Source organism: Ovis aries, chromosome 14, assembly GCF_016772045.2.
Source record: "Ovis aries strain OAR_USU_Benz2616 breed Rambouillet chromosome 14, ARS-UI_Ramb_v3.0, whole genome shotgun sequence".
Lineage (NCBI taxonomy): Eukaryota > Metazoa > Chordata > Mammalia > Artiodactyla > Bovidae > Ovis > Ovis aries.
The window spans coordinates 45,250,928-45,315,826 of NC_056067.1; the positions used below are offsets into that span (position 1 = coordinate 45,250,928).

Here is a 64,899-nt window from a genome sequence, read left to right on the forward strand (position 1 = left end):
GTGACTCAGTGGTAAAGAATCCACCTGCCAATGCAGGAGACACAGGTTCAATCCCTGGGTTGGGAAGATCCCCTGGAGAAGGAAATGGCAACCCATTCCAGTATACCTGCCTGGGAAATTCCATGGACAGAGGAACCTGAAGGGTTACAGTCCATGGAATCACAAAAAAGTCAGATGGGACTTACTGACTAAACAGGAACTTCCTTATATTGGAGCACTGGTCAAAATCCAATACTGATACAAGTGTACATTTCTCAGGGCGGGGTCAAAACACCTATGTCAGGCGAATTTTCTGAATTTCTTTCAGAGGTAGGATTTTTAAACCATGTAAGATAATTAAAAACAATGCATACAAACAACATGTGTAATATAAGCCACAGCTCAAATTTAAGCTGCATAACTGAACTATTTAAATTACTTCAACTAACATTTGCTAATATTAACACTGCATATTTTCAGTAACTTAAAAGGGAGAAATCTTGATTTTTATATATGCTACAGTGTAGATGAATCTTGAAACATATGTAGTGAAATGAGCCAGACACAGGGGTCAAATGTCATTGATTCCACTTAAATAAGGTGCCTAGAATAGGCAATTTGATAAAGAAAGTAGGATAGAGGTTACCAGGGTCTGGGGGCAGGTGGGAATGGGGAGTTATTGTTTAACAGATACAGAATTTATATTGGGGGTGATGAAAAGATTAGGGTATACCCTAGTGGCTATGAGTGGGCTTCCCAGTCGGAGCTAGTGGTAAAGAACTTGCCTGCCAATGCAGGAGACATAAGAGACGGATTGGGAAGATCCCCTGGAGGAGGGCATGGCAACCCACTCCAGTATGCTTGCCTGGAGAATCCCATGGACAGAGGAGCCTGGTGGGCTACGGTCCATAGGGTCACAAAGAGGACCGAAGCACCTTAACATGCACGCAGTGGTTATGAGTACACAACCATGTGAATGTAATTACTGCCACTGAATTGTATCCTTGCAAAGCAATAAAAGAACAGGCAAGAGGTGGGTGGACGGAGGCATGTGAGCCGGTTGAAATTTTATAGAAGTGGTTAGGGAAGGTGTCACCGCGAAAGTGACCTTTAAGTAAAGCCCTAAAGGACGTGGAGGATCAGGTGGATAACTGAGGGGAAGGTGTTCCCAAAATAGTGAAGGCAAGGAGCCTGAAGTGGGAGGGTGAGAGTCATTCCCGAACGCTGAGGTGTCCAGCTGAGTAAGCCACGGGGTGAGTGCAGAGGTTCAGAGAGGGATCAGGCCACACTATAAGTATCTTGACTTCTGCTGGGAAAGGGAGTCTTGGGAAAGTTTTGAGCAGAGGGTCGGGATCAACTTGGGTTTTAACAAGATCCGTCGAACAAAGCATCCCTGGGTACCTAACCTGCCTCCCGGGAATCTCTTCAGAAGCTCTTCGTTCCCCAGGATGCATTTCCCCTAGCCGCCATCAGGGGGCAACAGAGCCGCGTGAGCGCCTCGCGTTCCAGGAGCCTGGCCTCGGCCGCCCCGCCCTCGGTGCAGGTGGCCCAGTCTCTAGGAATCCTTAGGCGGAAACCCGTCCCTAGTCCCAAGCCTCCACTCGGCCCCTTTAAGAGCCATAGTTTCCGGAGGCCTGACCCGGGGCGATGGACGCCCGGAGGCCAAACCAAGAGTTAGGAATGGGGTGGGGGGGAGTATAGAGGCGGAGAAAACTTCCAAAGTAGAATTCCAACTTTTCCTGGGCTCGATTCCCCTCGGGCGTCCCCTAAAGGCGGCAGCTTCCTTTCCGAGAACTTGGCTCGGTTGTTCATATCATCCAAGTGGAAGGCGCGAGAGGGCTGCGGGCGCCTCCGTCCCCCGGGACGCGAGGACCCCCAGGGCTAGTGGCAAAGTCAAGCGCGGCAACTAACACGCCTCTTCCAGCCCAAAGCTCGCTCGGACTCGCCCCGCCCCGCAGTGTGTACCTAGGCGGGTCCATCGCCAGCCGAGGAGAGGGGTGTGGGAAGGGAGGGAACAGGTGCGCGGCGCGTCCCGCCTCTCTCAACAGGTGAATCAACGCAGTTGAGTCTCTGTTCCCGTGATTCACACTCTGCTCGGCGTGACCGAAGCAGGAGAGGGCCGGACCGCGATCCCTGGTCTTCAACCGCCCTCCCGGCGGGCTGGTCACTTGGTTCCAACCCTCTGGGCCGGAGCGCACCTGGGTCAGCCCACTTCCGGGGAGGGAGGTGGAGGAGCCCCTCCCCGCCGCCCACCCCCGATCCCTGCCCTCCGCTCTCACCCTGTGTACCTGGGCCGATCCATTCCCCGGAGCCACGGGGGGGTGGAGAGGCTCGCAGAGCCCCAGTGGGACAAGCAAGTTTCTCCCTGCAAGCTGGACGCGTGCTCTTCATCTACGATGTTCCCTCTAGTTAAAAATCCTAGATTAGGGTAGAGTGGGCTTGGAATAGAGACAAGGAGCGGAAGCGGGAAGGGGAGGAGCAGGCACCCCTCCCAGTCTTGGTGGGGGCCGCGCCCCCTACCCTCCCGGTACCTGGGAGGGGACGCGCGGGCGCGTCGCGCCCAGACGGCCGCGATGGCGCCTTTGGCCCGCCCGTTCTCCGGGGGACTGGAGTCCTGCCCGGGTACCCTGAGCTGGGGCGCGGTGGTCTTCGTGTGGCTTTTTCTGAGCACCTTGGGCACAGGTACGGAGCGCGGGGACCCTGGTGCTGCGGGACGCCGGGAGGGCACTATAGAGGGGCGATGCCTGGAGTTCCGCAGCGCCCGGGAGGCGGGAGAACTGGGGGAGGGGGAGCGCAGAGACTAAGACCTGATCCGCAAGGTCCCCGGAGATCCCTGTGCGCCGGGGGGAGAAGAACTCTCTGTTAGTGCCTGAGAGCGCTCCTCCGCCCTTGTTCAGAGATAACAGGAAGTGAAACTCCCGGGACTGCGAACCGGGGAGCCGCAGGGAGAATGGGACCCTTTGTGGGGTAGGGATGAAGGACCACCGGATCACTGAGAAAGGCGGGGATGAGGATTCGGTAGCGGGTCGAGATTTCTGAGTCTTGGGGTAACAGGGAGAAGGCACCTGAGGGCTGGATCGGGCGATTCCTAGGGGGTGAGATCAAGAAGCAGCGCCCAGGCGTCGAGTGGGTGCGGTATTGAAAATTCCCCACCCCCTAACCCAGTCATGTCGTAAGAATATCTGAGTAAGAGTCCGGTGAAACGGCCTTATGAACTAACTTGGAAACCATCTTCTGCTGGATCTGATGTTTGTTTGGGCAGGGGGTTTCAGGGGGACTTTATCTTTCAGCAAGCAGTTTTGGCATATTCATTTGAGATGGCTTTGGGTAGAGCAGGGTGAAAGGCTGGTGGTGACATAACTTAGGGGTTTAGCTACTGTATGGGAAGCAATCCAAACAACTCCAGAATCCCCCGCCGGCCCCCCCTCCCTCTCCTCCCCCCCACCACCAATTCACAAAACCCGGAGGAACTTGCAACACTTGGTTGTTTTTGAAAGTGGGTCTCGAGCACTGTGGGCTTTTGGGGGCGCCATTTGGGCTTGTCTGTACAGGCCGCAGACCCTTTCCATGAGAGGGTGGCCAAGGGAAGAGGGGACTGAAAGCTGAGCTCTGCAGAGGCTGCGCTCTGGTTAGAGGAATGGACAGGATGTTCCAAGGAATCTGGCTGTGTGACCTTGCAGTGGCCACTTAAGCCCCCTGGGTCTCTTAAATGGGCATGATTATCAGAGCTGCCTTGAGGATTAAGGAGCAGTGCGTGCCAGGCACTCTCTAAAACCGTACACTTGTAAATGTCAGTGATGTGACAAGTGGGGTGGCTTCTTCCTGCTGAAGTGCTTCCTTGCGCTCACAGCGGTCCCTCTGCTGACTCTCTTCTTGTCCTCAGCCCCCACCAGCGCCGTCCAGGTGACCGTGTCAGACCCCTACCACGTGGTGATCCTATTCCAACCCGTGACCCTGCCCTGCACCTACCAGTTGACCGCGACCCCCACGCCACCCATCGTGATCTGGAAGTACAAGTCTTTCTGCCGGGACCGCATCGCTGATGCCTTCTCTCCTGCCAGTGTTGATAACCAGCTCAACGCCCAGCTGGCGGCTGGTAACCCAGGCTACAACCCCTACGTGGAGTGCCAGGACAGCGCACGCACCGTCAGGGTTGTGGCCACCAAGCAGGGCAATGCCGTGACCCTGGGAGACTACTATCAGGGCCGAAGGATCACCATCACAGGAAGTACGTGGGCAGGGGATTGGACGGGGTGGGCTTGAGTTTTGGTGTTGGCTCCCTCTTAGAAGTTCATCAGCATAGATGCCTGAAAGCACTGGCCAAGGGATGGATCCTTTCTTCTACCCATCCATCCATCCCTTTATTTAACAGCAAAGATTTATCAAGCACCTAACGTATACCAGGCACCACTTGAGGCCCTGGAAATACAGCAGTAAACAAAATTAGCAAATGCCTTCCCTCTTGGAGCTTGAATTCCGGTGAGACAGACAAATAAGGCAAACACAAGCCTGACAGGCTATGGTTCATGGTGTCACGAAAGAGTCAGACACGACTTAGCAACTAAACAACAATAATAAACACATACTTTCAAGTGCTTAAAGGTAAAGAAAAGTGGGTCATGGAGAGAGAGGCAGGGGTTCTGTAATAATACTTGTAATATCGTCAACAATAAGTAAAATTTATGTAAGTAACAGGGGCTTGCCTGGTGGCTCAGTGGTAAAGAGTCCCCTGCAATACAGGAGCTACAGCAGACACAGGTTCGATCCCTGGCTCGGGAAGATCCCCTGGAGGAGGGCATGGCAACGCATTCCAGTATTGCCTGGAGAATCCCATGGACAGAGTAGCCTGGTGGGCTACAGTCCATAGGTCACAAAGAGCAGGATGCGACTTAGCACACACGCACGCGTATAATTAATAACCTATAAAAGGCCTCCTGTGTGCCAGGCTCTAATCCAGGTTGATGTGAATTAGCTCATTTAGATGATAATAATGGAGTAAGTAGCTTCTGTGACACTCACTTTACAAAGACCCAGAGAGTTAAAGTGACTTGCACAGGGTCACAGAGCTAGTGGGATTATAAGTCAGCACTTTGGGGCCTAGTCTCCAAGCTAGTAACCCCTCAGGTTCCTTACCCAGGAAGGTCAGCAAAGAACCCACCTGGAGGAGGTAACAGGAGTGAACTGAAGGAGTGAGAGATATTACTGGAGAAAGCCTATATCTTGCCAGGTGCTTTATGCCCATTTTACACTCAGGACAGCTGAGTCACAGAGAGATCAAATAGTTCATCCTGGTGCACACATAGTAAAGGTCTGGCACTGAGATTTGAACCTAGCCCTTGTCCTTCACTGTCATGCCACCTGCTCATAGGAGGTGCCTCTTGGGACCAGGTTAGGGGTGGGGAACTGATTCATTCATTGATCCATTCACTTGGCATTTATTGGGCATCATCTAAGCGCCAGAAGCTATGGTAGTTGCTGGGGCTAGAGAGGTGATCAGGACAGGTGATCCCTGCACTCAAGGAGGTGATACTTTCATGGGATGAAATAGGCAACAAGTAGCAAAAGAGTAAGAGGATTTCAGAGGGTGCCGCCGAGTGCTACAAAGAAACCCCACCTGGGTGATAGGTGATCATGATTCGAGACTGCTGTGAATATAATTTGAAGAGGAACTGGGACTGGGCCCTAAAGAATCCAGTGGGCAGAGAGGAGGGTGATGGGCAACAGCGGGCAAGGGATAAAGGATGAGTGTTTTAATCATGGGCATGGGGGCAGAGGAGGGAAGGGGGCATCCCTTTGCAGACCCCAGGAGACCAGGCCTCAGAGCACACCCCTTCCCTGTCTGTCTGGACCGTGGGCAGGGACCCAGCCTCTCAGTCTTATTTCGGGGAGGGACTAGCTCTGCTGGCCCTGAATTTCCTTGGGCAGCTGTTCCTGTGGATAAAAGACTTCCAGGGCGGGGGAGGGTGGTGGTGGTGGTTCAGCCTCTATAGGCCCCTACCCCATAATCCAGGGGCTTCTCCAGCCTGGATCAGGTATGACCGGCCAGCACTGTCAGGACAACTCCCGTACTGAGAGTGCCCTTGAAGGCTGCCTGGAATCGTGTCCCCTTTGCTGAGTCCGTCATTGGAGTGACCTTCGGGCTCCATCTGGGGCAGATTCTTCCTGCTCCAGAGGCCCACAGGCCCTGGGTTTTCAACCCTGGGCCCGGGTTTGATACAGGCCGTGATTTATAAACATCCATTGTGTGTATGTCCCTTCAGGAAGCCCAGTAGCCATGGGAGCTTCCTCCATTTCAGCTTTGAGGATGGAGAAAAGCAGAGTTGCCTTCGCTGTTTCTAGGGTCACTAGCCACCCAGGTTTTAAAAGTGAAAGTCGTCCTGGGCAAGCCAGAGTGGTGTGCCTCAGCTTGGGTGGTTCCGCTTCCACTTCCGTTCTTCCCCGCTTTGGGTGATGGGGTGCCTGGATCGGGGCCGTTTCTACCTCTTCAGGCTGCTTGGGAACCACGTGCACCCCCACTTGGTAGCTCTGGACCTGGGAGCTTGTGGGACCTCTGAGATCATGAGGGCCGCCTCTGCTGTGTGCAAATGAGTCAGAGGCCCAGGGAGGTGGAGGGAAGCCCAGCTCCTGTGCCCAGCTGGAGACCTGGCATTTTCTCCCTATATCTAAAACAATTAGAGCAATGCCCAGCCCAGGTGATGTCAGGACCAGACCCAGACTGGGAACAGGGTGCGGCCGGGAGGAAGGAGGTGAACTCAGGCCTTAGAACGGATCAAAAGAAGCCGGAAAGCCATGTTTTTCGTGAGTTTTGAAAACATCATATAGGCCAAACAAAACGCATTGAGGCCTAGATCTGGCCCACAGGACCAGATTTCAGCTCCCAGCATAGGAGCTCTTGGAGCGGGCAGAGGCTGCCTTCAATCCCCACTCCAGCTTTGGGCAGGGCCCCGGTCTAGGGTTCTAGTTTTAGAGAGGTGCGTTCAGAGTCTGATTCAAAGATACAAGTGGAAGAAACGATAGGCCGAGAGGGTGTTATAGAGAATTCAGAAGATTTGGGAGAATGTAGGTTAGAGCTTTAGGATGATTCCATGAAAGAATATATACAAAGGTACCTGCTGCTAAGTCACTTCAGTCGTGTCCGACTCTGTGCGATCCCATAGACGGCAGCCCACCAGGCTCCCCTGTCCCTGGGATTCTCCAGGCAAGAACACTGGAGTGGGTTGCCATTTCTTTCTCCAATGCATGAAAGTAAAAAGTGAAAGTGAAGTCGCTCAGTCGTGTCCGACTCTTAGTGACCCCATGGACTACAGCCTATCAGGCTCTTCTCTCCATGGGATTTTCCAGGCAAGAGTACTGGAGTGGGGTGCCATTGCCTTCTCCGACAAAGGTACCTAACACAGTAAAAAATCAATAACTGGGGGCTGGATGCTTGACCATAAAGGAGAGTGTCAGTGCCCAAGGTCACCCTACCTTCCTGTCACTTTAAATTCAGTCACCACCTCCACGACAGAGGCACTTCCTGTCTGAGTTCTGTACTGCTCATCACCATCTGAAGCACAATATGTTTAGATTTGTTATTTGTCTCTCTTTCCAGTGAGGAGCTTGAGCCCTGTCTGGGTGGGGATTCCTAGCTGTCCTCTAGAGCAGTGGTTCTCAAACATGTGGGTCTTAGGGTCACTTTACACACTTACTGAGGTCCGCAAAGAACTTTGTTTTTACAGCTAGAAAATTGAGAAGTTGAAAAAAATTTCTTTAATGATGATAATAAAGTATGCGTGCTGTGCTAAGCCGCTTCACGTGCTATGCTAAGTGTTCGACTCTTTGCAACCCTATGGACTGTAGCCCTCCGGGCTCCTCTGTCTATGGGATTCTCCGGGCAATCCTGGAATGGGTTGCCATGCCCTCCTGCAGGGGATCTTCCTTACTCAGAGATGGAAGCCATGTCTCATCTGTCTCCTGCATTGGCAGGTGGGTTCTTTACCACTCACGCCACCTGGGAAGCCCTAATAAACTATAGATTAGTCTAAATAACATACTTTTATGAAAAAATAACCATATTTCCCAAAACAAAAAAAAAACCTTTAATGAAAATGTATGGTGTTGTTTTTATATTTTTGCACATCTCCTTACAGTCTGGCTGCATAGAAGCTGGGATTCTCAAAGCAGCTTCTGCATTCAGAATATTCTGATAACACAAGCCAGTAACCTGTGGAAAACTCCACACTACACTCATGAGATTAAGTGAAAAAGGCAAATATCTTACTATTATGGTGAAAATAACTTTGACCTCAGGGACCCCCTGTGACAACGTCTGGGGGAGCCCCAGGCTCCACGGAGCACACTTTTGAGAACTGTTGCTCTCTAGCAACAGGTGCATGCAATGCCTCAAATACTGAATGACTGTATCATGCGCCTAGTTGAGGACAGCCACGCGTCTAGAACACTGAGCAAAGTCAGTGTGAGGAGGAAAGGGGTTCTTTTCCCGATACTGACCAGGGCCTGGGGACTCCAGGCTCTGCTCGCCTGGGGCCCACCTTCCCCTGGGGATGGGCTCACGGCCAATCAGCCCCTAAGCAGGCTGATAGAATTTAGCAGTAGGACAGGGGAGCTGTGTCAGGGGGGTGGAACCAGCCCTGTGAGGGTTTGAGGACACAGAGCCAGGCCAGAGGAACAGCCGGAGTGCACGCCAAAGCAGGGTGGGCCCAGCACATGGTGGGGGACAGTGAGCAGGCCGGCGTGTGTGGGGTCTGGCGAGTAGAGGAGAGCGGTATGGATGAGGCTGGTGTGATAACCAGGGGTCAGATGGCTCCAAAGGCCTTGTGGGCCAGGGTAAGGTGTGGGAATGGCGTGCTGTCATTGTTCAGTCGCTAAGTTCTATCCAACCCTTTTGCCACCCCATGGACTGTAACCCACCAGGCTCCTCTCTCCATGGGATGTCCCAGGCAAGAAATCTGGAGTGGGTTGCCATTTCCTTCACCAGGGGATCTACCTGATGCAGGGATCGAACCTACATCTCCTGCACTGGCAGGCGGATTCTTGATTGCTCAGCCACCTGGGAAGCCCTTGGGATGGTGTAGATAGGCACTGAAAGGAGGTCTTACTATGGATGTGAGGTCTTCTTTCCAAAGAAGGAAGAAGGCTCTGGTTCTCTCATTCCTTTGGCGACTGACTGATGCCCGGGTACTACAGAATGAGGCACATACAGTGGCTGCCCTCTGAGCCATCCTGGGGAAGGGCTGGAGGTCCGTGGGGCAGGTGGTGGGTAGGTCCCCGGGAGCCAGAGCAGCTGGGGAGAAAGGGTGTGAGGATGCTCTGTGAGGATGTCTCTGGCCGGTTCATAAGGTTCCTACCTCCTGTGCGCCACAGGCCCAAGGTGGAGTTGCCCAGAGGGCCCCACCCTGCAGAATGGCTGAGGGATTTAACTAATTAGGGCCTGAGGAGTAGAGAGGAAACCGGATGTTCGGATGTTCAGAAAGACTTTCATTATCGCCGTAATTAACAGGCCCTTTGCCTGGGGCTGTGTCATGGGGAGCGTCCCCAGCCCTGGGCCTTGACCTGGAATGTGGGGACTGATAGCTGGATGGAGGAGGGAACTGGTCTGTCTCTCCCTCACACCCCCGCCTTCTGCTGGGTGCGGGAGTCTCCTGCTTCCTGGAATCTGGCCTGTTTATCTTTGCCTCCTTACCCAGGCCCCAGTCCCTGGGTCTGCCCTAGGCTCCACGGCAGGCAGGTCGTGTCAGGGGGTTGACTTTTGTTCTGAGAGGTGGGATGGGGAAGGGAGCAGCGGGCGGGGGGAGGGGGCTGGATGGGGGGGTGTGGAGGCTGTAAGCTGAGTAGGATCAGACCATCCCGGCCCACCACCCCGTTTTCGCCACAGCTGTACAATTCATCAGTAATTTCAGGAGACTGCTCTTTTCTCCGAGACAGGAAAGATAACAGTCCCACCTCACAACCTGCTTGAAGTTCCCCATGTGAAAGGTTTAGAACAGAGCCTGAGAGGTGTCAAGCCCTCAGGATGAGGGATTGAATCCCCCCGCCCCCACCCCCTTCCCCCCAGGCGCCCCTCCCCTGCATGGCCCTCACCTGTCCACCCACTGCCCACTGCCACAGATGCTGACCTGACCTTCGACCAGACAGCTTGGGGGGACAGCGGTGTGTACTACTGCTCCGTGGTCTCGGCCCAGGACCTCCAGGGGAACAACGAGGCCTACGCAGAGCTCATCGTCCTAGGTGAGTCTGGGCCCCGAGGGACAGGGTTGGAGATGGGCCTCTCCTGCTATGCTGTGTGTCCGCCCTCTGCCCTCCTGCTCTCTCTCTCGGCTCTGTCGCCTCCTCTGCTCTCCCCTCACAGCACCACCAGTCACTTGGGCTTATCTGTACCCTGCACCCCAGACAGGGACCCCCTCCCCCACCCCACAACATTTCAAATAAGCCAGAGCCAAACCAGGAGTGGAAAGGAATGGGGCCTCTACCCCTTCCTGGCCTCAGTGTTTAAAAGCACAGAAATGGTCAGGGTGGATGGGCATTGAGCCAGGAGGGGTGATGGTGTGTGTAATCGAGAGGCCGCTTCACCCCCCGCCAACTCCCACCCCGCGCCCCCCACCTAAGGCCACATCTCACCCCAGAGTCCCTCTGCCCTGCTGGGATGGTGCTGTGTGGCTTGCATAGTTCGTGTTCCCCTCAAGCAAGCCCTCCCCCCCACATGCCCAGGAGTGGGGTGGGATACCCGCCAGCAGCCCCCGCCCCGCTGTGAGGCCCCCCTGCCACGCGTGGAAGGGATGCTGCTGTTAGCCAGATGCTGTGTTCTCAGTCGACACATATAGTCCCATGTGGCACGCGCTATATGTGACATGCTATTGGGCCACACATTGCCATCATCACATGCATGATGCAAGGTGACACGTGTGAACGAGCACACATGATGGGGGACCACGCCCCAGGGTGCTCAGATCACGTGACAAGAGTTCACGTCTGGGTGACAGAACGCATGCATCCACGGCCCACAGAACTCGCGCGTGTTCTTCCAGAAAATGCACAGTCGACATCAGCAGGTCTCAAAATTTAGTCTCAGGAGCCAGTTACACTCAGGTTACTGAGGATTTCAAAGAAGGTTTGTTTAAGTTTTTGTGGGTTACATTTACAGTTGCTTAACATATTTGAAATTGAAACTGGCACACAAGCATTACCATCAGAGCAAATGACATCATCATGTGTGACGAAGCCTCAGGAAAGCTCCGCTGTATCTCTACTGAAGGAGAGTAGAAAGGGCAGTGGCTTAGTTATCCGGAACATGGCTTGGCCTCCGGATGGGACCACACTTTGAGAACCACTGTTTTACCTGCTGGACCCCTCCTCCTGGGGGCAGGCGACATGGGGTGCTGATGTACAGCCAGGTGTGTGGACACCCCTGGAGATGCAGCACCGGTGCGGCACAGAGTGGTGGGTGGCACCTAAAGGAGGCCCCAGCTGGGCCAGGAAACCTGCACAGGGGACCTTGGTTGGCAGTGAACCTGGGCCATACTGTGACTTTTATGGGCTGTAAGGCACTTTTAAAAATATTTATTTTTATTTGGCTGCGACGGGTCTTTCTTAGTTGCGAACTCTTAGTTGTAGCACGTGGGATCTAGTTCCCTGACCCGGGACAGAGCCCAGGGCCCCTGCACCGGGAGCAGGAGCTTGGAGTCTTAGCCACTGGACCACCAAAGGAGGCCCCCTGGACTGTAGGCACTGTCGCTTTCAAGGGCCTCTTCCTCCAGATTAAAGCCAAAAATTCTCTTACAGTTAGATTGTTACAAAGACCATTCATTACTGTGTATTCAGTATTGTTACCTTTTCTTCTTCAGACTTTACAATACAGTTAAGACATTTTCCTGGGCCCTAGTGCACTGTCTTCCTGAGCCTCATGGGCTAGGACTATCTTTACCTGGGATGGTAGGACTGTGTGTGTGTGTGGAAGAGATGGAATCCCAAACTGAGATCCCACCTCCTGAGCCCACGGGATGTGTCCTGGCACCCTTCTGGGCGACAGACTCCTCTGTGGGGACAGTGAGTGAGTGAATCATGTGAGACAGCCTTCTGGAAGACGGCACCCACAGGGGACGGGGCTGTGGAGGGCAGGAACCGCATGCTAGGACCCTCCTAGCACCTACCCCATCTCTTCTGCAGAGCACGCCTCCACCCTAATGAGCCTGGAGCTGGGCTTCAGGGCAGGGATGGCCTGGGCTGGCCCTGGTCAGCATAATCTGTCTCTCTTTTGTCCCTCCAGGCAGGACCTCGGGGGTGGCCGAGCTCTTACCTGGTTTTCAGGCGGGGCCCATGGAAGGTACGGGGGTGGAGTCCCCCCACATACCACTTACCGCTTCTAAGTATCCTCCCCCTTTTCTAAACACAGTTTGCTCGGACCCCACTAATAACCCCGCCGATTCCGGGCGTCTAGCGGCCTGGCTCTGGGCTGTGGGCTGGGCTGGCTGGCAAGGGGCCTGGGGTGTAGACAGAGGGCTCCCGTGACTGGTGCCTGTGGTGCTCTTCTAGTGCTCGCGGTCTGGGCAGCTGGCTCTGTCCCCTCTCAAGGCTACAGCCCATCTTCTCTGGCTAGGTCTGCTCTCGTTTACTGCCTTGTCCAGATGAGCCCAGGGTGGGTTCCCTAACCTTGGGGCTGACCTGGGTTGTAGTGGAGCGGGCATCCCTCTGGGGCTGCACCCCAGCCCCTGGCGTGGAGACTCCAACAAGGGCTGGGGCTGCAGCTTCCCCGATGGGCTTTACAGACAGGCGTCGCCCTCCCCTCCCCCCGCCCCCAGTGCCCACATCCCTATTCCCTCCCAGGCCTCCTGGCTCAGGGCCAGCTCTCATGTCCCCGCAGACTGGCTGTTCGTGGTTGTCGTCTGCTTGGCGGCCTTCCTCGTCGTCCTCCTGTTGGGCATCTGCTGGTGTCAGTGCTGCCCCCATACCTGCTGCTGCTACGTCAGGTGCCCCTGCTGCCCGGAAAAGTGCTGCTGCCCCGAGGCCCGTGAGTACCCCTCACCCGCCGTGCATCTACTCCCACTCGGCGTCTGTCCTGGGTCCAAGGGCAGGAGGCGCCCATCTGCCTGCCTCCTGGGACAGTGTCACTCTGGAGGTCATGAGGGGAGTAGTTTGGGGCAAAGTGGGCCAAGGAGGACCTGCTACTTTACATGATCATTTACATACTTCAACTCGTCACTTATTTTAGTTTTGATTTATTTCAAGTCTTTCCTTTTGAAGGTATAATTTATGCACAAGGTTAAAAAAAAAAAAAAATCAAATAGTACAAAACATTGTTCACCAGCAAGTAAAAGTCCTTTTAAAAACAAAATCTGAACTGAAAAAGGTCAGAAACCAAGCGAGGTTTACAGCCCCACCAAATTTAAGCCCTTTAACAACCCACATCCACATAAGGATGCTGGATTTTTTCACGGATGCTGTTTAAGGACCATCCAGCACATCAGGTTGCGGGCAGGAGGAGAAGGGGATGACAGAGGATGAGATGGTTGGATGGCATCACTGACTCGATGGACTTGAGTTTGGGTGAACTCCAGGAGTTGGTGATGGACAGGGAGGCCTGGCGTGCCGCGGGTCATGGGGTCGCAAAGTGTCGGACACGACTCAGCAACTGAACTGAATTGAACTGAGCACATCAGAGAGGGTCTGGGATTAGACATGGGACCCGAGGTGGAGGGGGAAGAAGCAAACAGGAGGGGCGGGAAAGGAAGAGAGCGCCCCCTCCCTCCTGCTGCCCCATTTCCCCGCTTGTGGAGGTCAGTGCTGCCAGTTCCCTGGTTACCTTCCTGAGAGCACCTCTGTACTCAGTTATGGGGAAATTTCCATCAACTCTGACATGGAAGTTCTAGACCCAGACGTACCTGCTCTCTTGTTCCTTGTACTGAAAGTAGGCCGTGAAAACATACTTCTCTACTAGTTCTCAGTGAGGGTGCCTCACCTTTTCCTTCGTCATTGTCAGGTTCACCATATCTTTGGTTGACAGACAGATGACCCTGGCGGCTAGAAAGAAGTAACTTTCCGTGTTAGGAGCACCTAGACTAGGAGAGACCAGAAGAGGGACAGACCCGCCCCCTCTCGTGGCACCTGCTCATTTCTAGGCCGAGAGTGAACACGTGGTAGAAAGAATTACCCAGGTGGCTCAGATGGATGTATGTGAGCATCCTGACATTTAAGGTTTCCACGTGATGTGACTCCAGTGTAACACAGTCCAGGTTAAAATCATAGGCAGTCATCACAAGCTTGGGCAGGTGGAGGTTTGAGGCCTGGTTGGACCCCTTTACCTGTTGGGAAGTCCACTGAAGGACTTCCCCTCTCAACCTCTGTTTCCTCCTCTGTAAAATGGGGCCACGGCAGAGCCCGCTGTACAGCATGAGTCAGGATCCGGTGAACTGATGTGTCCCGCATTTAGAGTGGGGCTTGGCCTACACAGAGCATTCCACGCCCACTAGCTGCCAGACATCGCTGCTGTCAGCATCGGTAATGACTGAGGGCCAGGATGCAAATTAGAGCCCCCACCACTCACACCATGTGACCTCAGGTGAGCAGCTGGTTTTCTTCTCTGCAGGGTCCTGCCATCACGGGGTGTCATGAACATTAAGGGAAATGCTGTGTGTCAGGGCCCAGCACGGGGCCATGGCTCAGACCATGCTGGCTAATTTTCTGGTCACTGACTGAACTCAGCAGTAGGCAACCTGTTTCACCTCTGCCTGGAGAAATCAAATCCACTGCTCTCTGGAGGCCTGCGCTGGCCATCTCCTCCCTCTCAACATTTTTAGTTGTGGGTGTCTTGCTTATTACTTGGCGGGGTGGGTGTTAGTCCATTTCACAGGTGGGGTGGGATTCCCCCCAGGGCTGCAAACAAGTTTGCAGTTAACCCCGCTAATTAAGGCAGGGACCAGGACTGTGAATGCCAGTCCCAGGGCCCCATTTCCTCCATCCTGAGACCCTGCTCCCCGAAACTGAGATCCCATTAACTCCCTGCCAGAGGCCCTGTTATTTCTGCCACAGCCACAGCCCTCCTGAGCCGTCCTAGAGCAGCAACTCCCAGAGCTAATTATAAAGCAGCACATCCGACAACTGCTGAGGGGCTTCTTTGGTGTGGGGGGGGGGGGGGTAAGCACTGAGCCTTCTGCTGCCCAGCTGAATTGGGGTGAAGGGAGCTTTCCGAGCCTGACGCCCTACTCCACCTTCCCAGTGGGGCTTGGCCTACACAGAGCGTTCCATCATCTTCCCTAGGCCTGTGACTCTGCCTCAGAGCAGCCACCAGACCCCAGCCTCTTGCCCAGGGAGGAGGGTGCTGGGGAGGATGTGCCCTTGAGCTGTCAAGCCTAGAACCGGGCGAGGGCAGGATGGGTGCGGCCCCCAAGGTGGAAACACTGGAGGAGATGCTTTGCTGGTTGGCTGAGGAAGTGAATGCTGAGGCTCCCGAGACGGCTTCCCATCACCTCGGGGTCTGGAAGACCCTGCAGGGAGGACCCAGCAGGCATGAAAGGGGAGCAGGCATGGGATCCCCGCCCCCAGATGATCCATTTTTCTAGTGCAAGGGCTCGGATGTCAAAGGGAACACTTGTTTCTGGCTTGTGGGTCCAACACATGGGTGTTTATAAGACACCTCTGTCCCTGCTGCTCTGGAAGAACGCAGGTCCAGGGTGGCCATGTCCTGTGATAAGCTGGCAGCAGAGTTTGACGTAAAACCTTGTCAGATGCTGGGAAACCATTGTACTGTTAAACAAACTGGCATTCCTGACTGGGGCCGCTGGCGTATACCCTCCCATCCTAAAACTCTTGTGAGGAATGGCACAGGAGGTGTGGACTCAACGCGGCTCATGTCCTCTGACCTCAGGGACTCTATAGCAACAACCAAGCACCCAGGAAAGCTCCTCAACAGGGGACTGGGGAGAAGGCATGTGGCCCCTGGGGCCCTTCTCATGCTGTGTGTGTTCTCCCCAGTATATGCTGCTGGCAAAGCTGCCACTTCGGGCGTCCCAAGCATTTACGCCCCCAGCACCTATGCCCACCTCTCCCCTGCCAAGACCCCGCCCCCGCCAGCCATGATCCCCATGGGCCCTCTCTACAACGGGTACTCTGGAGACTTCGACAGGAATAGCTCAGGTGAGGCCCTGGGGACAGCCAGGAGTAGCTGGTGGGAGGTGGAGGGGTGCAGGGAGGCTGGGCCTTTGGCCATTAAGGGGTCTGGAGTTGGAAGAGGGAATTGGGGGCAGGGGGCTGGGAATGCAGGGTTTTGCTCCTGACAGCCAATCTCCCCCAGTTGGTGGCCACAGCTCCCAGGTACCCCTGCTTCGTGACACAGACAGCAGCGTGACCTCTGGTGAGAACCAATCCTTACAAAGTTGGACATGCCTATGGGGCGGGTGGTGGTCAGCATCCAACCTCTGGAACTGATCACCTCCAACTCCTGTCCCTAGAGATCCGCAGTGGCTACAGGATTCAGGCCAACCAGCAGGACGACTCCATGCGGGTCCTGTACTACATGGAGAAGGAGCTGGCCAACTTCGACCCTTCTCGACCCGGGCCCCCCAGTGGCCGTGTAGAACGAGGTAAGCCTCAGGATCTGAGGGATTCTTGGGGGGCCGGGGGAAGCAGGTCTCCCTGATAACTGCCCAGGGACGCTTGCTCGACGTCCTGAACACAATCCCTCGTTCCCTACCATGGCCACAGTGAAGGGTACAGAACCCTGCAGACCATCACTAAATAGGTGAGAAGCCTGGGGCTCCCTTGAGAGCATATGAGCCAAGTGAGTGATGCTGCTGGGCCCCGGGGCTCCTGACATTAGGTCCTGACCGCCTCCCACCAGTAACAGACATCTTCCTTCCCTACAGCCATGAGTGAAGTCACCTCTCTCCACGAGGACGACTGGAGATCCCGGCCTTCACGGGGCCCTGCCCTCACCCCCATCAGGGATGAGGAATGGGGTCACCACTCCCCCCGGAGTTCCAGGCGGTGGGAGCAAGAGGGCCCCCTGGAGCGGCCAGGGAACAGCCGGGGTGCGGGGCGGCCCCGAGCCCGCTCTGTGGATGCTCTGGATGACTTTACACGGCCAGGTTCTGCTGAATCAGGGAGGAGATCTCCCCCAAGCAGTGGGAGGAGAGGCCGGGGCTACGCACCTCCGCGAAGTCGCAGCCGCGATGATCTCTACGACCAAGACCAAGACGACTCCAGGCACTTTCCACACTCCCGGGATCCCCACTACGATGACTTCAGGCCTAGGGACCAACCTCATGTTGACTCTCGGGCCCGCTACCAGCGCTCCCGGGACCCTCGGGATGATGGCTCCAGATCCAGGGACCCCCCCTATGACGGGCGGCTACTAGAAGAGGCCTTGAGGAAAAAGGGGCCAGCGGAGAGGAGGCCTTACAGGGAGGAAGAAGAAGAGGCCTACTACCCTCCAGCGCCTCCCCCTTACTCTGAGACTGACTCTCAGACTTCCCGGGAGCGGAGGCTTAGGAAGGTGAGTGATAAGGCCCTGAAAGCCTTCCTGGACCCTCTTCTCCAGTCCTCCCTGGCTCATATCCATCTTTCTTTCTCCCTTGCAGAACTTGGCCCTGAGTCGGGAAAGTTTAGTCGTCTGATCTCAACATTTTGTATGTAGTTTTTGTACTTTTTTTTTTAATTGGAGGAATTATTGATGATCTCGTAAAACTAATAAAACTTCTGATCACAAATCTTGAGTCTGGAGGAAAGCATTTGTTTTGCCGCGCGAGGTGGGGAGCCCAGACAGCTGCTGTGGGTGTCTGCAAAAGGCAGCACGTCCACTTCTCTCAAGGGACCCGTGTCCGAAGCCAGGAGGAAAGGACCGGCTCGGCCGACTCCACCGCCGGGAGTACGTGCCCCACGCTAGCTCCGCCCCGCCCCGCCCCGCCCCGCGTGCGCGCTCCGGCCCCGCCCAGACGTGCGCATGCGCCCGGGGCATCCGCTTTCGCGCACTTCAGTCCGGTCGACGGGGGCGCGCGTGCGCGCTCCCTTCCATCCACCCAACGCCCCCTCCCCCGCCCCTCCCCCCCGACCTACTTTACTGTCTCCAAACCCAGCCGCCTGCCTCGTCCTCGGCGACCAGAGGCCTTATTCCAGATCCCCCGGTGTTCCATCCGGGCCCACGTTCCACTCGGGCGGCCCGCCGGCGGGTGCCGGGCGACGGCCGCGGAGACGGCGGCGGCAACCTCTCTCCCAGCCGAGACCTGAGCCCGCGCGCCCGCCCTCCGTCGGAGACAGACAGCGCGCGCGCTCCCCAGGGGCTGCCCTCCCCCCCTCGCGCGCGTCGGCCCCGGGCTCGCGCCGCCGCCGCCGCCGCCGCCGCGCGCGCGCAGCTCAAGTAAAGGAGGAAAAAAAAAAGGGGGAAAAAATAGAAAGCGGCCGCGGCTGCAGCAGCGATCCGCCGCCGTATTGGGCCAGGCCGGGCGGCGGACGCGCAAGCCGGCGATCCAGGGGAGAGGCGGCGGCCATCCAGGGCGGGCCGGGTTTAAAAAAAAAGTCGCGGCGGCGGCTACTCAGGGAAGGAGGCCCGAGGGCCGCGTGCAGCGGGCGGGGGGCGGCTGCGCTGCGTCCGGGAGCCTAGAGTCACCGGGAGCCGGCCGGCGGGCGAGCGGGTGGACGCGGCTGCTGGAGCAGCGGCGGCGGCGGCGGCGGCGGCGGCGGCATCTCCTCCTCACATGACCCCACTGTTTGTCCCCGTGATCAGCGCGAGCGGCTCCCGTGTCTCCTCCGTCCCCTCCTGCCGCGCGGCGTGAGCGCCGGGCTCGGGGCCCCCCCGGCCGCCCGCCCCCTCCCCTCCCTTCCCTCCCCTCCCCTCCCCTCCCCTCCCCCCCGGGCCCGGCGCCCCCCCCGCCCCCACCCCCCCATGGACATGCTAGACCCGGGTCTGGATCCCGCTGCCTCGGCCACCGCTGCTGCCGCCGCCAGGTAAGGGAGCCCGGCCGGCCCGTGCCCCCGCGCGCCCTGGTCCCGGCCCTTCGGCCTGGCGACCGGGCCGCCATGATCCCGAGCGGCCGCCCGGCCCAGCTCAAAATGGAGGCCGCGAGGGAGGGGGAACCGGCACGTATACCCCCGGTCCCCGGTCCCCGAGAGGCTGCCGTCGCAGACTGGGCCGGGCGGGATGGGGGCCCTGCACCTGGGCGAAGGAGCGGGGGTGCGGGCAGGTCTGATCCCCTCTTCTTCCTGTGCTTCCCGCAGTCACGACAAGGGACCCGAGGCAGAGGAGAGTGTTGAACTGCAGGAAGGTGAGTGCTCGCGGGGCCCACCGGGGCCGCGACCTGCGCCCGGGAGGGCACTGGGGGCGCCCTGGCCCGCGCCACCTCTGACCATCCCCGCGACCCTCCTCCGACCGCAGGCGGGGACGGGCCTGGGGCGGAGGAGCAGACGGCGGTGGCCATTGCCAGCGTCCAGCAGGCGGCGTTCGGCGACCACAACATCCAGTACCAGTTCCGCACAGAGAATAATGGAGGACAGGTGAGGCCGGAGCCCGGCGGGCAAGTGGAGGGTTGAGTCCCGGGCCGGCGGGCTGGCGGGCTGGGAGGGGCTCGGACCTGGCCCCTGCCCGGGCCCCAGCGCGGGTCTCACTGCTCTGCCGCCCCCTGCAGGTGACGTACCGCGTAGTCCAGGTGACTGATGGTCAGCTGGACGGCCAGGGCGACACAGCAGGCGCCGTCAGCGTCGTGTCTGCGGCTGCCTTCACAGGGGGGCAGCAGGCTGTGACCCAGGTGGGTGTGGATGGGGCCACCCAGCGCCCCGGCCCCGCTGCTGCCTCTGTGCCCTCAGGTCCCGCAGCGCCCTTCCCACTGGTAGGTGCCCAGCATCCTCTGGGGGAATGGAGAAGGGGTACTGGACACTGACTTTGTTCTTGGGGAGCGCCAGGGGGGTGGGGCACGTGGAACTAAGATGCTGCCTTCAGGCCTTCAGGTCAGATCTCTTGTTTTGCACGGTGAAACCTGGGGCAAGACCTTCGGAACATCTCTTTTTGTTTGTTTTGTGAAATGGGAATCATGGTCACAGGGCACTCTCTTAGAGTTAAAAGTGGTTCAGCTCCCCCAAGTGATTGCTTAGTATCTGTCAAGTTCCAGGGCTGTGAGACACAAGGCAGAGTGGGACACGCGGGTTCCCCACTCTCTGTAGAGAGTGCAGTAAACATCACATATGGTGGCTAGGGGAGGGGTTGGGAAGCAAAGATGGCTAAGGGCGGCCTCTGTCCTCCTGCTCCCTAGGCGGTTATCCAAAATCCCTTCAGCAATGGCGGCAGCCCGGCTGCTGAGGCTGTCAGTGGGGAGGCCCGGTTTGCCTATTTCCCAGCGTCCAGTGTGGGAGATACCACGGCTGTGTCCGTACAGACCACAGACCAGAGCTTGCAGGCTGGAGGTAAAGGAAGGAAGGGGCCAGGGCGGAAGGCAGGGGAGGCAACAGGCCTAGCAGGGAGGGAAGCTCCCCCCGAACCCCTAGCCAGTTCTGACTCTGCCCCCAGTTTTAGCACTAACCCCCGCTTTCCCTGCAGGCCAGTTCTATGTCATGATGACGCCCCAGGACGTGCTTCAGACAGGAACGCAGAGGACAATTGCACCTCGGACACACCCCTACTCCCCGTACGTGCAGGAGACCTGGTCCCAGCAGTAGGGAACGCTGGGAGGGCCTATTGTGGGCACCCAAGGAAGAGGAGGTTTTCCTGGGATGGGAACCAGGCAGTTGGTGTATTTTTTGGTCAGCTTCTGCTTTTCTAGTTTAAGTAAAGAAAATACCGTTTTCTCCCTTTCTCTGTCTCTACACATCGGTTTGTCTTGCAGAGATCATTTTTCAGTCTGACTCTTTAATAAATGTCTGGACACACGGGCTGGAGGTAACATGTACCCATTTTTTCCATTCTCTTCTAGGAAAATTGACGGAACGAGAACACCACGGGATGAGAGAAGGAGAGCTCAGCATAATGAAGGTAAAGTCAGGCAGGAGCTGCTGGGCCTCATGGGCTCAACCCCAGCTGGGTGTTTGGAGTCACAGATCAGTGGCCGGGTTATTGATCCAAGTGCTCAAGAGGTGTTGGTTGAATGCTGGGAAGGCAGAAGCAGAGAGGCTCCTTGTCAGGAGCAGATATAGGCAGGAGGCATGAGCTGTAGTGCGTTTGTCGTCCTGGCTGGGGACTCTCGAGTAACGACCAGCAGTTTAAGTGGCGAGTTTCACATTCCTGTGTGGATTTTCTGCTCTTCTGGGAAAGTTGGGCTGCTCTGGTGCAGCTGGACCTGCCTTCCCATGTGGCAGCTGGTTTGCTCAAGCCCCCCACCCCACTGCCAGCCTGGTTTCCAGAAGTAGCTCTGATCTGAGAGAGAGTGCATCTGAAATGAAGTTGCAGAAAGTCTGTGTCTCTGGCTTAGGCCAGAGCATGAACATGTCCAGGGAACACTTCCACTCAAGAAGCCGTCATTTGGCAGATACTTCCTGAAGGAGGATTCTAGGCTGGCCAGTATATGCCCTGTGCTAGGCATGGGACCTAGCGTGGAGTGTTTAGGAAACTCGGGGTGGCACAAGATAGTGTGTGACTGAACACCAACTGGAGGAGCAGGTGATATTTCCCCAGGGAGGTGGCCTTTGGGAGTGCCTGTCCAGCAGAGGGAAGCACAGGAAGTCAGGGTGGAGAAGGGTTGCTCTGGGGGTGCTGGTTTGGTTGTAGCAGAGGTTCCTTATGGAGTGCTTGGGAGGGCCAAGGAGGGCCTTGAATGTCAGGGTGAGGCCTTGAGAGTCCTCACTGTGTTTGATGAGGGGTGGCTGACGCAGCTATGCTCTGAGCGGCTCGGTGAGTTCAGACCTTTACTCAGCATATGTGTGCTGGGTCCCAGCCCCTGTTCTAGGCCTCAGATACACCCAGATAATGAAACAGGCACCTTGGCTCTCAGAGGCTGTTCATTCTGGTGGGAGAGACAGAAACTACACAAAAGTGCAGTAAGACGTCAGGGAACGTAAGTCACGTGTCATGTGAAGGGAGATAAGGCTGGTAAGGACTTGGAGGGTTATGGCGGCAGGGAGCTCTGTGGGCCCCTCTAGAAGTGACACTTGAGCAGGTGCCTGAATGGGCTGGCCACAGTCCTGAGGAAGAGTCCCAGACAGCAAGGGATAAGCAAGTACAAACACCCAGCCCAAGCTGGAACAGACTCGGTGTGATTGAAGAAGAGCAGAATTCAGAAAAGAAAACAGGAAGTTGGCAGAATCATGGGAGGACTGGCCAGGGCCAGATCACATGGGTCTTGTCACAGGCCCTCCCAGGGCCCCTACTCCTGGATCTTTGTGCTGGTTCGAGGGGAAGTGCGCAGAGGGCTTGTATATGGAGACTGGATACTAAGGGTGATGGGATGCCAGAAGCTAGGAAAATAGGAGGTGACTGCAGCTGTGGGCCTCAGACAGGACAGGGCGTGAAAGAGGGTCAGGGGAGGGGACAAGCTGTAGGAGAGAAGAGGCCAAGGCTGAAGAATCAGGATTTTATGATGGGGTCAGGTTCATTTAAAGGGAAGCAGTGAGCGTGAGCTTGGTTTTGGGGTGTGGTGGGTTTGAGGGGTCTCCTATTGGCTCCCGGGCAGTCCCAGCTCTACTACATACCCATCGTGTGACCTTGGACTGGTTCTTCATCTCTGTGCCTGTTTAGTCCTGTGTACGAATGTGTTAACATGAGGCTTATAGTGAGGGTGCGGCGCATTGGAGACGTGAGCCCTCAGCTACCCGCAGGCTAGCGTGCTACCTGGTAAGAACACAGCAAACAACTCTTGGAAGATGAGCCAGTCACTCTCCACCCTACTGTCACTCTGCCTCTCACTGGCTTAATCCAGCTCCCAAGTCTTGACTCTTCCTCATCCTAAAAAAGTCAGTCCTGCTCATGACCTTGCCCTTTCTGACCAGGTGCAGCCAGCCCACTCTCTCCTAACCTGCAGAACGTTTGACCCACCCTCTGCCCGGCAGCCTCCCTGTACCCTTGGCAATCTGGCTCATTTCTCTACCAAAATGGCTCCATTTAAGGTCACCCATGACGACCTCATTGCCGAATCCACTAGCTTCCTTTCCTGCCTGCACTCCAAGCATCTGGCCCTGCTCGTTCCCCTCCTCTCGGGAACATTCCTTTCTACTCTCCTTGCCCTGGTTCTCCTTCCAAGCCTGTTCCTGAGGGCAGGGCTTCCTGGTCACCTGGAAAGCTTGTTAATGGTCACCATCTCTAGGTTGTCCTCACAAGATGCTGAATGGGTAGGTCCGAGGGGGTCTGGGAGTCTGCGCTAAAACAAGCTCCCCAGGTGACTCTTAATGATGGGTACAGTTGGGAAGCTGCTTTGGCTGTTAGTACCTCTTGGGGTCCAGTGGTCAGGAGAGTGAAACATCAGGCCCGGCGATGGTCAGTCTCGCCTAGTCCCTATCCCCAGATGTTGGTGTGTGTCATTTCTCCCAGGAGAGGGTCTGCGGGCTTTCTCCAGAAAAGTATGTGACTCCAAAAAGATGGGACTGTTCCCTGATGTCCTCCCAGGGCTCCCCTACCCCGTGCACTGCCGACAGCTGTCTTTCTGTTCCATCTCTCTCGTGCTCCTATGGACCCATATTTTGGGGTGTGTGTTCCAAATTTCTATTGCTGGATGTCCTTGAAGCATCTCACACTCAACTTGTCCAAACCGAACCTGCTGTTGTCCCTCCTTTCCAAAGCCTCCTTCTTCCAGAGCAGCAAGAGGGATCCCTGTCATGACTACCCCAGCCAGACCCGAGAGCCAGGCCACTTCAACTCTGCCCTCTTCTTCCCTCACAGCTGCAGGACCCGAGACGCTGTGCCAAAGTGGACCTCCAGTCGACCTTTTCTGCTTTTCCCGCTTTCCCATGTTTCTTGATATCACAGGGGCCCATCTCTGGGCCGCAGGCAGATGTCTTCAGGGCCCCCAAGGAAGTCAGTATACTTGGTGTAGCAGAAAGGGGAGTGGCGGTCCCCAGCAGTGACTGGGGGCCAGTGTGTCTGTCCTGCCTGAAAGGTGGTCTCACAGTGCCTGCCGTTGCTGCCGTGTCAGGATTTGGGCTCACTGCTGCTACCAGAACCTCAGAAGAAGCCAGAAATCCAGGTCTTTACGTGAAAACTAATTTCTTAGTTGCTTTTTCTATTTCATTGGTTCCTACTCATACTGTGACCAATTTATTTGTTCTGCTTAATTGGGGTTTAGTTTGCTGGGTGTCTTCCCCCAGCTTTTTAAGACGATTTTTAAACCTTTCTTTTTTCTCAGCATAAGCCTTCATAGTTGCAGATTTCAGTCTTACGCTGCTTTAGCGTGCCGTTTGGATACGTTGTGTTTTCTTGTTATTCAATTTGGAATGTTTCTTGTTTTCCTGATTATTTTTTCACTGACCCATGAGATTATTTAGAAATGTGTTGTTTAACTTAGGAATGTTTATGGGTTTTCTGGATATGTTTTTTTTTTTTTTGAACATTTATCTATTTGGCTGCGTTGGGCCTTTGTTGCGTCATGTGGGATCTTTCGTTGCGGTGCCCAGACGCTGTAGTTGTGGTGTGAGGGCTTAGCTGCTCCACAGTACGTGGGGGTCTTAGCTCCCCAAGCAGGGGTTGAACCCACCTCGCTGCGTTTGCCAGGCGGATTCTTAACCGCTGGGCCACCAGGGAAGTCCCCTGGTATCTTCTTGTTACTGATTTGTAAATGAGTTTTGTTGTGATCAGAGAACATACTCTGTGTATAACTTAAGTCCTTTGGAATTTACTGAGACTTTATTTTACGGCCCTAAATACAGTCTATCTTGGTGAAAGTTTCTGTGTGTGCTTGAAAAGGCATATCTGCGGGTGTGTGTGGAGTGTTCCATCAGTGGTAACTAGGTCACGTTGGCTGACAGTGTTCAGATTTTCTGTCTTCGTTTTTTTGTCTGCTCGGTCTGTCAGTTACTGAGGAGTGTTGATGTCTCTAGTTACATTCGTGGATTTGCCCATCTCTCCCATTAGTCCTGGCAGGTTTTGCTCTAAGCTGTGTTTTGGATGTTATACGGCTGTGGCTTACGCCTTCTGAAGAACAGGCATGGCCTTGGTTCTGACTGGTCTTCCTCCATTTCGGTTGTGCTGAAGTAGTCTCCCCATGCCACAGGCCTGACCATAGGCCAAGCGGGGCCCCAGACTCGAGGGCTAGACCCCTCGGGGAAGAGCACACAAGGTCCAGACCCCTGACAGGGCGTTCAGGGCCTTCTCAACCTATTTCTGCCACCTTTTCCTGTCCCCCTGCCCCAACTCCTGCGCCCGCCAGAGTGTTTCCATGTCGCCTTCTCTGGGTTTCATGATGCCTGTCTGCCTACGGTCCTTCCTCTCAGAAGCCAGCCCCCATCTTTCCGTTCTGAACCTCTCTCTGAAGAGAGAGTCCCCCCCACTCCTCGCGGAAAGCAGTACTGCGCCCTGGCATTCCCCAGGCGCTGGGTGCTGTCTTCAGTTGTAACTCCCAGTCTGTCGTGTCAATGTCTCCCATTCACGTGAATTTCACGTTGGTGTTGTGAGTGCCAGTCCAACAGCGATTGAGTCCGCCATGGACTCTGGCCTCGCCGAGTGCTCTGCACACAGTAGGGCAAGCAGTAAGTTTTGAAGAGGTGAATATGAGCTAGAGGTGTCCCCTGCCCCCAGCCCAGCCCCCAGTGAGGAAGCAAGGAGTGGACATGGGCTGCGGCTGCAGCATGGTGCCTAGGCTCAAGGGTGCCAGACTGCAGGAGAGTAGCGAAAGGCAGCTGTCTGCTCGCGAGCTCCTCAGCTGGCACCTCAGAATGGATGTGGAGGCCGGGGCGGACTCAGCTCAGCTGCTGTTTGGGGCCACAGATCCCCAAAGACCGTAAGACATGGCCGCCCTGGCTGGGAAGGTTCACGCACCAGGGTAGTGATGGGGCACGTGGCTGTGTGCTACCCCAGGGCCAGGGTCAGGTGAAGCTCGATACCGGGCAGTATTCTTATTCCTGTGGTAAAGGGAGGTTGTGGGAGGCAAGAGAGGAGAATGAGGGAGGAAGCAAGTCCACGTGGGGGGGTGTTGTCACCCAGGCCAGAGTGGGGGCACTTGAAAGGACCGGTCAGCAGCGAGTGGACAAAAGCAAGCGCCGGGGGAAGACAGTCGGGTTTTCCTCTAGTGGCCAGGCACGCTCTTTGAGGGAACAGCTGGGCTGAGGGGCAGTGCAGGCCTCAGGAGGAGAGGGGGTCAGGGACAGCCTTCTGGCCCACCCCACTTTTCTCACTCGCATCCCGACCCTCTTCCCCAGTCACCCAAACCTGAGAAAATACCCTCCTTTACCCTCCTTTCCAAACCCCACCCACAGGCTCCCCTCCCTACCTGCATCTGTCTGTGGACAGCCTTGGCAGTAGGTGAGAGTGTGGGGCCCACTGGGCTTTCTTGTGTGTCCCTAGCAGTGCCTCGTACTGTGCTTAGAAGGTGAGGAAAGGCTGGGACGGCTTTCTCAGTGAGCCCCTAAGCAGGGGTCTCAGGCTGCAGTGCAGGCAGCCCCCAGGCCACTGTCATAAGTCATGACAGGCCACAGCAGGGATGCATAGAAGCCGTGTCTGCAGGGGGCAGCTGCCTCTCGACTCAGCAGACAGAGACAGTAGTGTGTTATAAATCACACATCTGGACTTTCCAAGTAAAATCTGCCGGTAGCTTGTCAAACCTGGCCTTCAAGATAGGGTTCGCGGTGTTTCTGGGTGACCCAGTGAGTACCCTGATGACGGGCCAGGCCCCTGAGAACTGCAGTGCCAGCCGGGGAAGCTGAGGATTGTAAGTGGAGTGAGATGTGGTCGGACTGGGGTTTTAATGATGAAGAGGAAAATAGGACTGTGGGGTCCAGAACTTGGGATACATGAGTACCGCCATGGAGAATCAAGTTCAGGGGCTGTGGGGACTGGAAAGGGTCACCCGGGTCCTGTGTGCACGGACTCTGGCCCCTTCTTGCCTCCCAGGGACATGTGCCCACTACACCACAACTCCTTTTTTCAAAAGAGGCCAGTTGTTACGTGAACTTTTCTAATTTTTAAACGTTGACTCAAATTTTTCAAAACCTGCTGGGTCAACCAACAGAACAAACCCTGCAGCCCCTCAGCTGTCGACGCTTCCCTGAGGGTACATGTGGCACTTGAGGGTGGCACTTGCATTTCTTGGCTCCTACTGAGGAGCCATGTGGAGCGGGCTAGAGCCGGCTGCCTGGGTTCTGGTCGGGCCCCTGCACTGCTGGGCATGTGACCTCGGGCGGGCCCGGCTGTGCCTCGGCAGCCTCGGCTCTCGTGGCTTCTGCCTCGGGAGGTGACTCGCCCGGGCACAGAGGGAGCGCTGTGGACATAGCCTTGTTCCTACTGTTCTCGCCACAGTGGAGCGGAGGCGGAGGGACAAGATCAACAACTGGATCGTCCAGCTTTCAAAAATCATTCCAGATTGTAATGCAGATAATAGCAAGACGGGAGCGGTGAGTGTCCCCCTGGTCCCCCAACCCCCTTGCAGAGACTCCGTCTTGAGTGCTGGGCATGGGGGTCGTCTCGGGCTGAGACGACTGGTGGGCATCGGCTGCCAGGCAGTGCTCACTGATACTCATGCCCACCACCCCCCAGAGTAAAGGAGGGATCCTGTCGAAGGCCTGCGACTACATCCGGGAGCTGCGCCAGACCAACCAGCGCATGCAGGAGACCTTCAAGGAGGCCGAGCGGCTGCAGATGGACAATGAGCTCCTGCGGCAACAGGTGAGCCCCAGGGCTGCGAGGGCCGGGACAGGGGGTGCCCAGGAACCCCAGGACGCAGAGAACCAGCTCTGGCTGCTTGTCCCCCATGTCTGGCAGATCGAGGAGCTGAAGAACGAGAACGCCGTGCTCCGTGCCCAGCTGCAGCAGCACAACCTGGAGATGGTGGGCGAGAGCGCCCGGCAGTGACACCACCTACCGTGCGGCGGGGGCCGCCTCCGGGCCCCCACCATCCCCTTCCCCAGCCCTTAGCACAGAGAGGGACAGACGCCCCTCCCCCAGCTGCGTTTTTTATAGTAGATTTTTAACAAAAAAAAATGGGGAGAAATAATGCATTTCTGTGGATAAGCGCCCACCGCCCTCCTCAATTTGGAAACCACATCCCCTCCCCCATTTGTCCGTCTCCCTTCTCCCGGCCCCCGCTCAACCCAGCACTTCTAGTGGTCTCACCTGGAGGCCAGAGGGAGGAGGACAGAGCCCCTGCCACACCCCGCTGCCTCCTCGGACTCTCGAGGTACTGAGACCAGGGTGCTTATGGGGAGGAGGGGGTCTTGCGGGGGGCCTGGATCCAAGCAGGGAGGCCACGTCCCACCCCACCTCTTGTTTCTGGAACCCTGCTCCCCTCTGGGTGTGTGAGTGTGTTCTAATTTTCTTTATGGAAAAAATGGACAAAAAAAAAATAGAGAGAGAGAGGTATTTAACTGCAATAAACTGGCCCCATGTGGCCCCGCCTTGTCTGTCTGCGTGTTTGTCCATCTCAGATGTGGGGAGGGGTCCGGGGTCTATGCAGGGCTCCCGGGGACAGGGCCTCGCTCTGCTGTCCGTGGCTGTGCGCCAGTCCTGGCCATCCCGCGCCGCCCGGGACCCCGTCTGTTGGTTGTGCAGAGGGAGGAATTAAGGAGTGAATAGTGTCTTTGAGGCCCCAGGTGGTGCATATGTGGTGTGGGGGGCAGGGGGAGCCAGGGTCAAGGATATGCCACGTGCTTTTGGAGGAGAGGCTGGGGTCTTTCATGTCACCGGTTCCTAAAATCAGCACTATCTCCTGACCCTGCCTTTCTGGGCTAACGCCCTCCCCTCTGCACCAGCCAATGGTGGGGCCTGGCCTTGAGCCCCCCACCCTCAGGGAGGGCAGATGGCCAGGAAGCCAGGCTTGGCCCGTCAGCCTGTCGCCTTGCACCGCGACTCTGGCGCCTGTGCTGTGACCCCTGCCCCTGGTTGATGATGAAACCTGGCCTGAGCTGAGATGATGCAGTGATGCCTGGGGGGTGCTGCTATGTATCCCTGTGGGTGAGCATGCAGCCCCCATGCAACTCCAGCTACTCCCAGAATCTAGGTCTGGTCACCTTGCTGAGCTCGCCACCCCGCACCCATCCCAGATACCCCCGGCTGCTTTCTTCCTTCCCTCTGAGAGCCCTGTCTCCTGTCCTGGCCATTCCTCTGTAGGAGCGTGAGGCTGTGTGCAGCTGGGGGAGCCTACCAGATGGCAGGAAACTTATTTCCCAGGGTCCCCCGTTTTCATGCTTTTCGAGTGGGCCTTGGCAGCAGTTCAGGGCCAGGAAGAAGAGACCATTCCTTGGCAGCACCATCCCCAGGCTCATAGCATTGTCACTGGATGGCCCAGGAGTGAGAGAGAGAAGATGGCCAAGGGCCTATCTCTGGAGTCACGATCTGCTGTTCCCCTGGGCCGTGTGCACCCTAAGATGGTTCAGGTCATTTGTAGCAATGAGAGTGCCACAGCCAGGCATCCTTGGTTCAGCTCCTCTTCCATCGTATGCAGGAAGCCAGCCCTCCAAAGGAAAGCCTGATTTGTGGTGTTTGCCAGTGTCTGTGGTGTAAGTACACCCACCAGTGGGGGTTTCAAGGTGCCAACATGATGTTCCCGACGAGTTGGGCCGCACACGGTGCGCTCACTGAGCCAGTACAAACATGGTCCGGCAGACCCACTGTGCCCTCCTGTGTTTTCTGGAGGCAGGAAAGCCTGGTGATGAGGACACAGGACCCAGGGTGGAGGCCCAGCTCTGCCTCTGGCTGACCAAGTTTTGGCAGTGTCTTAAATCTTTGCCTTCAGCTCCTCCCCCTAAAAAGTAAAGAAGATGAGTCTCTGGACTTCCCTGATGGGAGTCCAGTGGTTAAGAATCCACCTGCCAATGCAGGGGACATGGGTTTGATCCCCAGTCTGGGAATCCACATGCCACGGGGTAACTTAGCCCATTCTCCGTGACTACTGAGCCTGTGCGCTGCAACTACCGAAGCGCGCACACTCCAGAGCCCCTACCGTGCAACAAGAGAAGCCACTGCAACAAGCCCAGGCACCGCTAGGAAGACTAGCCCCACTCCGTTGCAACTAGAGAAAGCTCATGTGCAGCAATGAAAGACCCCAGGGCAGCCATAAGCAAATAAATAATAAATCTTTAATTAAAAAGTCTTAGGTGGGCATGGTGGGCTCCTTTCCCAGGAGCAGGGTTTGGGAAGCCGGGGGGTTGGTGGCTGAGAAGGCAGTTAGGGCTTGAAAGCAGCAGAGCCGGGGGATGGGGCGGGCAGGAGCTGCTCAGAGGCAAGGTCGCGCGCGGGCTAAATTAACACAGAAATGAGTCAGTGTATCTGTTGGCTTGTGAGGTGCAGTCATTGGATGCTCACTGTTACCGTCACCACTGTCCTCTTTGGCCAAAACTTCACAGGAACATTTTCCAGATCCACAGGGCCATGTCTTAAGGTTCTGACCCTTGAGAAACCCCATGTGTGCTGGGGGCTCCTGTGGACACGAGCTCCTGCACATGGGCACCCCAGGGTTCCCTCCCAGAAGCCAACCTCTATCCAGTACCACTGTGGGTTACTGAGTGTCTGCTTTCCACTAAGTCCTAGCCTAGAGAGTGGTGACCAAGCCGTGAACAAGGTAGATGAGAGAAGAATGCTCTCGTGGAGCTGGTATCCTGGCCAGGGAATGAGTGAACTTAAAAACAAGGAAACACTTGTGTTTAGGAAATGCTGCTCACGAATAATAGAAAAGATGGTGGGAGAGTGACAGTCATACTGCTCACGAATGACGAGGTCAGGAATGGTGGGGGCGGAAGAAACCTTACTCCTGCCCTTCGATCCGTTCTACCCCAGGGGCAAAAGGGAATTTTTTTTTCCTGAAGTCAACAAGGTGATGTCATGTTGGGTAAGTGTCTCCCAGGTGGCTGCCTAGAGGCGTGTGTCAGCGGTCGTGTCTGCCCCACCTCCTGGACACACCTCTGCCGGCCGAGGGTGACACAACCCTGTTCCCTGTCACCTCTGTTCCCGCTTATCTCTCCCGCCTTTTCGGCGCCACCACCTTCTTGGAAATGAGTCGGGCCAAAGGGGAGAGGGCTTCGCATCCCCGCCTCCCCCAGGAGGACCCATAAAAGCATCTGTAACTGGGCTCCCAGACTCCAGAGCAGGTCCTAGACCTAACGGCAGGACAGCCAGACAGACGGCACAATGGCACTGAGCACGCAGACCCGGGCCACCTGCCTTCTGCTCCTTGTCCTGCTCAGCCTGACCAGCGGCTCTGTTCTCCCTCCCCAGGTGAGAGCCCACAGCGCCTGGGGCCCCGGAGGGCAGCCGGAATCGCCACGGCCCCTGGGAGACGACTGCAGAGGGCAGCGGGAGACCCCCAGCATGGGGGCGGAGCTCAGGGCAAGGGAAGTGGGGACAGGCAGCTGTTCAGAGCGCCACGATGGGGTACCAGGCGGCAGGGTCTGGGGAGCCCTGATCTAATTCCACAGTGATTTACTGAGTGCCTGTTCGGCAGTAAGTCCTGTTCTAGACAGCGGTGACCGAGCTGTAATAGTCTCATGGAGCTTGAATGTTCTCATGAATATTCTCATACATCCTGGGCAGGAAACCAGCCAATGAACTTAAAACAAGGAAATACTTGTGTTTAGGAAATGCTATTCCATGAATAACGTAAAAGATGGTGGGAGAGTGATGGTGGGGGTTGGCTATTTGTGAGAAAATGTGATTTGACCTGTGTTTGGGAGGATAAGAGAAGGGGGCAGCCAGCAGAGACAGAGGTGGGGGCAAGCACGGTGGACCCGAGGAGCAGAGGGCTGGGTGAGTGAAGGAGATGGTAACTGGGGACAAGACCAAGGGGTGGCCGTGCCAAGTCTTGTAGGCAAGTGCAGAGGAAGCCCTGCAGGCCTGGGGAATGGGGAAAGCTGAGATCTGACTGATAACACGTGGGGAACGGGTTGTAAGGGGCAAGATACAGGGTGGGGATGGGCCTCCGGGCCACCGAGGGTCCTATGGAAGAGTGAGCAGCTGTACAGAGAGAAGGGGACAGATCTGGGGTGTTTGCAGACAGGAGAACCGCCCGTGGGAAGGAGAGGAAAGGTTCAAACGAGAGGCCACTCCTGGGACTCCAGCTGAGCCAGGAGATTCCAACCCCTGGGGAGGCACTGCTCTGGGGGAGCTAAACTGAGAGCTCTGCCAGGGCCCTGCCGTCCTCAGTACCCCCTTTCGCTTTTCACAGACACGACAGCTCACAGACCTCCAAACTCAGCACACAGCTGGAGCAGCAGCTGGCTTGACGGTGAGAGCCCCTGGGACTCCCCTCTGAGCCTCGCCCACCTTCCCGTTCCTGCGCCCCCTACGCCCGGCTCACTGCCCTTCCTTCCCACAGCCCGTGCTCCAGAGGCGGAGACGAGACACCCACTTTCCCATCTGCATCTTCTGCTGCGGCTGCTGTCGCAAAGGCACGTGTGGGATATGCTGCAAGACGTAGATCGCCCCCCAAACCACCCCCCCGTGCCCTCCTCCTTTATTTATTCCTGCTGCCCTCCAACAATAGTCTTGAAATAAAAAGTCTGGTTCTAGCTCCTGTTTTCCAAACCAGAGTCTCTGCTTTCTTTGCTCCCTGCCCAGGTCTAGCCCAGAGGCTTGTCTTGGGCCCTGTCTCGGAGGGCCAGTCCTCCTCAGTGGGGTGTGCAGGGTCTGTGTGTACTGGGAGGTCGCAAGGAAGCTTGGTGAAGGATATGTTTTCTCTTCTTCCCCCACTTCAAAAGACCTTGAATTTACTTTGCAACAGCAGGGAGTGAAAGTTCAAGTTTCCTTTTTGAAATCTTCTTAAAAAACAGGGGTAAATTCAGATCCCTAGCAAGGGTTCTCAGAGCAAGGTCTGGGGACTCCTCCAGGGCCCCACAAAGTAGAGACAACTAAAGATGCTACCTATCTTTCTCACACTCATTCTCTTGAGAACAGACTGTGGAGCTCTCCAGAGGCCCCATGACATGTGTTGATCTTATCCTTCTGACAGCTAGCTGATGGTGTGCTTTGCGTCTGGTGCTTTAAAAATGTCCCAGTTTCGGGACTTCCCTGGTGATGCCGTGGTTAAGAGTCTGCCTGACAATCTGGGAGTCTCGGGCTCAATCCCTGCTACAGAAACTGGGATCCCACACGCTGTGGGGCAGCTAAGCCCAGGCTCCACAACAAGAGAAGCCACAGCAATGAGAAGCCTGCACATCACAACTAGAGAGTAGCCCCCACTGGCTGCAAGTAGAGAAAGCTCACTCGCAGCAACGAAGAACCAGTGCAGCCAAAAACATAATAAAAGATAAAAAACACCTAGTCTCAATTTCTAATAGATAAAGCAACTATAAAGATGACTCACTAGAACAAAAGGTTTTTGAAGTTCTCAACAAGTTTTCAGAGTATAAAGGGGTCCTGAGACCAAAAAGTTTGAGAACCACTGGCCTTCAGGGAGCAGACAGGAGCAGTAAATGAGTGAGGCCTGATGGATTTGTTTCACAGGAGCGTCTTCAGTTGTATGCTCTCAGTTAGGACACGCTTGGCCTAGGACCCATAGGACAATACCATTCACCTCCACAGGGCTTGAATTCCCTCCCTTTCTTCTTGAAAACTGCATTCCTCTCAATTTATGTGATTTGCCCACTTTTGACAGAAGAGGAGATGCAAGATGCATTTCATTATTATCTTAGCCCGTGAGAGCACATTGGCGCTCGCACGATGATAAAGGGCCTCAGCCGCTTGGCCTCAGTGTCGTGTGAAGATAGGGAGTGGGGAGGCTGGGGGCCCCCTTCAGTGAGGGCTGCCAGGCAGGGCTGCCGAGCCCACTGGCAGGCCAAACATCACTAGAGCTACTTTCCAAAAGAAGGTGGCGATCCTTATTTTTATGTGAAATTTCCTGATTCCTAAAATCTTGGCAACTGATGAAAGGAATCCAATTTTTAAAAAATCAACACTCTGGGAGCCAAGCTAAACCCAGCTGGGAGCCAGATTGGTTCTGCACACCATCAGCTTCTGCCTTGGAAGCCACAAGAGGCTCGTCCTCTGCCAGAGGTTTTCCTAAACAGAGATGGAAGGACAGGGAGAGGAAGAGCTGTGTGGGGAGCTTGGCTGCACCTCTCAGCTGTGGGATTTCTCAGGCGTCCTTGCCCCACTCTGCAACCCCACCTCCTCATGTGTAAAAGGAGAGAAGCTTCTAGAGTCCTCAGTTCTTTGGACTGTCATGAAGCTCAGCAGCAGAGGAGTGTGAAGTGGTTTTGGAAATCGACCGATGCCTCATCAACGGGAAGCATCGTACTGACAGAGGAGGTGGGGGCCTCTCAGACCCTCCTCATAAATAAATACCCCGGAGGTGGGAAACTCGAAATCGCTGATTTCATTTGATGACACCAGGGCTTTTTGAAAAAATATTTATTTTTATTTATTTATTTGGCTGCACCGGGTATTAATTGTGACATGCGGAATCTTTGCTGCGGCATGTGGGATCTAGTTCCCTGACCTGGAAGTGAACCTGGGCCCCCTGTATCGGGAGCGAAGAGTCTTAGCCACTGGACCACCAGGATCATCCCCACACCAGTGCTCTTCTCTCAGCTTAGCCAGTCCTCCAGGTGGTCCTAGTGATGGGAAGCAGAGGTACCCAAACATCAGTGTGCACCCAAACCTCCCAGAAGGCCTAGTGAAAGACAGACTTGGCAAGTCCAGGGTGGGGCCCTGGAATGAGCATTTCTAACAAGCTCCCAGCTGATACTGCTGCTGCTGGCCTGGGGGCCAGACTTCGGAGACTCCTGTTGGCTGACGGCACAGAGCGCCCGCCTCTGGGTTAGACCAACCACCTGCTCCCAGTCAAGAGCATGTGGAGCAAGGGGGCGCAAAGGCTTGATTCTGTCCTGAGGTGAGTTTTGCTCAGCCTGTACAATGTTTTAGGTAAAAATTGGGCAAATACCTAAAGACTGAGATATTTCACATAGAAATCTGAACTCCTGCTGTTACAGACTGAACTAGGTCCCTCTGAAATTTATATGCTGGGGTTTCCCTGGCAGGGCTTTCCTGGTGGCTCAGATGAAACAAAGAATCTGCCTGCAATGCGGGAGACCTGGGTTCGATCCCTGGGTTGGGAAGATCCCCTGGAGAAGGGAATGGCTACCCACTCCAGTATTCTGACCTGGAGAATTTCATGGACTGTATAGTCCATGGGGTCGCAAAGAGTCGGACACGACTGAGCAACTTTCACTCTCTGGCAGTCTGGTAGTTAGAACTCAATTCAGTGCTTTCACTGCTGGGGCCTGGGTTCGACCCTTGGTTGGGGAACTATGATCTTGCAAGCCACACGGCCAATAAATAAATTAATTAATTAAACGTAAATGTTGGCGTCTTAACCGCCAATGCAATTGTGTGAACTTATTTGGTGATAAGGTCTGGTTTTTCTTCTTTTGATTGCTTGGCTCAATATGTGCGATCTTAGTTCCTGCATCAGGGATCAAATCCCCATCCCCTGTGTTAGAAGTGCGGAGTCTTAATCACTAGACCTTCAGGGATGTCCTTGGATAGAGTCTTTACAGGGATAATCACATTAAAATGAGGTCATTAGGTGGGTCCTAATCCAGTAGGTTTGGTGTGCTAATAAAAAGTGGAAACTTGGACACAGAGACCCACATATAGGAGAGCACCACGTGGATGTGGAGGCTTTAGTCTCCAGCACCATGAGACCATCTGTTGCTGTTGTTCAGTGCTGAGTTGTGTCTGATTCTGGCTTCCCTCTCCTTCACCATCTTCTGGAGTTTGCTCAGACTCATGTCCACCGAGTCAGTGATGCCATCCAATCATCTCATCCTCTGTTGTCCCCTTCTCATCCTGCCCCAATCTTTCCCAGCATCAGGGTCTTTTCCAGTGAGTTGGCGCTTTAGCATCAATGGCCAAAGTATTGGAGCTTCAGCATCAGTCCTTCCAATGAACACTGAGGATTGATCTCCCTTAGGATGGACTGGTTGGATCTCCTTGCAGTCCAAGGAACTCTCAAGAGTCTTCTCCAACACCACAGTTCAAAAGCATCAGTCTTTTCGCGCTCAGCCTTCTTTATGGTCCAACTCTCACATCCGTACGTGACTATTGGTGAAACCATAGCCATGAGACAATAAACTCTATTTTTTAAGCCACCTGATTTATGAGGCTTTGTCACAGTCACCCTAGCAAACCTGCCTTGCCTGGAAAGACCCGGTGATTGAGCAGCACTGGTAGCTGGATCTGAGTGGCACCTCACCTTTCTGCAGGTACAGGCTCTTAGGTCCCTGAGTCCTCCTGTGGGCTGGGGACCTGGGGGGAAATCTCAGCAACAGCACCCTCTGTGGGACACACTCACCTGTGCAGCCCGCCCCCAGGGACAGCCTTTGGTTCACACCCAGAGAGATGGTGGACCCCCCAAACTAGACACACAACTCCAATGTGGCTGGTATTGATGTGGAAGGCTGTGACATCTGAGTCCTCCAAGATCTCCGTGTCCTCCCCCAAAGCCCACGCACCAGGTCCCTCTCTTCTCTGGGACCCAGGCGTTCAGGCCCCACCCCACTCTCAATGGGCCTTTGTCCCTGCCTGGGAAAGGCACGGGCAGAGTCTGACATCATGAAGCCTGAGGTGGGGGTGGGACTCCTCATCCTCTCTGCCCCCAGGCTTCTCTGACTCCTCACTCCCCAGTCTGGGGATTTCCCCGCCTCGACCCATCCCTGTGCCTCGGGGCCGGGTTCTCCCTTGGGAGAAAGGGCCCTCCCTCCCTCCGTTCCCCCTGACTGCTCTGACCTGAAGGAGGACAGAAGACGCCCTAGTGTGGCTGAGCAGCTCACGATCAAGCCACTGCTCCACTTAGGGGACGGCAGATGAGATGGTGGGATGGCATCACCGACTCACTGCACATGAGTTTGGGTAAACTCTGGGAGTTGATGATGAACAGGGAGGCCTGGCCTGCTGCAGTCCATGGGGTCTCAAAGAGTCAGACACGACTGAGTAACTGAACTGAATGCTTAGTCACACCACCACCATGCAAAGGTCATGACTGGGCCTGGGGCGGCAGGAGGATCCCCATGGAATCTGTACACAGAGGGTCTCCACCCAGCTCAGAGAGTCAGCACAGCCCGGGTTGGGCACCCTCGCGCACCAGGCACCGTGCTAGGGGACACAAGGGTGAACAAGACAGACAGACAGACAGGCAGAAGCCTGAGCTCAGATGCCAGTGGGGAAGCAGCTCACTGAGGGTGCAGGTGGGTGAACGAGGTGCTAAGGGCCATGGAAGGGCCAGGCAGCATTAAAATATTTTATTTACAGTTGTACTGGGTCTTCACTGCTGCTCGCGGGCTTCCTCTGCTTGCGGCGAGCGGGGGCTGCTCTTCGTTGTGGAATGAGGGCTTCTCCTTGCCAGTGGCTTCTCTTGTTGCAGAGCATGAGCTCTAGAACACAGACACAGTAGCTGTGGTACAAGGATGTGGGTGTTCCGTGACATGTGGTATCTTCCTGGACCAGAGATCGAACCCATGTCTCCTGTGTTGGCAAGCAGATTCTTTACCACTGAGTCACAAGGGAAGCTTCCAGGGCAGCTTTTAAACAGGGGGGCTCGGCTTGGCGGAGAGGGGCTGGTCAGCAGCGGTTCTGGAAGTGGAACAGGGCAGGGGAGTTTCCAGGAGGAAGGACCAGCGCCAAGGCCTCCAGTGAGGGTATCTGAGGAACACACTCGTGTACCCACTCTGTGTTTAGGAAGTTTAACTCAGGCGTCCATCTCCCCACAGGACAGATTGGGAGGAAGCAAAGCCCTGTGCTCCTGAAGGTCATGTTCTCACGGGAGGAGACAGTTAATACATAAGTCATTTCTGATGGCAAGAAGAGCCTGGAAGAGAATAGACCAGGGTGTGGGCACCAAAGACAACATCCTCTAGGGCAGATGGAAGGGACTAAAGCCGAGAGCGAGCCCTGGAGCCTGCCTCCTTCTGGTCACACTGGCCTCTGTGGCCTCCTGGGCCTAAGGCTATTACTAGCATTGCCACCAAGATCCCTCAGAAGCTGAGGCCAACACATTCTGCCTCTCAGCCTGAGACTTCTAGAGATGTTAGAGATGCCCGCCCTCACCCCCACCCTCCTCCCAGGGACCCAGAACTAGGGTGCGCGGGGATGGAGCGGGGAGCGAGTGAGGCAGCCACCCCCAGCCCCTCCAGGAAGGAGCTAGTGGAACCCAGGCGTCAGGCTGCCCAGTTCGAGCTGTGGTGACAAGGGCCCTTTGTGCCCCCCTCCCCCGGGGGCAGGGAGGAGCTGGGCCCTGGAGGCAGGCGGCCCCTGGCACCCGGGGGGAGGGGAGGGGCTGGCGAGTGGGGGCCTAGACCCTGGGAGGCCAGGGGACTGCGAGCAGGGCCGGCGGAGCAGAGGGTGCAGAAGCAAGAGCATCAAGTGAGTACTGCAGCTGAGAGGGCTGGGGATGGGGAGGAGAGCAGAGGACCCCGGTTGAGAGCACGGGTAGGGTCGCCCAGGGCGGGTGCAATGCGGGGCATTCCGGGCTGTGGATGGTGGCTGTGAGCTGCCACTAATTTAGGATGGGGGAGGGCGCTGCTCAGGATCGCTCTGGGCGTGGGCTGGGATCATGGCACGGACACTGACTGGGCTTTGGGAGGAAACCACAGAGAGAGAGAGAGAATGAGGCACCCTCCTCGGCACCCCTCCGCTGGAGATTCTGCCCTGGGGCTCCTAGGTTTGTGGCAGTTGGGGTGGAAGTGGTCCAGGGCCAGGAGAAGACCGAAAGGATGCCCAGGTGATCACAGGTCTGTATCCTGCCATCTGGGAGGGGATCGGGGTTGGGGGTGTTGAGTGGGCAAGTTCCAACACTGAGCACGCGACAGGGGTGTGTGTGCACGGGCGCGTGCACCTCTCTGAGTGAGCCTTAATCCATGTCCGTGTTTCTCAATCTTTTTTGCAACATCTCACCAAGGAAACCTTTCGGACTTGCTTTTCCTAAACCCACTGCCTCCATGAAATCTTAAGATAATGGATGGACTGTTTGCGTCTATGTACTACAGCCCTTTAGAGAGCCACAAACCATCATAATAACTCAGGCTTTTCTGGACCCCATCCCCCCAAAACAGTTTTCATCCTTATTCAGAAGGCACGGTCTACACGCTTGGTTCATAAGTCTGGGCCAGTGGCCCTCACCTGTGTCTACCCGCAGGACCTCCCTGTGGCAGGTGCAAAGACGGCATCTGCCGCGTGTTCTCTGGCATGGGTCTGGGTGGGTCTGGCCACAGCCACACCTCCATGTGTGTGCCAGTCCGAGTGCCTTTGGGAGCACGGCATGCAGAGTGTGTGCCTGATGGCCATGCCTGTAGCTGTCCAGGGGTGTGGTGGGCAGGAGCATGAGGTGTGTGTGAGTATCTGCTGCGCGTGGGTCCCAGTGCCTGTTGGGGTGTGCAGGGTCCTGGGCAGTGCTGTTGGGGTGAGCCGGCTCCTTCTGGTTTTGTCCAGATCGGTAACATTTCATACCAGCATTTGCATGTGTCTGACTACGTGCATCTGTCCGTGGGAAGACAGTGTCAGAGGCCAAAAAAGCAGCCACTTGGAAGCCCTGGCTCCAATCCGAGGCAACCCACAGAGGAGCCGGGTGCCAGGGACTCACTAACCCCAGTCCCTGGTCCTTCCTGGCTCCACTCGGAGCCCAGCCAGGCGTTCCCAGCTCTTCTCTTGACCCCACGTACCTCAGAAGCCCCCCAGGACGAGGCACCCTCACCCTGAGGGAACAGGCCTCTTTTGTAACTGGGCTCTGGCCTCCGGAGGGTGAGGACACCAGGGGCCGTCTGTGGGGCGGGAGAGGGCGGCAGGAATTCCCGCGGCATGTTGGGAATGCTGATGCTGTGAAACCCAGTCATTGATGGGGCTGGATCCCAGCCTGCCACCCCCAGGCCTCAGCCGTGGGACAAGTGCTCCCTTGCCCCATTCACACCCCTCGCCTCCCCCCACCCCAAAGTGCTGCTGCTCCCCTTTGCTTCCCTGGAGCTCTCCATCACGGCTTGCCATGGGAGGCGACCGCAGAGTAGCTTTGAGGCTGTGTGGGAGGGTCTCAAACATCCAGAGGCCATGGGCAACAGAGACTGCGTGGGCAGCCTGACAACCGCCACGAGTCTTGGCGGATCCTGCGAGCGGGGGTGGGGGATGTTCGGGCCCCCACTTCCTTGCACCTGTCTGATTCTTGCTCCAGGTTGGCCGGCTGACAGCTGCAAGTGGGACCAGAAGGCGTTCCCAACTCAGGGAGACGGAGGTGAGGGGGGAGGGTTCCAACTTCCCTTCCTCCTGGCTTTTCCTGCTTCCTCTTGGTCATCCAAACTTGGCTCTATCCTTACTTTCTGGAGATCCCCAAGGGCATAATGGTGATGAAGATAATTATTAGCATGTAAGTGACCATGTAGATATCTTCACTGGCTCAATAGACGTGAATCTGAGCAAACTCCGGGAAACAGTGAAGGACAGGGAAGCCTAGCATGCTGCAGTCCACGGGGTCGCAAAGAGCTGGACGTGACTGAGCAACTGAATAACAACAAACCCATAAAGAGTCAGGACAGTTTGGTGGTGAAGTCTGCAACCCTGGACAGGGAGACAGGGCCTGAATCCTGGCTCTGCTGCTTGCTGGCTGTGTGACCTTGGGCAAGTTACTCAGTCTTGCTGGAGCTCAGCTACAAAAACAGGATAATAATTGCACCTACCTCAGATGAATTTGTATAGTAGAGTACCACGGGTGGTACACGGTTGATGCCATAGATGTGTCTGTGATCATAAATACTAACAGCAGCAGCAGCCAACATCTGAATGGGCTGCTTCCCAAAATCTTACCAGAAGTCTTACTTTTCACTTCCTTGGGCCTTGAACACTCTCCTCTCCCCTCTCCAGCTCTGCTCACTTGCTGTACAAAATGATATTCCTCACGGCACTGTCTCTGTTTTGGATTATGATTTCAGGTAATAATGCCTGGGGATCTGGGGGTCTGTGGGTCCTGGCCCCTGAGCAGGCTGGGGTCCCTGGACCCCTCAGGTGATGGGAGGTGATGGGAGTGGGGGTTGGGGGCACCGGGCAGGATGTGTCTCTCAGCCTCAGCGGTCCTGCTCACCCACAGCCTCTCGTGGGGGTCAGTGGGGCGCCTGGATGCCATCGTCCATCTCGGCCTTTGAGGGCACGTGCGTCTCCATCCCCTGCCGCTTCAGCTTTCCCGATGAGCTGCGGCCGGCCGTCGTGCATGGCGTCTGGTACTTCAATAGCCCCTATCCGAAAAACTACCCTCCGGTGGTCTTCAAGTCACGCACGCAGGTGGTACACGAGAGCTTCCAAGGACGCAGCCGCCTCCTGGGAGACCTGGGCCTGCGCAACTGCACCCTCCTGCTCAGCAACCTAAGCCCCGAGCTGGGCGGCAAATACTACTTTCGAGGGGACCTGGGGGGCTACAACCAGTACACCTTCTCAGAGCACAGCGTCCTGGACATCATCAGTGAGTCTCGGGGGCTGTGCCTGGGGCGGGGAGCGTGGGAAAGAGGAAGCCCTCCCAGTGCCCTTCTGGGGAGATTTGGTCGCCAGAACCAAGGACTTGCTGGTTTGGCTGGAGGGAGGGGTGCCAACCCTCCGGCCCACATGACCAGGCAGATGACAGAAAGGGGCAAAGCAGGGCCCCAAGTTGTGTTGTCCTCCCCAGAGGAAAGCAGTGCTGTTACTCTTCAGAGACACAGGGATCCTAGTTCCCTGACCAGGGATCGAACCCGTATCCCCTGCAGTGGAGGCTTGGAGTCCTAACCACTGAATGGCCAGGAAATTCCCTGAATTTTCCAGGGGAACCAGAGCTGTGTATTTTCAGCATAGGCTGCTACTTCAGATATATATTTTTTTAATGTCTTAAGTTCACGCCAAATAAAATGCAGCTCTGGGCCAGTTTTGGCAGAGTAGGGTCCACTGCCTCATTTCTGAGAGGCCCTGAGAGGCATGGAATCCTTAGATTCAGGTTCCCCATCAGCTGAGACCATGTGAGGAGCCAGATTACAGCCCTGATGCAAAAGAGACCCCACCCCCAACTCCAAACTGGCACAGACAGACACAGCTCCAGGACACACCACACACACACACACACACGCACACACACACGTGGAAGGTAAAGCAAAGCAAACATGGGAAGAAGGAAAGTTTCTTGAGGAATATAATATATTGTCTGGGGCACGGAGCGTCCCAGGTTGCAAAGTTGGTAAAGAATCTGCTTGTCAATGAAGGAAGATGCAAGAGATTCAGGTTCCATCCCTGGGTTGGGAAGATCTCCTGGGGGAGGAGATGGCAACCCACTCCTGCATTGTTGCCTGGAAAATTCCATGGGCAGAGAAGCCTAGTCGGCTACCTAGTCCATGGACTTGCAAAGAGTTGAAAGTGACTGAGCACGCACACATAGGGCACAGATGATGAAGCAAGAGCAATAGGGTTTGAAGCTCAGTTTTATCTGGTACTAGCTGTAGCCTCAGCTTCCTCATCTGTAAAATGAGCAAAATAACATTACCCAGCCTCTAGTTTCAGCATGGCTGGAAGGACTGGCAAGTCAAACACCGGGAAGTATTCAGAACACTATATTGTTGTTTCCATTATTATTATATCCCTCGTTGGATCTGCGGAGGGCTTCTGGGTGAACGGTACCCAGGAGAAGAGCCGGTTGTGGGGAACTCTGCATCCAAGCGCGGGGAGGGAACCAGCCAGGAATGGAGTCCGGCAGCAGCCTCGGGTGAGGGATGGCTGGTGGGCGACGCTGCTTCCTCACCCTCCATCTCCCGGGCTCATGTAGACACCCCCAACATCGTGGTCCCCCCGGAAGTGATGGCTGGCACAGAAGTGGAGGTCAGCTGCATGGTGCCTGACAACTGCCCGGAGCTGCGCCCCGAGTTGAGCTGGCTGGGCCACGAGGGGCTCGGAGAGCCGACTGTGCTGGGGCGGCTGCGCGAGGAGGAGGGTACCTGGGTGCAGGTGTCGTTGTTGCACTTTGTGCCCACCAGGGAGACCAACGGCCACCGGCTGGGCTGCCAGGCCTCGTTCCCCAACACTACCCTGCAGTTCGAGGGCTACGCCAGCCTGGACATCAAGTGTGAGCCTGGGTGCGGGCCAGGGGCGGGGCGGGGCGGGGCGGGGCGGGGTCAGGTCCAGGGAGGGGGCGGGGCCTGCGCGAGCGCCCCCTGAGGTCCTGTGTCCTCCCACCGCGCCGCAGACCCCCCGGTGATCGTGGAGATAAACTCCACGGTCGAGGCCATCGAGGGCTCCCACGTCAGCCTGTTCTGCGGGGCCGACAGCAACCCGCCGCCGTTGCTGACCTGGATGCGCGATGGCACGGTGCTCCGGGAGGCCGTGGCCGAGAGTCTGTCCCTGGAGGTGGAAGAAGTGACCCCTGCAGAAGACGGCGTCTACCTCTGCCTGGCTGAAAACACCTACGGCCAGGACAACCGCACCGTGGAGCTCAGCGTCATGTGTGAGTCGCTGCCCTGTGCGCCCCGCACACCGCGCGCTGGGGAACCAGCCTCGCCCAGGGCAGAGCTGGGGGGACGGGTTGAGGGTAGCGATGGCGGTCAGGTCCATGCCTGCAGTTGAGATGAAGATGGAGAGGAAGTTTCAGGTTAAAGAGTTCTTTCATTCTTGAACACCTGCTGGGCGCCTGTCTCCTGGCTAGGAGGAGATGGAGATAGGAAGAGAGAATCAGAGGTGGTCCCTGCGCACCCAGGAAAGCCTGTTAAATTCAGTTTCCTGGGGCGTAGAGCTGGGCTTGGCCCCAGGAATGTGCATTTTATTATTATTTTTTTAATATCTGTTTATTTGGCTGCATCATGTGGCCCTAAAATCTTAGGGGCTTCCCAGACGGCTCAGTCATAAGAAATCTGCCTGTCAATGCAGGAGACGTAGGTTTGATCCCTAAGTTGGGAAGATTCCCTGGAGAAGGGAAATGGCAACCCACTCCAGTTCCTTCTGGGAGAATCCCACAGACAGAGGAGCCTGGTAGGCTACAGTCCATGGGGTCACAAAGAGTTGGACACGACTGAACACACACAAGTGGGATCTTAATTCCACAATCAGGGATCAAACCCATGTCCTTTGTATTGCAAGGTGGATTCTTAACCAGCAGGGAAGCCCTGAAATCTGCATTTTAAAATGAGCCCTATTACAGTTCCAATGGGAGGGCTGAGGGGAACCCAAGCCTGATCCAGCCCCTGTGGGCTTCAGGAGGAGGCGGCGGGTCAAACAGGATTCTTGGCTAGGAGCCAAGGAGAGGTCATTCATTCATTCATTCACTCACAAATATTTATTGAGGCAAAGTGCCCAGGACTGGGGATAATAAAAATGACAGCGCCAGGCAGCATTTGATTTACTCAGCAGTTTCTGAGTGCCCTACACAAATGGTCTTTCCCTAGACATCCCCATGGCTGGCTGCCTCCTCCCGGCTCCCTTCTAGTCTCACGGGAGCCTTCCCTCAGCATCCTAGTTAAAGCCTTAACTACCCTGACTTCCATCCCACCTTTATTTTTCTCCAAAGTGCTCCTCCCCATCTTGCCAACTATATACTTGATTTCCTTAAACAGCATCTGTCCACATGGACAGAGATCTTCATCTGCCTTGTTCAGGCCAAAGCAGCGCAAGTCATAGTCTATTCTCAGTGACCCCTATGAAGCTGGGAATATTTTTAAGTCTAGTTTCCAGATTTTAAAAATTGGGCCCCAAAGGGTTAAGAGATGGGTCCACACACAGCTGGGAAGGGGTACAGCCGGGACTCAGACACAAGCACCGTGTCTGCAGAATCTCTGTAAACGAGACAGCCAGGCCTGGCGTTACCCGGGCTGTCCTGAGGTGGTGTGTTCCAACTGGGGTGTTGAGGGTCACATTTAGGGGTGAGAGCTGGCTGGCAGAAGAGGCCTCCCTGGCTTCTGACCACTGGCCCCCTGTCCTGCCCCCTAGATGCACCCTGGAAGCCAACAGTGAACGGGACAGTGGTGGCCGTGGAGGGCGAGACAGTCTCCATCTTGTGCTCCACACAGAGCAACCCGGATCCTATTCTCACCATCTTCAAGGAGAAGCAGATTCTGGCCACGGTTATCTATGAGAGTGAGCTGCAGCTGGAGCTGCCGGCCGTCACACCCGAGGATGACGGAGAGTACTGGTGTGTGGCCGAGAACCAGTATGGCCAGAGGGCCACCGCCTTCAACCTGTCTGTGGAGTGTGAGTACCCCCCACCCCCACCGCTTCGACCCTCTTCCTCTGATGAGAGCAGGTGGGCTTGATTCCTGCCCACCCACCCCTGCAGTGGAGCTCAATGGGGGACACTCAGCATCCCAACCAAGGGTCAGCTTTGCTCCAGCAGATGGGGGTGGGGAAGCTAAATCCACAGCAAGAAAAGACCCACCTAAGGGACTTCCCTGGCAATCAGTGGTTAAGACTCCACACTTCCAATGAGGGGCATGGGTTTGATCCCTGGTTGGGGAACTAAGATTTCACATACCGTGCAAGTTGGCCAAAAAAAAAGTCCCACCTGAGAATATAATATTCCCACACCCTGGGATGGGCTTTTGACCAAGGATATTTCTGAATCCTGTGGCCACTTCTTCTCTGAAGTGTAGAAGTGTTAGTCACTCAGTCGTGTCCAACTCTTTGCGACCCCATGGACTGTAGCCCACCAGTCTCCTCTGTCCGTGGGATTTCCCAGGCAAGAATACCAGAGTGGGTTTCCATTCCCTTCTCCAGGGGGTTTTCCTGACCCAGTGATCAAACTCGGGTCTGCCACACTGCAGGCAGATTCCTGACTGTCAGAGCCACCGGGGAAGCACACGTGCATTAACTAAAACAGAAACCACAACCTCTAACCCTGCGGAGCATCGCCAGGAATCAGGCACCGCTGGAAGCTCTTGACAGGAGCCTACTCTTTCACCTCTTTGACATCGCAGTAAGGGAGATTCTCTTACTGTCCCCAGTTTCCAGAGAACGAAACTGAGGCCCTTAGGGGTTATGTCACTCACCCCGAGTCACCCAGGCAGAACTGAGACTCAGATGCAGGAGTCTGGTTGCACTCTTCTGTAATGCCCAAAGCTGACCTCATCCTGAGTTATGACATCAGAATACATTGATCAAGCCTTTGTTATGTGCACGAGCTGTGTGGCTCAGCGGGAGGTGGGGGATAGGATCGAGAGGACACCAAGCATGTTAACAGATACAGCACAGCCAGAGAGATGAGACGGATGCAGATAAAAAGCTAACTGTCTTGGGAATGGAGCTCATTGTTTCGCTGCCAACCAGTCCCCTTCCTGACCTCCCTTCTCTGGACAGCACTGCCAACACCCCGCTCCCACCCCAGCCATCATTCGGGTCATAGCTCCGAAGTCATGGTTTCCACTTCCCCTCCTCCAGCACCTCCTTCTGGAATGTCACCTCCATATTTCCACTCTCTCTGCTTCCTCCCCAACCCCAGCCTGGCCTCTGGCACTTGTCTCCAAAGTCACCACTTCCAGACTTACTTATTCCACCTACTGTGGTCCCCACCACACAAGTTTGTCAGAAGGTATTGAGCGCAGTCCATACTCAATAGTCTGCAAGTGGCCACAGTCAGTTGTTGCTCAGTTGCTAAAGTTGAGTCTGACTCTGCAACCCCATGGACTGCAGCACTTCAGGCTTCCCTGTCCTTCACTAACTCTTGGAGTTTGCTCAAGCTGAAGTCCATTGAGTCAGTGATGCCATCCAACCATCTCATCCTCTGTCGTCTCCTTCTCCTCCTGCCCTCAATCTCTCCCAGCATCAGGGTCTTTTCCAATGAGTCAGCTCTTCACATCAGGTGGTCAAAGTACTGGAGCTTTAGCTTCAGCATCGGTCCTTCCAGTGAATATTCAGGATTGATTTCCTTTAGCATTGACTGATTTGATCTCCTTGCAGTCCAAGGGACTCTCAAGAGTCTTCTCCAGCACCACAGTTCCAAAGCATCAGTTCTTTGGTGCTCAGCCTTCTTTAAGGTCCAACTCTCACATCCATACGTGACTACTGGATAAACCATAGCTTTGACTATGGCTCTGTCAGCAAAGTGGAGACAGATTATTCCAGGGCAAGGTGATGGCCATCACTGCTCTGCTGACCTTTCATCTTGGAGACATCTTTCCTCCCAGTTTGCTCCCTCCCAGCATCAATTGTGATCATGTGAATGGTTTGTGTATACTCTGCCTTCTTCATACATGCCCCTCCTTCTTCCTCTTGGTCTTCCCCGTTATATCTACTTCCCTAATCAGAGCTTCTTAGGTGTAGGAGTCAGAGAAGCCCCTGAGAACCTGATGGAAGCCCCTGAACGTGCACACAACTCCACCTCATGTACATTTTCAGTCGCAGACCATCCTGTCCCATGGACTGTAGCCCATCAGGCTCATCTGTCCATAGAATTCTCCAGACAAGAATGCTGGAGTGGGCTGCCATTTCCTTCTCCAGGGGATCTTCCCAGCAGGGTTTGGACCCTGGTCTCCTGCACTGCAGGCAGATTCTCTACCACCTGAGCAACCAGGGAAGCACAATGAGAGTGGCAGCAGCAAACAACGCTGAGGGGCTACCCCGCACCAGCGCTGCATCCCAGCACGCGTGATTGTGGTGGCCTCTTTCCTTTTTTTTTTTTTAAATGTGTTTTTTTATTGTTGTAAAAGTCACATAATATGAAGCACCCTATCTTTAACCATATTTAACTGTACAGCCCAGTGGCACTAAGTACATCCATACTCTCGGGCAGCTCTCACCATCACCCATCTCCCCAACTTTTCACCTTCCTAAGCTGAAGCTCTGTCCCCATTAAACACTGAGTCCCCCTCCCCCTCTCTGGTCACCTCTTGAAGCAGCTGCATATTGTCATCATCTCCCTTCACCGAGGAGAAACTGAAGGACAGAATTCCCCAAGGCCATGCAGCTGGGAGGCTGGCCAGTGTCAAGATTCTTCTGGACCCTGTCTGTCCAGTTCGTAAACCTCTGGCTGTTTCAGTTTCCCCTGAAGTCCCTGGTACCCAAGGACTCAAGGCCTTCAATGTGCCAGAGGGGACAAGCAGCCATGCCCCTACCCCCACCCCTGCTGAGCCCGTCGCTGGGCTCCGAGGTCTGGGTCACAGTGCTTGAGCTCTGGGAGTCCAGCCCCAGTTTGCTAGGCAGAGCCATCCCTCAGTCTCATCTCTGTCCCCGAAGTCTGTGTCTCCTAGTACTGGGGCTTCCATGCTCGCTGACAACAGTGGGTGCTCCTGAAGAGGGGGTCCCAGCAGGGGACCTGCAGGGCGCTCACCCTCACCGAGATCTTGTGATGAGCAGGTCTGAGCCCTTTGGACATATTGACCTGTTTCGTTCTCACAACAATGTGACTGGGGGTAGGGATTGCTCGTCACTCCAGTTTGATATGAAGAAGTGGAAGTGTTACTGGTGTCCAGCACCCGACAGAGCTGAATGGACTTGGGTCTAAATCCAAGCTCTGTTGGATTACACACGTCTTGCTGTGTGATCCCAGACGAGTGACTTCGCCTTTGCTGAGCTCTGATTCTCTTCTCTGAAAGATGAGTGTGGCAGTATCTTACACTAAGGAGCCCACGTGCCCTGTAAGTCTTAGAGACCCTCTTAATTTCCCACTCACCTCCCTGAACTCCTGGCTGGATATCCGCTGCCTTCCTGCTGCCAAGGCGTTGCTCACTTGCGCCCTCTGCTGGAATAGTTCTATGTGCATGCGTGCGTGCTCAGTCGCTTTATCTAATCCTAAATCCCTAGGTGGGATGTTAAGCTTTCCTTTCAACACACTTGTACTCCCACTTCAGAGTGTATTCTCCGTAGCCCTTGGCAAGTCAAGCACCCATTACCCCTGTTTGCACAGATGAGAAGTCCATCTTGTAGGTCCAGGAAGCTGAGTGGCCTCGTTCGGGCCACCAGCCAGTAGATGGCAGAGCTGGAATTCAAGCCAAAGTTGTCTCACACCCCAGACCTCCCATCTTTTGTGGGACCTGGGGTTTGTCTGGTGTCAGGCAGGGTTTCACAGGTCTCGGGGCTGCTGGCAGCTCTGCAAAGATGCTGAGCACACAGCAGGGTGTCAGCATTTCCGCAGCCCTGTCATAGCTGTACTAGCGGTACAGTCTAGAATGAAAAGGTTTTTACTTTTTAAAATGATTACTGTCAGTTCAGGTTGGTCATTACTAATTCACTCTGTGGTGTGTTAATTTGTTAATACTATAGTAAGCATCAGGCTTCCCTGGTGGCTAAGTGGTAAAGAATCCACCTGCTAATGCAGGAGACGTAGGTTCAATCCCTGGGTTGGAAAGATCCCCTGGAGAAGGAAGTGACAACCCACTACAATATTCTTGCCTGGGAAATCCCATGGAGGGAGGAGACAGGCAGGCAGGCTATGGTCCATGGGGTCCCAAAAGATTTGGACATGACTTAGTAACTAAACAACATAGCAAGCATATACATGTCTACCTAAACAGAATTTGGACTATTTAACTTTTAATTTACTAGACTCAGAGATATGTACCCATTCCAAATGGAATGATCCCTGTTGCAAATACCCAAGTCTCATGGCTCCCTGCCCCATCCCTGTTACCTGCATATTCTTTTTGTATGGAAATTGAAGGTCAGTCTAGAGTGAGCAGAGGCAAGTGCCAAACTCTCAGAGGGAAAGAGAACATAGATTAAAAAGTAACATTCAATGTTCTATTATAATCTCTTATTGGGAAATGAAAGGGGAAAAACCATCCCAGTATCACTTTTGTAATTCAAATGGCAACAAACCTCAACAAAATTATCTTGGGTGGAGGGTGGTATCTGGTGTGTCCTATGAGGGAGGGAGGGAGGGTTAGGACGCAGGGTCTCTGGGGAGTGAGTAGGGGCATCTGCAGGATGGCCAGGAGGTGGAGCTGGCTGAACTCAGTCGCTCATCCCATGAGTCTTCCCAGAGCTCCTGCCAGGTGAAAGGGATGTTCCGGAAACCTTCCAGTGGTTAAGACTCTGAGCTTCCACTGCAAGGGGCATGGGTTTGATACCTGGTCAGGGGATTAAGATCCCGCATGCTTCTCAGTGTGGCAAAAAGAGAAAAAAGAAAAGGATATTCTAACAGTGGGGACAGAGTGGAGACAGAGCAAGTGCTTGTCAGGATGGAAATAAGAGAGCAGTCACATCAGTATGTAACCCGGGTAGATGTAAGTGCTGAGGAGCAAACACGAGTGAATGGTTAGTGCAGCGAGGTGCCGCTTACATGGTGTGGTCAGAGAAAGAGCGTGGTCTGCACAGAAGCTGCCTGGAGTGAGGGTGTGTGCTGCAGGTGTCAGGGAAGTGCTCAAGGCCGAGGGAGAAACGGAAGCCCTTCGGGTGTGGGAAAAGGGTGTGGGAAAATGTTCCGCGAGTATGAGAAACAGCAAGGAGGCTGGTGTGGCCATAAGACAGTGAGCCAGAGTGAAAGCAGAGGAGCTGAGTGTGGCCAAGTCCTGCAGGGCCTTGCAGACCAAGGCAAAGTATTGGGGCTTTATTCTAGGGGACGTGGGGAGCAGTTGGAGGGCGTGAGTTTAAGCAGGGAGCACCATGATCTGATTGATTGATTTATATTATATTGATCACTTTTTTAAAGATTTTATTTCAGGTTTTTTTGTTTAGATTGTATTTATCTTTGGTTGTGCTGGCCTTCAGTTGCTGCACGGGCTTTTCTCTAGTTGCTGTGCCTGGGCTTCTCATGGCGGTGGCTTCTCTTGTTGCAGGTCCCAGGCTCTAGAGCACACAGTAGTTGTGGAGCACAGCCTTAGTTGCTCTATGGCATGTGAGATCTTCCCGGGTGAGGGATCGAACCCGTGTTTCCTGTGTTGGCAGGTGGATTCTTTACCACTGAGCCACCAGGGAAGCCCCTCATGTCTTTAAAATATATATTCATTTATTTGGCTGGGCTAGGTCTTGGTTGCAACGCTCGAGATCTTCACTGCGGCATGTGAGATGTTTTCGTTTGCAGCACGTGGGATCTAGCTCCCTAACCAGGGATTGAACCTGGCCCCCTGCATTGTGAGTGCAGGGGCTTAGCCACTGGACCACCAGGGAAGTCTCTATGATCTGATTTATATTTTACAAGGTGAGCAGCATTGGAGAGGGCATTAGAGAGAGTGTGGGGCGTCCCTGGTGGCTCGGTGGTAAAGAATCAGCTGGCAATGCAGAAAATGCAGGAGACCTAAGTTCAGTCCCTGGGCCAGGAATATCCCCTGGAGAAGGGCACGGCTACCCACTCCAGGATTCTTGCCTGGAGAATCCCATGGACAGAGGAGCCTGGCGGGCTTCAGTCCACAGGGTCGCAAAGAGTCGGACACGACTGAAAGGACTGAGCGAGCACACGCAAGAGAGAGTGCAGGGGGCACAGGCAGCTCATCTCAGCCCAGAAGCCCCCAAGGCCGCATCTCCAGCCTACCGGGTCTTGGTCTCGCCTCCGCAGTTGCTCCTGTGATCCTACTGGAGTCCCACTGTGCGGCAGCCCGCGACACGGTGCAGTGCCTCTGCGTGGTGAAAGCCAACCCAGAGCCCTCCGTGGCCTTCGAGCTGCCCTTGCGCAACGTGACGGTGAACGAGACGGAGCGCGAGTTCGTGTACTCAGAGCGCAGCGGCCTCCTGCTCACCAGCATCCTGACGCTGCGGGGGCAGGCCCAGGCCCCACCCCGGGTCATATGCACCTCCCACAACCTCTACGGCACCAAGAGCCTGGAGCTGCCCTTCCAGGGAGCCCGTGAGTGATGTGGCCAGGGGCTGGGAGTCAGGGGACAGCTGGGACCCCTGTTGGATCTAAGCTTCCCTCACCGAGGCTGATTATCGGCCGCTGAGCGATGGTCCTGCTATGCTGTTGATCGAATGGTCAAGTTAGGAGAGGCTGCCCCAAGCTTGCTGACACTTCGTGGGCCCCTCCAACAGCTCAACTAACAAGTCAGGGCAAGGGTGCGCCTGCTGTGTAAATACGTTCACTCCCACCCCTGCCCCAGCCCGTCTCCTAAGAACCCTGGTGTCCTCCTCCCATCAGCAGCCCTGAGGGCGCCTGGGTCTTCTCTTTCCTCAGACCGCCTCATGTGGGCCAAGATCGGGCCTGTGGGAGCCGTGGTGGCCTTTGCCATCCTAATCGCCATCGTGTGCTACATCACCCAGACGCGCAGAAAGTGAGTGGCCTATGGGGCTGAGCTGGAGTGTGGTGGGGTGGGAGGGCAGGGGGTGGGTGCAGGAAGCCTCCAAGGGCGGGGCAGGGCAGACCAGCTGGAGGCTAAGTGTGGGTAAGAGAGGGCAGCTTCCACTGTGAGAATTCAGCGGCTAACAGGAGCCGCCATGGTCGGGTCACAGGTGTCAGTGCCTGGACGGGACCCTTCCCGCCAGTCATCACGGGTGCCCCACGTTCTCTGCTGTCTCCTCCTGCCCCTCCCTTGTGATGCGGAGAGCCAGTACCCTGGCTTGCGGCCACAGCATCAGTCACAGTGGGTTCCAACAACTACACATAATCTGTGGTATCAATAAACGCTCCCCAGTCGCAAGTCACACCCGCCTGCTGCTATTTCTCTTCCTTGAGTCACACACACATCAGCACTCCCAACAAGGAATGAATCTCCCCATTCCGCATCCTGGCAGCCAGGGGGTACAGATGGCCCCAGAGAACCCAGAGGAGCCAGGCAGGGGTCCTGAAGGTGGCAGAGACTGGGGCCCAGGTGTGGCTCGTCTTAGCAGGAGAGGGATGGGCTAGGATGGACAGGAAGAGGCTGCTCACCGAAGCGGCCGCCCACCCTGTCTTAGAGATGGGTGGGAGCAGCTCCAGAGTCCCTTGGGCCAAACTCCTAGGGTAGAGGGGATTGCAGACAGAGAGAGGAGTAGGGAACCCAAAAGCCTCACTGGGGCTGATATGTCCTGCCCTGCAGAAAGAACGTGACGGAAAGCCCCAGCTTCTCGGGGGGGGACAATCCCCCCGTCGTGTTCAGCAGCGACTTCCGCATCTCCGGGGCGCCAGAGAAATATGAGGTGAGGCCAAAGCCCCGCGGCGCCAAGCTGGCTGGAGATCTTGGGTGCCGGGGACACTGAGGGTCTGGGAGGGGCCTGGGAGGCCCTGGGTGGAGGGGGAGCTGGCCCCAAAGACAGGGAGGAAAGGATCTGCTGAGACGGACTCGGCCCTGGGCTGGGACAGGGCACTCAGCTGAGGCTGTGAGCGGGGCTGTAGAGTTCGGGGCCCACGAGAAGCCCTGACCCTCCCCGCCTGGGTCTATGACTGCATTTCCTTCTCCAATAGTCCAGAGAGGTCTCTACCCTGGAATGAGCACCCCAGGAGGTAGGTTCCGGGGGCCTCGGTGTGCCCACCTCTGGGCCCGTGTTGGGCCTTGGGGTTGGCGTGCATGTGTGTGCATTCCCATCAAGCGTCCAGGTTGGTCCCCAGTTCAGTGTGGCTTTGCCCAGCACCCCCTGGCCTTGTCTGTTCTGTCCCACTACTGCTCCCGTCTGTCTGTCCGTGGCCACTGTCCTGTGTGTGTGTATGTGAAGGAGGGAGGTCAAGGACGGCAGGCGTGATGGGGAAGCTGAAGTTACACCCGGAGGATGTCCCACATTGAGGAGGGACCACTCCAGACCCGAGTTTGCTGAGCCAGGCACTTACAACAACTGGGAAAAGTGGGTTCCGGACCAGGGAGCTTCCATCTAGAAAGGCGTTATGGGTTGAATTGGGTGCCCCTCAAATTCCCAGGTTGATGAAGGTTTCTTGGAGACAATGAATTTGTGGGCAGCTTTCAGGCTTAGCAGCAAGGAGATTGTTTTGTGTAGGGGGCACTGGTGCGGGCAGGGCTCCCAAGGGTGACCCAGGACTGTGGGATAGGCTAGGTGGATGGTCCTTGAGGAAGGAGGCTCACATGCTCTGGAGCCACGGGTGTGCCAGCATCCCCAGCATCTGCAGCTGGGAAAGGTGGGACAGGACCACCTAATGGGTTGGCTCCCTTCATAGAGTGAGAGGCACCTGGGATCAGAGAGGAGGCTCCTGGGTCTTCGGGGAGAACCCACGGAGCTGGACCTGAGCTATTCTCACTCGGACCTGGGAAAACGACCCACCAAGGACAGCTATACCCTGACGGAGGAGCTAGCCGAGTATGCTGAAATCCGCGTCAAGTGAGGGAGCCGGGGGCACTCTGTGCGGTCACTCACCCCCTCCAAGACCCTCGCTGGCCCCCACTGGCTGCGGGCTCCCTTCCTCCCCAAAGTCGTGGGGGCTGGGGCAGGGAAGGGCCGGGGCAGGTGATGGAGAGCTGTGGGGGCCTGGCCTCCCTCTCCTTCCCAGCTGCCCCGCCCCGCCAGCACCCACCTCCACCTTGTGGCTCCCCTCTAACCTCCTTTAACTTCATCTGTCTGGAGGGGAGCTCCGTCTGTCCACATTATTTATTGCTACCCCTTGCCTGGTCTCCTACCCCCACACCTGGCCCCAGGACCTGTACGGAGGGATGTGAAATAAATGCCCTGAAACCAAATACCCGCCTAGTTCCTGACGATTTCTGACACATCCTTGGGAAGCCTGCCACTCACCACCTTGCCCTCCCGCTGGGTCCTCTGGGATTCTAGCCCGGCACCCAGGCCAGCCATTCTTAAGTTGTTCTTGCTCTGATCTGGCAGCTGTGGGCTGGGTTTGATCCATGGGAGGTCATGTTTGACTGCTGGGTGATTTCACCTAACAACCCTCATTTCTGCTTGTGCCGCAGTCAGAGTGATCAACAGCCCTAGGCTCCCACTTCCGTACCACCATGTCTCACTGACCGAGACGGCGGTTTCTTCTTCGGAAGGAGCCTGGCTCCCGATTTGCCACAGTGCCCACCATTCCCTGTTGTCCCCTACCCGGTTGGCTTCACTCACTGACGTTCCCCCCGTGGGTCCCAGGGGGACCCCGGGTCTCAGTGATTCCTGAGCCTGCGTCAGCTTGACTGCCATGCCTCACATTTATGCTGCATTCTGCAGCTTCAATCTTTCTTTTTAAATGAAGACTTTATTTTGGTTGTACCATGTCATTTGTGAGATCTTAGTTTCCCCCAGCAGGGATCAAATTCTAGCCCCGGAAGTGAAAGCCCTGCGTCTTAACCACTGGACCACCAGGGAATTCTCAATTTTTCAAACCTCATTTGACTCAAGAAATATCCATCAGGCACCAGCTTTGTATTGAAGCCCTCTAGGAAGCTCGGGCTATCCTGGGAAGGGAACCCCCACCTCCTGCAGGACAACCCTGTGAGAACTCTGGGGCTCTGAGAAGCCCCGTGATTTTTCCCAGGGTCCCAGAGCCAGGAAATCATGTGGCCAGACCCTGGACTCAAGTCTTCTTGAAGTTAAAGAAGGCCAGACTCTCTGGCATGAATTGCTATCAACAACTAACATTTTTGCTGAGTGCTTACTACGTGCCCCATGATTCTGCCTGGTTTAATCTCTGTCCTCCTTCCCTGACAACTCTGACAATGGTTCTCCAAGTGGGGTCCTGGCACCACCAGCATCAGCCTCACCTGGGCACCTGCCAAAAAGGCAGATTCTCAGGACTTACCCAGGCCTAGCAGTCTGTGTTTTCATGACTCTTCCTGGTGGAGAAGGGCATGGCAACCCATTCCAGTATTCCTGCCTGGAGAATCCATGCACAGAGGAGCCTGGTGAGCTACAATCCACGGAGCTGCAAAGGGTCCAACACAACTGAGTGGCTCAGCACTCACATACACGTCTGGTGATTCCCGGGCACTGATGTGGAGGATCTGGAGGGGCCGAGGCAACAAGGTGACATGACTTCCCCGAGGGCCCCCAGCGGAGGATTGTGCAGCCCTGACTTGAGCACCCACCTGGGACCTGGCCCTAGAGCCCCACCCCCCTCCCCTACACTGACCATTGTACATCACTGCTGTTTCAGTGAGAAGCAGCAGGAGCTTCTGAGTATGATGTTGCCAAAGGGGCAGTAATAATAGAGCTGCAGGGCTATGGGGGATTCGGGCGATTCCTAAGGAAGGTGGCTGGGCCCTGTTTTGGTTGTTTTTTTTTTTTTTGGGAGAAGGTGGGGGGTACATCAGAGACCAAAGTCAAGATCTAGGGGCAGAAATAACTAAACTATGTTGAGTGGGAAGGGGACAAGGCTACTTTAGCTGGAATGGGTTGTCCCCGTGCAGGAGAAAGGCAGAGAGGCGGGTGGTAGCGGCGGACCCTACCCTAAGGCCTGCCCCTTCCTCCCGCTGTTGGCAGTCACTCAGGGAGAAGGACATAAAATAAATGACATCAGACAGAACACCTGGCCCCTGCATGCGACACCTGCTCCCAACAGGGAAGGCTAGCAGAGACTAGAGCGAAAGGAGACTTAGGGTCCCGGGGTTGGGGGAGTGTCTGTGTGGAAGGAATGTCACTCAGGGACACCCTGTGTGAAGTCCCCAAGTGGAAACACATTTGGCAAAGTTCCAGGAGCTGAACCGAAGCCGGAGAGGGTGGCAGAGAACAGCAGGGACTTCAAGGCAGCCCCACTAGACATTTTGACCAGCTCTGCTGTGCATGTGTGGGAACCTGCCCTGGCGCACCTGTCCCCTGACAACAGCCCCTGGCTCCAGCAGGTCTGGCTGGGGAGGAATGCCCCTAAGGACTTCGCCCTGCGAGGCAGAGCAATGTCAATAATTGCAGCCATCAGAGTAACCCTGTGCTGCCTGAAGCGCAGCCAGAGCGCCACCCGGGTGGGCTGGGTGTCCCGGGGAGCGGTGTGGAGGGACTTTTAGGTGAATAGTCATACTTCACTTAGTCTGTGTCCGAGCAAAAGGAAACTAGCTTGCCAAATGTGATTGTTTTTAAATTTTTCAAAAATCTTTTTGCTTTATACTAGAGTAGAGCCGATTAACAATGTTATGGTAGTTTCAGGTGAACAGTGAAGGGACTCAGTCATACATATACATGCATCCATTCTCCCCCAAACCCCGTTCCCATCCAGCTGCCACATAACATTGAGCAGAGTCCCATGTACTATACAGTGGGTCCTTGTTGGTTATCCACTTTGAATAAAGCAGTGTGTACATGCCCATCCCCAAAGGGATATTTGGAAATTTGATTTTTTTTGCTAAAAGCTTAGGAAGAAGTAAGTTAAAAAACCAATCAAGTGAATTGATTTCAAGAAACATACGAAATAACAATACTTCAGGTGGTTCACAGATAGGACAAAAGTCCTAAAGGTCACAGGCAAACCATTAAAGTTTGGGTTACAGTGATGTGATCTGACACAAAGACCGTCTCTTAGGCTAACATTTAGTGACGACACTCAACTCAGCTGTCACACTCTGCCCAGCGCCTGGACTCCCCAGAATTCACCTGTTCCATCAACATGAGGTTACTGAGCACTTACTTGTGCCAAGCCTGTGCTGGACTCTAAGGCTGCTGCACAGACCAAAAGACCCACACTCTGGCTGCTGGGACTGACATCAAGTGGGAGGGATAGAAAAAGACCAGATAAATGTGTGGTCAGATAGCGAGTGGGCTAAGAAGGAAGCTAAGAGAGATAGAAGGACAGCATATGCCTGCAAGTTGGCTGATTTAGAAAGCAGTCAACCGAGTAGACACCGGAAAGAAGGGAGGGAGGAAGGGAGGGAGGGAGGGAGGGAGGGTGCTCAGTCGACTTCTGGGAAATGAGGGTCCAGGGAAAGTCGAGATCAGGTGCAAATGTCCAGCGCAGGGATGTACTTGCAGTGGTCATGGAACAAGAAGGAAGCCAAACAGCATGCCTGGAGTTGTGTATAGGAGCCTGAGCAGTTGCCCAGGGGAGCTGGATCACAGCAGGGTTTTAGGCCACAGTCAGGACTCGGACTATGAGTGAACTGGGGAGCTGCTGGAGACTTACACAAAGAGGAGCATTAGGGAGGGGTTTTGGTGACCCTGCTGGCAGCTGTTTAGACAGTGAGCACAGGGGATCATTAGGCCAGTGGCTGCGGAGGCCATGACTCCTGTCCAAGAGAGGGGGAAGTGGGTGGTGAGAGGGAAGAGACCTATTCTAGAGAGGGCCCTGAGGAGACCTGCTGATACAGAGGGGAAGAAGAGAGGAGCCCGAGATGCTGGCCACTTCCTTAGACGCTGGAGAGGCAGGGAGGAGCTAGTTGGGTGGAGAGCACAGCCCTCAGTATGTTCAAGGACAGGCAAGGCTGACAGGACTCTTCTCTCAGGACTCATCAAGCTGAGGGAGAGTCAGCACCCGTGACACAGTGACTCAGAGCTGGGGACACAAGCAGGAGAAGAGTTTTAGCCGGGCCAGGCTGGTCTCGCAGCTGCACCTGTCAGGAGGGAGAGGCCACTTGGTGAAGAAGGGGCCAGGCACCGGGGCATGTCAACAAGGACCGCTTTGTCCCTCCCCTCCCACCAAACTCCTGGGTCATTCCTGATTGATAAAAGCCATTCCCGAATATCTCTCTTGGACAGGAATCTTGGCTTCCACAGCCCCTGGCCTCATGATCCCCTGTGCTCACGCTCCACACAGCGGCCAGCAGGGTCTCCCACCCTATCTTGAGAACTAGTGCCTGGGGCAGGCAGCTGCGCATACCCAAAGGAGAAAGGGCTCCAGGCTATGTGCTGACGACTCCCCTGGGGGTGGGAGGAGGAACCCCACGGCTCTGCCCAGGAGGAGCCACGCCTCCTTCTTTCCCCACCTTCCTCACTCTGCAAAACATGACCCCTGGTATAAACTGGACTTCAGAATCAATTTCTTTTTGCTCTGGGAAAGTTTTTTTTAAGAGAATGAAAGGACAAACTATAGGAGAAAATAGTTCAAGTCACTTAACCTGACAAAGAACTCATGTCTAGAATGAGTATATAAAGAACTCTCAACATTCAAAAACATCAAACATCAAACAACTAAAAAATGAGCAAAAAAAAAATAATAAACGTGGGGGGTGGGGGGCAAAAGGCAGGAAGAGACATTTCACTGAAGATGATATTTGGATAGAAAATAATCATATAGAAAGATGTTCAACATCATTAACCTTTAGAGAAATTCAAGTTAAGATCACAATGAACTATCATTCTCATACACCTACTAGACAGCTAAAAGGATGTGTAGTAATGAAAGCATTTATACATTGCTAGTGGGAATGTAAAATTGTCCAGCCACTTTGAAAAACAGTCTCAAGACAGTTTCTCAAAAGGTTAAACCTAGAATTCCAATCTGCCTCTGAAATTCTATTCCTAGGGTATATACCCAAGAGAAATGTAAACACATCCACCCCAAAATTTGCACACAACTGTTGATAGCTCATTACTCATAAAAACCAAAACATGGGAACAACCCAAATGTCTACCAAGTGATGAATGAATAAAGAAGATACGATATATCCATACAATGAAGTACCGCTCCTTGACAATAAAAAGAAATGGAGCACTGTACAGGTCCTGCAAAATGATGAACTTAAAAACATTAAGTGAAAGAAGTCAATCACAAAAAGCTACAGATTGTATGACTGCATTCCTATGAAATGACCAGGAAAAGACAATCTGTAGAGACAGAGTAGATTTCATTGTTGCGTAGGGCTGGGGTGCAGGTGTCGAGAGGAAACAGGGGGGGACTGTTAATGGTGATGAGCATTTTGGGGTGATGAGATGATCTAAAATTGGCTGTGGTGATGGTTTGCACAATGCCGTGAATACACTTAACACCATTGACGGGTATGCTTTAAGTAGGTGGATTGTATGGGCAATTAGAAAATGGGCAAAAGACCTAAAAAGATACTTCACCAAAGAGGATACACAAATGGCAAATAAGCCCATGAACATATGTTCAGCACCACTAGCCATTAGTGAAATGCAAATCAAGACTGTGCAAACCACTGCATACCAATGAAACAACTGAAATTAAAAATAATAATGATAGTAAATGCTCGTGAGGACGCAGTGAAACTGGATCATTCGTACATGGCTGGTGGGAATGGAAAATGGTACAGCCGCTCTTGAAAAACGAATGAAATCATCCTACCATATGACTTGGCAATTGCACTTCTAGGCATTGATGCCCAATAAGTAAAAATTCATATCTACACCAAAACCTGTACACGGTGGTTTAAAGCAGCCTTATTTGTAACAGCCCAAATTGGAAACAATCTACATGTGCCTCAATACTAAATGGTTCAGCGATTCTGATACATCTATGTGCTACACAGTACAATGTACATAATGCATTCCACTGCTACATAGTACTCTGTGGATGTACCACAACTCCCTGGGATACAGCCAACAATTGTTATATATCCAGGAGTACTATGTAGCAAGTACTATGTAGCAATGGAATGAGATATGGGACAGACATCAACTTGGAAAATTCTGAAGGGCATTATACTGAGTTAAAAAAACAGACAAACAAAAAAACAGTCCAAGGACTTCCCTGATGGTCCAGCGGTAAGACACTGTGCTCCCAATACAAGGAGCCCAGGTTCGATCCCTGGTCAGGGAACTAGATCCCCACATGATGCAACTAAGAGTTGCCATGGTTGCAACTAAAGATATCGCACGCCCAAGCTAAGACCCAGTGCAGACAAAGAAATAAATCTTTAAAAAGTCCTAACAGATCATGTACCATGTGACTCCTTTTATGTACTATTATCAAAACGACAAAATGGTAGAGATGGAGAACAGATTACTGGTTAGAGATAGTGGAGGAAAGGGAGGTGGATGTGAGTACAAGGGTGATCTTGGCGATAATGGAATATTTCTGTATCTTGTCTACAATGGCTATGTACATCTAGGTTGTACTACACCTAATTATGTAAGAAGTAACCATCAGAAGAAACTCATCACAGGGCACACCAGACTTTTCTATCTTTGTCACTTCCTTTGAGTCTATAATTATTTCAAAATAAAAAGTTCAAAAAAAAAAAAAAACCAAAAAACCAGAAAACAACCCAGTGATCTCAGTGGGGGACTCCCAGGCCAGGGGACAAGATCCAGTCTTCAATAGGGGACCGACTGGGGATGTATATTCTGGCTCACCAGCTAGGAGTGTCTGCTGGCATAGCTCCAAAATTGCTGATGGTCACAGGAGGAAATTGGTCAGGGAGTTCAAGGGCATTCCCTGATTTCTGGAAGTCAAGGGCTGCACGGAAGAGGCAGGGCTAAGGAATCAGGACTCCTGAGAACGCAGCTCTGGTGCCTTCACATCTTTTCCTCCAAAGAGGTAGGTGGTCTCTGTTTTGGGGTGTCATCTGCCCTGAACAATGAGGACGACAGCACCTTTCTCACAGGGTTAAGTGAGGTCACATATGCACTGCACTCAGCTGCCTATGACATACGACATGTGATGAGCACCTGGTGAACAGACCTGGGTTCAAATCCCAGTCCTGCCACCTGTCAACTGTGAGCTGTCCCTCAGTTTCCCCTCTAAGGATGGTGCAGACATGGGTGGTTCTGACTTCCTGAGTGTGCTGTGAGCGATCAGGAGCATGCAAAGCACTTTGCACGGTGGTGGGCATGAAATGAGCATCACTGTAAAAGAGTGCTGTCGTTATTGCTGATATTCCCTTGCTCTGCCTGACAGATACTCCATGGTGACATCACTTCACAGATACCTCTGGCTGCTCATCTCTAGCTTGATTTTGATAGAGAGGCTCTCTGAGACCAAATCGTGGTTCCCCGCCCGTGCCCCAGAGATGATGTTCCAGGCAGACCAAGCTCTGGCGTAAGAGTGGGGTCTTTGGCTGTGTCCTGCCTGTGAGCTGGGGCTGTCACCTCATCTCCAGGGAGCACTGTTGACCAATTATGATACAATGTATTAAGTGAGTAATAGTTACATAATCACGATAGTAAAAGATGTTATCACTTTTCACAAACAGTAGCCAGACAAAACAATAAAAGAAAATTACAATCTCAAGCTATAATGGGAACATGATTAACCTAACAGTATAAGATATACAAAGTGGAAGTACGTATGTGCATGTTTTCATCTGCTCAGCCAGTCTTTTGACTAATGCATTTAACCCATTTACATTCAAGGTAATTATCGACACACATAATCCTATTACCATTTTCTTAATTGTTTTGGGCTTATATTCTATAGGCAGGGCCTTTTATTCTCTTGGTTTCTACCTAGAGAAGTTCCTTTAGCATTTGTTGTAAAGTTGTTTGGTAGTGATGAATTCTTTTAACTTTTGCTTGTCTGGAAAGCTTTCGATTTCTGCATCAGATCTGAGAGTCTTGCTGGGTAGAGTATTCTTGGTTATAGTTTCTTCCCTTTCATCAGTTTCAATGGGTCATGCCATTCCCTTTTGGTTTGTAGGGTTTCTGCTGAGAAATCAGCTGATAGCCTGATGGGAGTTCCCTTATATGTTGTTTGTTATTTTTCCCTTGTTGCTTTTAATCTTTTATCTCTGTCTTGAATTTTTCTCTCAGTTTGATTACTGTATGCCTCAGTGTGTTCTTCTTTGGGTTTATCCTGCCTGGGACTCTGCACTTCCTTTACGTGGTTGATTATTTCCTTTCCCATGTTAGGGATGTTTTCTGTTATTATCTCTTCAAAGATTTTCTCAGGTCCTTTCTCTCTCTCTTCTCCTTCTGGGACCCCTATCGTGCAAATGTTCATGCCTTTAATATTGTCCCAGAGGTCCCTTAGGCTGTCTTCATTGCTTTTCATTCTTTTTTCTATATTCTGTTCTGTGGCAGCGATTTCCACCCTCCTGTCCTCCAAGCCATTTATCCATGCTTCTGTCTCAGTTATTCTGCTATGGATTCCTTCTAGAGTTTTATTTGTCTGTTTGTTCCTTAGTTCTTCCAGGTCTTTGGTAAACAATTCTTACATCTTCTCAATCTTTGCCTCCATTCTTTTTCTTAGATCCTGAATCATATGCACTATCATTAATCTGAATTCTTTTTCTGGAAAGTTGCCTGTCTCCACTTCATTTAGTTGTTTTTCTGGAGGTTAGCTTGTCCCTTCATCTGGGACATAAATTCCTGCATTTTCATGCTGATTAACTTGTTGTAATGTGGTTTTGTTTTAGTTGCTGTGGGATTGTGGTTTTTCTTCCTCCTTCTGTCTATCCTCTCATGGAGGAGGCTAAGAGGCTTTTAAGAGGCAATGGCACCCCACTTCAGTACTCTTGCCTGGAAAATCCCATGGATGGAGGAGCCTGGTCCTCCATGGATGGAGGAGCTGCAGTCCATGGGGTCGCTGATAGTTGGATGCGACTCAGTGACTTCACTTTCACTTTTCACTTTCATGCATTGGAGAAGGAAATGGCAACCCACTCCAGTGTTCTTGCCTGGAGAATCCCAGGGACGGGGGAGCCTGGTGGGCTGCCGTCTATGGGGTTGCACAGAGTCAGACATGACTGAAACAACTTAGCAAGAGGCTTTTATAAGCTTCCTGATGGGAGGGATTGGTGGTGGGGAAAACTGGGTCTTGCTCTGGTGGGCAGGGCCTTGCTCAGTAAAGCTTTAATCCAATTATCTGCTGATAATTGGATTGGGCCCCTTCCCTGGTAGTTTTTGGCCTAAGGTGACCCAGCCCTCCAACTTACCTTGAATCATGAATAAAGCAGTGCCAGAAAAACATCTACTTCTGCTTTATTGATTACACCAAAGCCTTTGCTTGTGTAGATCACAACAATCTGTGCAAAATTCTTTGAGATGGGAATACCAGACCACCTGACCTGCTTCCTGAGAAATCTGTATGCAGGTCAAGAAGCAACAGTTACAACCAGACATGGAATAACAAAATGGTTCCAAACTGGGAAAGGAGTGCATCAAGGCTATATATTGTCACCCTGCTTATTTAACTCATATTCAGAGTACATCATGTGAAATGCTGGGCTGGATAAAGCACAAGCTGGAATCAAGATTGCCAGGAGAAATATGAACAAACTCAGATACGCAGATGACACCCTCCTTAGGGCAGAAAGTGAAGAGGAACTCTTGAGTGAAGAGCCTCTTGATGAAAGTGAAAGAGGAGAGTGAAAAAGCTGGCTTAAAACTCAACATTCGCAAAACCAAGATCATGGCATCCGGTCCCATCACTTCATGACAAATAGATGGGGAGACAATCGAAACAGTGAGAGACTTTATTTTCTTGGGCTCCAAAATCACTGCAGATGGTGACTGCAGCCATGAAATTAAAAGATGCTTGCTCCTTGGAAGAAAAGCTTTGAGCAATCTAGACAGCATACTAAAAAGCAGAGACATTACTTTGCCAACAAAGGTGCATCTAGTCAAGGCTATGGTTTTTCCAGTAGTCATGTATGGCTGTGAGAGTTGGACTATAAAGACAGCTGAGTGCAGAAGAATTGATGCTTTTAAACTGTGGTGTTGGAGAAGACTCTTGAGAGTCCCTTGAACTGCAAGGATATCCAACCAGTCCATAAGGGAAATCAATCCTGGGTATTCATTGGAAGGACTGATGTTGAAGCTGAAACTCCAATACTTTGGCCACCTGATGTGAAAAGCTGACTCATTTGAAAAGACCCTGATGCTGGGAAAGATTAAGGGCAGGAGGAGAAGGGGATGACAGAGGATGAGATGGTTGGATGGCATCACCGACTCAATGGACATGAGTTTGGGTAAACTCCAGGAGTTGGTGATGGACAGGGAGGCCTGGCGTGCTGCATTTCATGGGGTCGCAAAGAGTCAGACACTGCTGAGTGACTGAACTGACCTGAACTGAACACCAAAGAATTAATGCCTTTGAACTGTGGTGTTGGAGAAGACTCTTGAGAGTCCCTTGGACTGCAAGGAGATCAAAACTGTCAACCCTAAAGGAAATCAGTCCTGAATATTCATTGAAGGACTGATGCTGAAGCTGAAACCCCCATACTTTGGCCACCTGATGCAAAGAACTGACTCATTGGAAAAGACTCTGATGCTGGGAGGGATTGGGGGCAGGAGGAGAAGGGGACGACAGAGGATAAGATGGCTGGATGGCATCACCGACTCAATGGACAAGAGTCTGAACAAGCTGCTGGAGTTGG

The 64,899-nt window shown here is 54.2% G+C and overlaps 4 protein-coding genes, 1 long non-coding RNA gene and 1 other non-coding gene across 10 annotated transcripts; 5 read left to right on the plus strand and 1 right to left on the minus strand.

Moving 5' to 3' along the window:
* The first annotated feature begins 2,530 nt into the window (after positions 1 to 2,530).
* LSR (lipolysis stimulated lipoprotein receptor) lies at positions 2,531 to 17,675 on the plus strand. 2 transcript variants are annotated; one of them, XM_027977404.2, is made up of 10 exons: positions 2,531 to 2,661; positions 3,863 to 4,207; positions 10,087 to 10,206; positions 12,242 to 12,298; positions 12,836 to 12,982; positions 15,943 to 16,104; positions 16,262 to 16,321; positions 16,419 to 16,550; positions 16,833 to 17,461; positions 17,547 to 17,675. In XM_027977404.2, exons 1-10 carry the CDS (start codon positions 2,553 to 2,555, stop codon positions 17,580 to 17,582), a joined length of 1,797 nt encoding a protein of 598 aa, XP_027833205.1. In that variant the 5' UTR covers positions 2,531 to 2,552; the 3' UTR covers positions 17,583 to 17,675. The 2 variants fall into 2 exon arrangements, with proteins under 2 accessions (XP_027833205.1, XP_027833206.1); XM_027977405.2 differs by lacking the exon at positions 12,242 to 12,298.
* On the minus strand, positions 13,175 to 18,387 carry LOC132657687 (uncharacterized). Its single transcript, XR_009596198.1, has 2 exons — positions 18,022 to 18,387; positions 13,175 to 13,618 (listed from the first exon to the last, which is right to left on the minus strand). It is a non-coding gene; the product is annotated as an uncharacterized LOC132657687 (long non-coding RNA).
* Positions 18,388 to 18,702: 315 nt separating this feature from the next.
* Positions 18,703 to 28,425, plus strand: USF2 (upstream transcription factor 2, c-fos interacting). 2 transcript variants are annotated; one of them, XM_027977433.2, is made up of 10 exons: positions 18,703 to 18,909; positions 19,180 to 19,226; positions 19,337 to 19,455; positions 19,587 to 19,787; positions 20,208 to 20,358; positions 20,492 to 20,579; positions 20,865 to 20,923; positions 27,326 to 27,420; positions 27,563 to 27,691; positions 27,788 to 28,425. In XM_027977433.2, the coding sequence occupies exons 1-10, from the start codon at positions 18,848 to 18,850 to the stop codon at positions 27,875 to 27,877; spliced, it is 1,041 nt and encodes a 346-aa protein (XP_027833234.1). In that variant the 5' UTR covers positions 18,703 to 18,847; the 3' UTR covers positions 27,878 to 28,425. The 2 variants fall into 2 exon arrangements, with proteins under 2 accessions (XP_027833234.1, XP_027833235.1); XM_027977434.2 differs by having other exon boundaries at positions 19,587 to 19,706.
* Positions 28,426 to 31,147: 2,722 nt separating this feature from the next.
* Positions 31,148 to 32,432, plus strand: HAMP (hepcidin antimicrobial peptide). Its single transcript, NM_001195312.1, has 3 exons — positions 31,148 to 31,234; positions 32,181 to 32,240; positions 32,331 to 32,432. The coding sequence occupies exons 1-3, from the start codon at positions 31,148 to 31,150 to the stop codon at positions 32,430 to 32,432; spliced, it is 249 nt and encodes an 82-aa protein (NP_001182241.1).
* Positions 32,433 to 38,330: 5,898 nt separating this feature from the next.
* MAG (myelin associated glycoprotein) lies at positions 38,331 to 54,450 on the plus strand. Of its 3 annotated transcripts, XM_027977401.2 has the most exons (12): positions 38,331 to 38,374; positions 40,170 to 40,229; positions 40,856 to 40,923; positions 41,079 to 41,447; positions 42,771 to 43,067; positions 43,188 to 43,445; positions 44,921 to 45,181; positions 51,414 to 51,701; positions 52,026 to 52,122; positions 52,867 to 52,966; positions 53,232 to 53,270; positions 53,934 to 54,045. In XM_027977401.2, exons 3-11 carry the CDS (start codon positions 40,878 to 40,880, stop codon positions 53,256 to 53,258), a joined length of 1,743 nt encoding a protein of 580 aa, XP_027833202.1. In that variant the 5' UTR covers positions 38,331 to 38,374; positions 40,170 to 40,229; positions 40,856 to 40,877; the 3' UTR covers positions 53,259 to 53,270; positions 53,934 to 54,045. The 3 variants fall into 3 exon arrangements, with proteins under 3 accessions (XP_027833202.1, XP_012045562.2, XP_012045561.2); XM_012190172.3 differs by lacking the exon at positions 53,232 to 53,270 and having other exon boundaries at positions 38,331 to 38,742; positions 53,934 to 54,450; XM_012190171.4 differs by lacking the exon at positions 53,232 to 53,270 and having other exon boundaries at positions 53,934 to 54,450.
* A 5,879-nt stretch (positions 54,451 to 60,329) lies between these two features.
* TRNAG-CCC (transfer RNA glycine (anticodon CCC)) lies at positions 60,330 to 60,401 on the plus strand. The gene has a single exon. It is a non-coding gene; the product is annotated as a tRNA-Gly (tRNA).
* Positions 60,402 to 64,899: the final 4,498 nt, after the last annotated feature.

Coding starts and splice junctions, on each gene's coding strand:
- LSR (XM_027977404.2), top strand. CDS start 2,553: ATGGCGCCTTTGGCCCGCCCGTTCTCCGGGGGACTGGAGTCCTGCCCG. Junction 4,208..10,086: donor AAGGATCACCATCACAGGAA/GTACGTGGGCAG, acceptor CCACTGCCACAG/ATGCTGACCTGACCTTCGAC. Junction 17,462..17,546: donor GGGAGCGGAGGCTTAGGAAG/GTGAGTGATAAG, acceptor TCTCCCTTGCAG/AACTTGGCCCTGAGTCGGGA.
- USF2 (XM_027977433.2), top strand. CDS start 18,848: ATGGACATGCTAGACCCGGGTCTGGATCCCGCTGCCTCGGCCACCGCT. Junction 19,456..19,586: donor CAGAGAATAATGGAGGACAG/GTGAGGCCGGAG, acceptor CGCCCCCTGCAG/GTGACGTACCGCGTAGTCCA. Junction 20,359..20,491: donor CCAGAGCTTGCAGGCTGGAG/GTAAAGGAAGGA, acceptor CTTTCCCTGCAG/GCCAGTTCTATGTCATGATG.
- HAMP (NM_001195312.1), top strand. CDS start 31,148: ATGGCACTGAGCACGCAGACCCGGGCCACCTGCCTTCTGCTCCTTGTC. Junction 31,235..32,180: donor GCTCTGTTCTCCCTCCCCAG/GTGAGAGCCCAC, acceptor CGCTTTTCACAG/ACACGACAGCTCACAGACCT. Junction 32,241..32,330: donor GAGCAGCAGCTGGCTTGACG/GTGAGAGCCCCT, acceptor TCCTTCCCACAG/CCCGTGCTCCAGAGGCGGAG.
- MAG (XM_012190172.3), top strand. CDS start 40,878: ATGATATTCCTCACGGCACTGTCTCTGTTTTGGATTATGATTTCAG. Junction 45,182..51,413: donor CTTCAACCTGTCTGTGGAGT/GTGAGTACCCCC, acceptor TCGCCTCCGCAG/TTGCTCCTGTGATCCTACTG. Junction 52,123..52,866: donor ATCACCCAGACGCGCAGAAA/GTGAGTGGCCTA, acceptor CCTGCCCTGCAG/AAAGAACGTGACGGAAAGCC.